Source organism: Balaenoptera musculus, chromosome 7 (assembly GCF_009873245.2).
Source record: "Balaenoptera musculus isolate JJ_BM4_2016_0621 chromosome 7, mBalMus1.pri.v3, whole genome shotgun sequence".
In the NCBI taxonomy this organism is placed as follows: domain Eukaryota; kingdom Metazoa; phylum Chordata; class Mammalia; order Artiodactyla; family Balaenopteridae; genus Balaenoptera; species Balaenoptera musculus.
This window is the reverse complement of record NC_045791.1, coordinates 63311155-63383243: the sequence shown is the minus strand read 5'-3', so window position 1 is coordinate 63383243 and position 72089 is coordinate 63311155. Positions and strand designations below refer to the sequence as shown.

At 38.8% G+C, this 72089-nt stretch overlaps 1 protein-coding gene across 2 annotated transcripts; it reads left to right on the top strand.

Annotated features, from left to right (window-relative positions):
* Positions 1–28324: 28324 nt before the first annotated feature.
* Positions 28325–62535, top strand: FRZB (frizzled related protein). Of its 2 annotated transcripts, XM_036858889.1 has the most exons (7): positions 28325–28706; positions 29459–30235; positions 37207–37254; positions 53389–53454; positions 57553–57757; positions 58106–58169; positions 61250–62535. In XM_036858889.1, exons 2-7 carry the CDS (start codon positions 29755–29757, stop codon positions 61364–61366), a joined length of 981 nt encoding a protein of 326 aa, XP_036714784.1. In that variant the 5' UTR covers positions 28325–28706; positions 29459–29754; the 3' UTR covers positions 61367–62535. The 2 variants fall into 2 exon arrangements, with proteins under 2 accessions (XP_036714784.1, XP_036714783.1); XM_036858888.1 differs by lacking the exon at positions 28325–28706 and having other exon boundaries at positions 28847–30235.
* Positions 62536–72089: the final 9554 nt, after the last annotated feature.

Sequence of the window (72089 nt, the reverse complement as noted above, 5' to 3'; positions counted from 1 at the left end):
GGTTCAGCAATAAATATGTGAGACCTTTTGTTTTAAAAACGATAGCTGATTGAATAATAGATGGAACAATATTGAGTATATTCAATTCCAAGGAAGAAAAGTATTTTTTAAATGTATTTATTTTTAATTTATTTTTGGCTGCACTGGGTCTCTGTTGCGGTGCGTGGGCTTCTCATTGCAGTGGCTTCTCTTATTGCAGTGCACGGGCTTCAGTAGTTGTGGCACACAAGCTCAGTAGTTGTGGCTCGCAGGCTCAGTAATTGTGGCCCATGGGCCCAGTTGCTCCGTGGCATGTGGGATCTTCCTGGACCAGGGGTCGAACCCGTGTCCCCTGCATTGGCAGGCGGATTCTTAACCACTGCGCCACCAGAGAAGCCCAAGAAAAGTATTTTTAAAAAGAGCCAGCAATTTTTTTTGTTTCTATTTTTTTTTTTTTTTGGCTGCATTGGGTCCTTGTTGCTGCGCGCGGGCTTTCTCTAGTTGTGGCGAGCGGGGACTACTCTTCTTTGCAGTGTGCAGGCTTCTTATTGCTGTGGCTTCTCCTGCTGTGGAGCATGGGCTCTAGGCGCTTGGGCTTCAGTAGTTGTGGCACACGGGCTCAGTAGTTGTGGCTCGCGGGCTCTAGAGCGCAGGCTCTGTAGTTGTGGCGCACAGGCTTCGTTGCTCCGCGGCATGTGGGATCTTCCCAAACCAGGGCTCGAACCCATGTTCCGTGCATTGGCAGGTGGATTCTTAACCACTGTGCCACCAGGGAAGCCCCCAGCAATTTTTTTAAAGGTAGCGTGGAGAGTTTTAATTTAATCCTTCTCTCACAGAAGGAGCGGAAGAGGTGAAGATGATTATGCAGAGAGACCACCAGTCTGCCCTCGCTGAGCCCACCTGCAGAGGGCATTCTGCGAATGCCTCACTGCAGCTCAGCTCCCAGCAGTATAGGTGCTAAAGAGACCTGTGTGGGAACAAGTGGTCTACAAGGTTTGCAGTGTGTGTGCACATGTCTGGTTGTGTGAGTCTGTGTGGATGGGTGTATCTGTATGCGATGTGCAGCAGCAGGGGGCTGGATGGGTGTTGAGGAGGCGGGGTGGGGGGTGGTTCTCTTTTCATCCTTGTGTCCAGCTGAGCCATTTTTGGACAGCTTTGGATGCCTTTGGCATTTAAAAAATCTTGTAAGTACCCTATCAACCTCAGGCCTAACACAGTTTAGGACATCTTATATGAAAGAGGACATTTACATAATTCTTAGAACTCAAAGATTAATCTTTATCATCTGCAAAAACCAGGGATTTAACACCTATTCTGCTTTTCCTGATGTTGCCTGAGATATTGCTGTATTTCACCTTCGTTGAAAGGAAGGAGGAAAATGAATGATATTTATTAACTTAGTAAACTGTAATCTCGTAGTGTTTATTGAAGACCAACATCTCTAGGATGCAAAGGCAGCCCCACCCCATGCCACCTACACCCTACCTGGGCAGAGCTCATCAGCTCAGGTATTTACACTAGAGCTGAAAAAGTCTGTTCCATTTAGAACTGGCTGGAAAAAAAGTAGAATGAGGGGCAAGTTATTAGTGTGGTGTTTAGTAAGGTAGAGCAAAAAACAGCACTGATGAGGAAAGTCAAGGAGAGAACATGAAAAGAAGGGAAGAAGGGAGGAAAGGAGACAAGGAGGAAAACAAGGAAGAAGGAAGGGAAAGAGGTATGTTGTGGAGGGATTCTAGGGCCTGCTATGAATTTACTCAGTTTTCACTGTGGAGAGAGTAGGTCTGGGAGTGGAAGGGGATCAGATATCTGCTCACTTTCTTTTTTTTTTTTTTGGTTGAGGTATAATTGACATATAACATTATATTAGTTTCAGGTGTACAACATAATAATTTGATATTTGTATATATTACAAAATGGTCACCACAATGTCTAGTTAACATCTGTCACCATAGTCAAGATTTTTTTTCTTGTGATGAGAACTTTCTTTTAGCAGCTTTCAAATATGCAATACAGTATCATTAACTGTAGTACCATGCTGTACACTACAGCCCCATGATTTACTCATTTTGTAACTGAAAGTTTGTACCTTTTGCCAGACACTTTCTAATTATGGCATTGCTTCATTGGATTCCGAGGGCCACGGAGCCAGCTGTTATGTCTGATCTGTTCATCACTGTAAACTCAGGACCTAGAACAGTGCCTAGAATTGAGCAGATACTTCATAAATATTTGTCGAATGAACAAACTCATTATTTTCCTAAAGACAGATCAGTTTCTCTTTGTTTCCCATATTTAAAATAAACAGTTATTTTCATCCAGCATGCTAACTTGTGACTAAAAGGTCCACAGCAAGGACTGAGCTGACCTAACTTTTCAGAAATCCCAAACCAGGGAGGGTAGCTGGGACCAGCCTGGGCTCCACCTAGAGGGGACACAGATCACAAACCCATTTACCCTTTCCAGTCCAAGAGAAACAAACAGCAGAAAGTTTTAGAGTGAGAATTTCCAATTTAGCTGTGCAAATCCCTCCACACACCCTTTGTAGAAATCATGAAGGTGGCCTCCTTAGCCACAAAGGGTACCATTGGGTGAGGTGACTCACCCGAAGCCAGAAATCGCCTCATTGACAAGCATTGGAACTGTTATTACATGGAAAAAAATCTGTTGTTAGTTCCCTAAGCTTCTATAGAGATAATAAGCTCTTACACAGATAAGGATGAGCAATTATTAATTACGTATTTCCTTTGAAGAGAAAATACAAGTAATGAGTTCAGAATGGGGAAGGTGGGGGAAATGTCCAGGTTATATGTAGGAAGAGAAGGTACCATTAAAAGAGAGATGCTCGGATAGGTAATGTGCCCACCTGACAAAGGGGTGGGGAATTTTTAGGATGGGGAGAGATGCTTTCACAGATAATACTAATACTAATACTAATACTAATAGTAACAACAGCTAACACTGATCAGGCCAGGCACTGTTCTAATTGTTTACACATATTATCTCATTTAATCCTCACAGCAACCTCATGAGGTCCAGTACTGTTATCATTCCACTTGACAGAGGGGGAACTGAGGCTGAGAAGTGTTGAGAAACTTGCTCAAGATTACACAGAAAGTTGGTGACCTCCTCTAATGATGGATGGGGGAAATAGCCAATTTGGTAATCTCCAACCCCAGAAAAATTAAAATGAAGGGCAAAAATCTTAGGGGCTTCCGCTTCTATTCCAGAAGTAAGTTGGCAAGCATAAACCTGGTAGCACGACTCTTAGCAGTTGCCAACTTTGTAACTTCTGATGTTGGCTATCTTTGTCATTCCTCTCATTCCCTGTCAAAATTCATTTTACAATTTTAAGTGAAATGAAATGGAGTGCTTATACCTGGAAGCAGTAAGGAAAATTGAGCGTGGGACCAAGAGACAGGTCAGGGATAGTGGCTGGGTCCCTGGAGTCTGTTGGAAAAAGGAAACCACTGGCTCAGGCATGTAAAGAGTCCTTGGAGATGAGCAGATAATTCCAGGATATGTAAATTGTGAAAGCAGACTCAGGCATCATTGAGAGAGGTTGTGGAATATTCTTTTCTGAAGGTGTTTAGATTTGGGGCTTGTTTTCTAGGTCTGTTTTTATATTATCACTAAAAAGGAGACATGGTCTCCTGTGTCCTGGCCACAGCATCTGAAATATTCTGTGTCCCCCACCCTTGCCAACAAATCAGACCTAGGAGGCTGCTTCCCCTAGACTCACTTCTGAAGCATTGCTAAGAGTGCTTGAAGAGCTGTGGAAACAAGTAATTTTTTTATTAAAAATTTTATTTGAAAAATGATGGGAATACAACATAAACACCACTTATCCCATCTTTTTTATCATCATGGCATAAAGTAAGTGGCTAAATTCCTCCTCCCTCTGTTTACACACACATTTAATTCGCTCTCCAAGGGAAAGTATACCTTGCTTATCCTTTCCAACTTGTTTCTTCAGAGACATGGATGTTTTTTGTAGACATTATCTTATTTTACCCTAAAACTGCCTTTTGATGTCAAATGAGAAGGAACTATTATGCCCATTTTACAGATCAGGATACTGAGGGTCAGAGAAGTTCAGTGACTTACACAAGGTCAAAATATTAGCGTGAGATGGAACTAGGACTCAAACCAATTGTGCCTTGCTAGTCTTCATATTTGGTGAGGTTGTCATAATGAATAACTTCTCAGTGTTGCTGTTCCTTCCTATAACCATCAGTAAAGACTCTTCTTCACAGTCACTCATTCATTAATTCATGCAACAAATATTTTTGAGTGCCTTCTAGTTGCCTGTTTTAGGCGCTAGAGCAAATGGTCAAATCACTATCTGCATTGAGCTTACATTCTAGGGAAAGAAGATACATAATAAAATAAATACATATATTATAGAGTATACTACAAGATGCTGAGTTAGGGAGAAAAATAAAGCAGTGGAAGAGGAGGGATAAAGAGGGACACAGGATTGGGCATTTGCCTTTTTAAATAGGGTCATCAGGGAAGTCTTCATTAAGAAGTTAACATTTGAGCAAAAATTTGAAAGAGGTACAGTACTGAGTCGTATGGACATCTGGAGAAAGAGCACTCCAGACAGAGGAATCAGCAAGGGCAAAATCCATGAGTTAGGAGCATTTCCACTCCCAGTATGTTCAAGAGCCAGCAAAGGGATGTATGTGGTGGAGTGGAGTGAAGGAGGGGAAGAACAGTAGGAGATGAAGTCATAGAGGAAAGGGGAAGGTAGATTCAGCCGGGTCTTGTGGACCTTGTAAAGACTTCGATGTTTGCTTTAAGTGAAAATGAAGGGCACTGGAGGAGTAACGTAATCTGACATATTTATAAAGGATCACTTTCACTGATGTGTTGTGATTAGACTGTAAGGGACTGCAAATGGAAGCAGGGGCACTGGTCATGAGGCTATTGTGATATCAGACTTGTTCCACTGTTTTAACAGTTGAGGTGATGAGATATGGTCAGATTCTTCATATATTTGGAAGGTGGAGCCAAAAAGTAGAATGCTCCCCCAGGATTTTGGCTTGAGCAACTGGAAGGATGGAACTATCATTAACGGAGATTGGAAAGACTGCAAGTAGGCCAGGTTTTAAACTTTTTATTCTTTCCTTTTCTTTCTTTATTTTTTTTTTTGGCATGGTGGTGGTAAAAGATCAGGAGCACAATTTGGGGCATGCTAAATTTGAGGTGTTTATTAGATATCAAAGTGGAAATGTTGAGTAGGAAGTTGAGTACATCTCAAGGTCAAAGTCTGAGCTAAGAGACATAAATCGGGGAGTCATCAGTTTCGAGATAGAACATAAAAGTTGTGAGATTGGATGAAATCGCCAAGGGGGTGAATACAGAGGAAAGAAGAGGATCAAGGACTGAGCCCTGAGGCCCTCCAACATTAAGGAAATGAAGGAGATGAGGATTTCAAGGATCATTTTTTTTTTTTTTTTTTATAGCTACTTTTATTTTTATTTATTTATTTATTATTTTTGGCTGTGCTGGGTCTTCGGTTCGTGCGAGGGCTTTCTCTAGTTGCGGCAAGTGGGGGCCACTCTTCGTCGCGGTGCGGGGACCGCTCTTCATCGCGGTGCGCGGGCCTTTCACTATCGCGGCCCCTCCCGTTGCGGGGCACAGGCTCCAGACGCGCAGGCTCAGTAGTTGTGGCTCACGGGCCCAGCCGCTCCGTGGCACGTGGGATCTTCCCAGACCAGGGCTCGAACCCGTGTCCCCTGCATTAGCAGGCAGATTCTCAACCACTGCGCCACCAGGGAAGCCCCCAAGGATCATTTTTTAAGTAGAAAATACACCAGGACTCTCTTAAGTGTCCAAATAGTCTGTCACCCCACCACCACCACTCCCTGCACCATCATCACTTCCATGACCACATAACTGTTACATGATGTCGATTATGTGAACTGGATCTGCCATAGCAGTGCTATGCAGAGCAAGTCTACATCTCACCTCTTTGCATATCCAGGAGAGTGGTAAATTTGCTGGGTAGAGAAATTCCTTAACTGTCATTCACATAACGAGGGACGCCTCTTATTGTACTACTATCATGTGTTGGTCCAGAAAGGGCTTTGCTCTGGATTAACATGCCTCAAATAAAGAAGCTAATAGAAAAAGAATCTATTCTCAATTAGATTACAAATTCTAATCATCTACTATGGGACCAGCATACTACAAGGGATAGTGGGGCACACAAGAGTTACGATATGGCCCTCAACCTTGAGGCATCACAAGTTGTAACATGCCTCTATAACAAGGGGTATTCTGATTAAGCGATATAGTGGTGAATAAGTGTAGTCACTGCAGCCTGCCAAGATTGGGTAAGAGGTCATAAAGGTCATGCTTATCCAACAGCCTGCCTGGAGCAGAGAGTATATATTGAGAAACAGCTGTGTGTTGGCTTGGATGGAGGAGTGGGATAAGGTCTATGTAAGGGACATGAAGAGGCCAGGATCAAGGGAGCCTTGGGGTGGTGGTGGTTGGTGATGGGAGTGCAGCCTGAGTTGGGGGAGAATGTCAAGGGTCTGGCTATCCTAGGCCAGGTTCCAAAAGTAAGTTTTGACAAAAACTTCCAAGGGTAAGCCTCAGCTCCAGCTCTCTTCTTATGCCACTCTGAAGAGGCATGAGTTTGGGGAAGGCTGGACAGCAGGACTCTGGGAAGCTTCTCATGCTGAACATGGAGGCTGAGTAGGCCCACTGACCTCCTGGGTCCTCCCTAAAGCTCAGCGTGAGGGGCACAGAGGGTGATGTCCAAGGACTGCTTTATTTCATCCCTTCACCCCCACTTGTGTTAGATTTAACCTCGCTAGGAAAATGTGTCCTTAAATTTAAAAAAACATGATTTTTTATATCAAAACATTTTTGAAGGATAAAAGATTGCTATACTAGACAAAATGACACATATTCTTTTGTTTACTTATTTATTTTTATTTACTCACTCTCAAAACCTACATTTATTGAACATCTACTATGCAAGATACCGTGCTGAGCACACACGCAATGGATGGAGCACAATTCCCTGCCTTCTCTGGAGGTCCCTGACTTAGGCTCACATCATGTTATGTTATGGTTGGAATACTTTCTGGTAGAAAAAAACTCATTTGCATATGTGCCCCATCACATCCACTCTTCATAACCTTAAACAGGGGTTCAGTTTAATTCACCTACTCCCTGCACCTGTGTGCCTCAAAGGAAAAAGTAATGACCAAACATTCTGTTGAATAAAGCCAAACTGTTCTTTTTGATGCAGTCAGTCACAGGGCTGAGATTGCCCATGTGCTCACCCTGAAAGTTAATGGCCTACAGAAAAACCTAGTGCTAAACTGATTTAGTTTTATAATTTTATTCCAATAACAAGGGATGTTTTCCACTGAGTGGGAAAGATGCATAAGGCATTTATTTGGTGGGATAGGTGGTTTCAAGACTTTTCTAGTCAGAGCATTTTTGTTCCATGATTAACAACATCAGATTTTCTTCTGAAAGCCTTCTTTTGGAAAGACCACGTTGAACTTCAGAATGTATTTTAAGTGCTGTATTTGCTCTAATGAAAAAAAGATAAACACTGTGACCATTTCATAAATTTCAATGTTCACTTCATGTCTTTGCCACCCAACAAAGACAAAATGGAATAAATGAGCTCCAGAACTTTTGGCATAGTTCATCTAAAATGTTTTTTGTTTGCTTTCTTAAAACTCCTTTCCAGGGCCATAACTCCTATATTGTCCATTTAGGAGTGGGTAAATGCAGTGACCCTGACTTTGGCAAAAGCTCATTCTTTTTTTTTTTTTTAAATTGAGATTTCTGAAACATTTTCAAAACGTTACACTAAGGAAACTTTAAATGGTAGCAATAAGGTTTTGTTTAAGCTTGGCCATTTGACAGTTCCTGTTTGTCTGAAAAAGACTCCCTAACATGCGTCTACCATCAAATACACAAAATAAGTTAAATTTGTAGTTCAATATGCCGTCTTGAAACAAAACGGCAGTCTAGGAGAATTTTCAAGTCAATGTAACATTTTATGGGTTTCTAGAAAATGTTTAATGTAAATAAGTTACTATAGAGGCTTCAATTTTAGATTGGCATATTAATCAAACTGTAATGGAAAGTCTAATTTAAAGTTTTTCTAATTAGTTTACTTTAAATCAAATGGATTTAAAATTTGTTGCTGGTTTGAAGAGCTGTATAAATTACACATTGAAAATTCTATTCTTTAAAATAGAATAGAATGCCTTTCTAAAGAGTTATATTTTGTTCATGTTTAATCCAATTTCAAGGCCTCCTGTCTTGCTGCAGAGATCAAGGCTCTGGGCAGCTCTTAGCTATAGTTGGTGGCATTATTCACAAGTAGACACTGTCTTGTCTTTTCTAGAGGCCACAGTAATGAGACACTGAATCTAATTCTAACCTTATGGTGCTTCACTTGTCAAATCAGAGCCATCTCATCAGAGCTGGAAAGAGGGAAAGAGATGGTATTGATAAATGGCTGATGAAATTGGCCGGGAAGTTTCTTACCCTCTATCTGCTAGTGCAACTGATTCCCAACCCTGGATGGTTTCTCTGCGTGTCTCAATGACCTGTTTTTTCCCCCTTCCTCCTTCTCCCCTAAATTATCATTATCATTGAAACAATTAATATATACTTTGGAGCTAATGGAACAACTTAAGCTATATAAATTTAATTGAGAGCTGGTTTATCATTGAAAAATAGGTTCAAAAAGCCCTACTACCACCACCAAACAACCAGATAAGTCAAAATTCAATTATATTCAACCTGGCTCTTTGTTCTTAATTAGTCAAATTTCTTTATTAATATGTAGGTTCAACCTAAGGGCTTAAAATTTAGACATAAGATTGATCTAAAAATAAATAGAGAACATAAGAATTAAGTATACAAATATAAGTATACAAATATAAGTATGTGTATGTACAATGAGAGAAAGAAAGGGAAAGGGAGGGAGAGAGAGGGAGAGAGAGGGAGAGAGAAGAGAGAAGAACCTTGGGTTTGGTGAGAAAGCGGGGTTTGAAGGTTGCAAGGTGGAGAAGTTATGTATCCTCTGGAATATTTGCAAATGTAAACAATTTCAGACCATGTCTGGTCTCAGGTACAGCGATCCATTTTGAGGTTTTTAGTTTCATTTTCATCTCTGCTTCTCTTGTATACACAAGAGAAGTGTGTCATTAGTTTGAAAGTTTGAAAGCCCTATTGCTATTTTTGTAGTGGTTACCTGAGATGCTTTAAAGGATACATTTAACCTAACACAGTCTAATATTAATAATTAGACCATCAAAGTATCCTTCCAAATGATAAAAGATTTTGGAATATCTTAGCACTACTTACCACTCCCTTTGGAATTACATGCTATTGTTATCTAGTAAATAAGTATCTATTGGTGGACATTCTTTAAAAAAAAAAAAAGAAATTGGGGGAGATTAGTTAAGGATTCAACAGATGTGCATTTTTTATAAGCAATTTATAAACTAATTAATAGTGAAACTGTATAGGAACTGTTACCTCTCAGGCATAAATATTTTGAAACCATTATGTCTTGAGTTGAGTCTTAGTTCACAGACCCATGTGAACATGCTTGGAATTCATTACTTTTATCAGTGGGGAGTTGCAAATAAAAGGAGCAGGAGAGTCTTGGTGACAGTAAATGATAAACTTGGTGGGATATATGTTGAATTACAAGCAGATTTACACAGAAGCTCAGCGGTTTTCATGGATCTTACCCCAGAATGTTATAATATTTTATGGCTTTAGCCACAGTACAGATCAGATTCCCGAACACTACTCTTATCGTAAAAAGATGTAACACAGTTTTGGCCTTATAAAAACATACAGTATGTCAAAAGCACCTTTAGTCCTGGGTTTTCTCGAAGGGGCAGGGAAAGGGTTATTCAGCACAACATCTGTTCCATCTTATATTTCTGTAGCACTTAATCTCCAGGGCATTTTTGTTTATAGATAGGCAAAGAACAGGCAATATGAGAGGAAAATTGGTTGGGGGTCGTGGCACACATGAGAAAAGTTAAAATGGTGAGAGTTGAAGTCCTGGTAAATATTACTTTATACTTATCATCTGTGACCTGTTTGTTCTTTGTAATTGTTTTTATAAAAATAAACAATATTATTAATAAGACTAGTACTTTGGCATCGAATCGTCTTTTTGAAATTGTATCCTTTGTGGTGATGTAGTGCTGAGGCACTGCACAGAGGTCTCATTACTATCCTTATTATAAGGGAACTAGACCCCAGGGACATAGTCATCCCCGAGGCCAGTGGGATGAAATTAGACTCCTGGTAAACCTTGAAGGGGTTTAGTAAACAAAGACCTCTCTTACCAATCCAAATTAGGATTCCAGTTAGAAAAAAAGTTATAGCAGACCAACTGATGGATACGATTACTTTGTTAGTAATCTAACAAAGTTGATTGGAGAAAGTGGCTTTAGATATATGGCTAACAGGACTTGCTAACTTTTGACCCCAGGACTGAGAATTAAGTACCCAGTCACAGGAGTGCTGGGCCATCATAGGCCTTCCTTGCAGTGGCTGCACTACCTCTAGAAGTGACCACAGTGGGCACCAAAGAGGGCTTGAAGATCTCCAAAGGAGAGGGAAAAGCCCAGTAGCTTTCTGTGCTCAAGTTCACAGGCCGGAAAAGTGGCTCTTCCAGTCAGGTTCCTCCCATGTATTTAGTCCTGGGGAGGAGTGGACATCTCCTCCTCCCTGTGGAATTATCTCTTGTTTCCCCACTAACATTAAGTTCATCCCTAGCATCCTTCCAACCTGTTTTTGCTGCACCTCTTTTCATTTCCTTTGTTCTCTCCTTTGTTCTCCTTCCCTTCCTGGGGTGGGGGAGGGGGACTTCATGGGCAGCCATCAAACATTTTTTTGTCCTAATAATTTATTTCAATCATATATCATGGCCTTAGGGATATATACTATTTGTTATACCTATTTATAAATGCAACAATGGAAACATATACTTTGTATATTTTGAGATCTATATATGAAATGACGCAAATATTAATTCTCTATAGTCAGGAAAGAAAATGTAAATTTTTACTGAGGTTGAAAACATGGAATGCGTGAATACCTTACATTTGTTAAAATATAGAATAAGTTCATTCATAAGAAGAACCTACTAATTTGTGTTTCCCTGGAGGCAGCAATAGCTAGATAGAAACAATGGAATGGCTGTCTACTTGGATACTTTTTTCTTTTCTAAATGTGATTGAACTCTTTTCTAGTAAAGTAGTTTCTTGATTGCCTTAGTCGAAGTCTTACTATGAATCAAGTGTTACACCTTTATGGTTTTCTATTTGGTTGTTCTTAAATACTTTAGGGAAAATCTTAGCATGTTGTTGGCTTGACCACATTCTTCAGAGAAAAGTGAGCTCTGAAACAAAATGCATAGCAGATGTAAAGCACTGCAAAGTTCCCCAACTAACCTTCACCATAAATGATATTTTTAACACTAGGCAGCACCCACTGAGTGGCTGATGTGGTGCAGTGTGACAGGGTTCCTTGAGGGCTGCACCACCCTGGCTATTGTGGTCTTACAGATACTTCTAGTTAAAATTTTTTCATACCTAGAAGAGGAAATGCAATCTTTTGCAAAAAGCATGTCCATGGGTGATGTGGGGAAGAAGCAAAAATAAAAGGAAAATATGGACCTATAATTTGGTGAAATGAAACATGTCACCTGCATGACAAAGAATCATTTCAAATATACACACTTAGGCTCTTATTATATGAAAAGTGACTAAATAAATATATACCGAGGTGAAAATATGTTAGGGAAATGTAAGCAGTTTTTCAAGAGCAGTTTAGAGGTACTATCAAAAATGCCAGCTTAACCATTTTCCACCTGCCAATTCTTTCAAAGCCTCACCTCCCAGGGCCTCCTCCTTCCACTTTAAGTTTGGGGCCCATCTGAAGAAAACAGTGATGTCTGTGACCGTGCTTGTAGGGTGGTGTCATCTAAACCCTTGGAAGAAAAAGGTGTTCTCTCTTTCTACACTAATTTAGTTTTTAAGGGACCAATTTCAGGAATTTATCAACCTCAACGGAGAACATCCTTCAGATCTAGTGTAAATCTTCTTTGCTGTAACATAATGTTGTAACTTAGTCTTTTCTCAGTTAAGATATAGGACCAACCATTATACGGTTCTTTCCATTTTGTAGAGAAAACTTATAAAAATGTAAGTTTTATGATGGCTCAGACTTTTTGTTGTGTCATCTCCACAACCTAAAACTGGCACTTAGAAGGTAGCAATATGTGTTCAATGAATGAATGGATGAATGATCTTTTCCAGGATAACAATATTCTTTTAAACTCTCTTCAGAGATTATATTCCACCACCTCACCTCCGCCAAAGAGAAGTTTCATTGTTTCCTCTGTATCCTCTTCACTTTGGTCCTATTAGACATAATATTCTAGACCTTGATAGCTATGTTGTCATTGTGTTAATCACCATCACTATCATCATAATCAAAAACATTAATATTGTTTATAAAACAGTATAAATGGACTCAATGGGCACTCTACTAAAAGGTCCTCTTTAAAGACTTACTTGTTTTCATTCCAATCTTACAAATTTAAATGGTTTTCGTTTCAAAATTGGGAAGAAAGGAAATCTAAGAAAAGGGATGCTATTTCTCACTCTTGCAAAATATTTAAAGAATTCAAATTGTTTTTGTTTGGCAATTACTAGTAAGAAGTCAAAATCTGAATGTCTATCAAGACAGGAGATGAAGGATTTATAAAAAGTCTATGCTTAAAAGTATCTGAATGACCTGAACTGATCTTCATGTGTGTTGTTTTCATAACTTTGTCAGGTTTTTATCTTTATCGGCCAAGGGAAAGAATGGCTGATTTTCTGTTCCTATCTCTCTTTCCACTTCCCATGGAATAATTTAGTGATGTCACTCTATATAACATCTTTCCCTAATTCTCTCTCTGGGAATCCTTCCCATGCAATGTGTTACCTTTGACATGACGTGTAACTAGGGGGGAGGGCGTGGTTTTCCCAGATGATCTATGTGCAAAGTCCTATCAAATTTTGAACCACATTAGGTCAAGCAAGGAACTGGTGAGACTCACTTCTTTTTCCTTTTAGTAATATACTTTAATAACAATCCTTTAATAATGATCAGACTGGCAGCTAATAAACAGAATCAAAACAAATATTATTTTTTGTAAATTATAATATTTCTGAATAGTCTTGGAATTTATTTCTTATGAAAAAAATAAATAAAACCAAGGTTTTATTTGGAGGTAGAAGATATAATTCTCCACTAGAATTATTCCAGAGACTGTCATGTATCATAATGTCATTGTAATTAACAGGTTTGACCAGATGTTTTTCCTTTGGGTTCAAGAAATTATTTACTCTTGAGGAGGAACCAAGATGGCAGAGTAGAAGGACGTGCTCTCACTCCTTCTTGCGAGAACACCAGAATCACAACTAGCTGCTGGACAATCATCGACAGGAAGACACTGGAACTCACCAAAAAAGATACCCCACATCCAAAGACAAAGGAGAAGCCACAATGAGATGGTAGGAGGGGCGCAATCACAGTAAAATCAAATCCCATAACTGGTGGGTGGGTGACTCAAGACTGGCGAACACTTATACCACAGAAGTCCACCCACTGGAGTGAAGGTTCTGAGCCCCACGTCAGGCTTCCCAACCTGGGGGTCTGGCAACGGGAGGAGGAATTCCTAGAGAATCAGACTTTGAAGCCTTGTGGGAATTGATTGCAGGACCTTGACAGGACTGGGGGAAACAGAGACTCCACTCCTGGAGGGCACACACAAAATAGTGTGCACATCGGGACCCAGGGGAAGGAGCAGTGACCCCAGGGGAGACTGAACCAGACCTACCTGCTAGGGTTGGAGGGCCTCCTGCAGAGGTGGGGGGTGGCTCTTTCACTGTGGGGACAAGGGCACTGGCAGCAGAAGTTCTGGCAAGTACTCCTTGGTGTGAGCCCTCCCAGAGTCAGTCATTAGCCCCACCAAAGAACCCAGGTAGGCTCCAGTGTTGGGTTGCCTCAGGCCAAACAACCAACAAGGAGGGAACCCAGCCCCACCCATCAACAGTCAAGTGGATTAAAGTTTTACTTAGCTCTGCCCACCAGAGCAACAGGCAGCTCTACCCACCATGAGTCCCTCCCATCAAGCCTCTTAGATAGCCTCATCCACCAGAGGGCAGACAACAGAAGCAAGAAGAACTACAATCCTGCAGCCTGTGGAGCAAAAACCACATTCACAGAAAGATAGACAAGATGAAAAGGCAGAGGGCTAAGTACCAGATGAAGGAACAAGATAAAACCCCAGAAAAACAACTAAATGAAGTGGAGATAGGCAACCTTCCAGAAAAAGAATTCAGAATAACGATAGTGAAACAAAGACCTAGAAGAATTAAAGAGCAAACAAACAGAGATGAACAGTACAATAACTGAAATGAAAACTTCACTAGAAGGAATCAATAGCAGAATAACTGAGGCAAAAGAACGGATAAGTGACCTGGAAGACAGAATGGTGGAATTCCCTGCTGTGGAACAGAATAAAGAAAAAAGAATGAAAAGAAATGAAGACAGCCTAAGAGACCTCTGGGACAACATTAAATGCAAGAACATTCGCATTACAGGTGTCCCAGAAGGAGAAGAGAGACAGAAAGGACATGAGAAAATATTTGAAGAGATTATAGTCGAAAATTTCCCTAACATGGGAAAGCAAATAGCCACCCAAGTCCAGGAAGTGCAGAGAGTCCCATATAGGATAAACCCAAGGAGAAACACACCGAGACACATAGTAATCAAATTGGCAAAAATTAAAGACAAAGAAAAGTTATTGAAAGCAGCAAGGGAAAAATGACAAATAACATACAAGGGAACTCCCAAAATGTTAACAGCTGATTTCTCAGCAGAAACTCTACATGCCAGAAGGGAGTGGCATGATATACTGAAAGTGATGAAAGGGAAGAACTTACAACCAAGATTACTCTACCCCGCAAGGATCTGATTCAGATTTGATGGAGAAATCAAAAGCTTTACAGACAAGCAAAAGCTAAGAGAATTCAGCACCACCAAACCAGCTCTACAACAAATGCTAAAGGAACTTCTCTACGTGGGAAACACAAGAGAAGAAAAGGACCTACAAAAACAAACCCAAAACAATTAAGAAAATGGTCATAGGAACATACATATTGATAATTACCTTAAACGTGAATGGATTAAATGCTCCAACCAAAACACACAGGCTTGCTGAATGGATACGAAAACAAGACCCATCTATATGCTGTCTACAAGAGACCCACTTCAGACCTAGGGACACATACAGACTGAAAGTGAGGGGATGGAAAAAGATATTCCATGCAAATGGAAATCAAAGAAAGCTGGAGTAGCTATACTCATATCAGATAAAATAGACTTTAAAATAAAGAATGTTACAAGAGACAAGGAAGGACACTACATAATGATCAAGGGATCAATCCAAGAAGAAGATATAACAATTATAAATATATATACACCCAACATAGGAGCACCTCAATACATAAGGCAACTGCTAACAGCTATAAAAGAGGAAATCGACAGTAACACAATAATAGTGGGGGATTTTAACACCTCACACCAATGGACAGATCATCCAAAATGAAAATAAACAAGGAAACAGAAGCTTTAAATGACACAATAGACCAGATAGATTTAATTGATATTTATAGGACATTCCATCCAAAAACAGCAGATTACACTTTCTTCTCAAGTGCGCACGGAACATCCTCCAGTATAGATCACATCATGGGTCACAAATCAAGCCTCAGTTAAGTTAAGAAAATTGAAATCATATCAAGCATCTTTTCTGACCACAATGCTATGAGATTAGAAATGAATTATAGGGAAAAAAATGTAAAAAACACAAACACATGGAGGCTAAACAATACGTTACTAAATAACCAAGAGATCACTGAAGAAATCAAAGAGGAAATCAAAAAATACCTAGAGACAAATGACAATGAAAACACAACAATCCAAAACATATGGGATGCAGCAAAAGCAATTCTAAGAGGGAAGTTTATAGCTATACAAGCCTACCTCAAGAAACAAGAAAAATCTCAAGTAAACAATCTAACCTTACACCTAAAGGAACTAGAGAAAGAAGAACAAACAAAACCCAAAGTTAGCAGAAAGAAAGAAATCATAAAGATCAGAGCAGAAATAAATGAAATAGAAACAAAGAAAACAATAGCAAAGATCAATAAAACTAAAAGCTGGTTCTTTGAGAAGATAAACAAAATTGATAAACCATTAGCCAGACTCATCAAGAAAAAGAGGGAGAGGACTCAAATCAATAAAATTAGAAATGAAAAAGGAGAAGTTACAACAGACACTGCAGAAATACAAAGCATCCTAAGAGACTACTACAAGCAACTCTATGCCTCTAAAATGGACGACCTGGAAGAAATGGACAAATTCTTAGAAAGGTATAACCTTCCAAGACTGAACCAGGAAGAAACAGAAAATATGAACAGGCAAAACACAAGTAATGAAATTGAAACTGTGATTAAAAATCTTCCAGCAAACAAAAGTCCAGGACCCAATGGCTTCACAGGTGAATTCTATCAAACATTTAGAGAAGAGCTGACACCTATCCTTCTCAAACTCTTCCAAAACATTGCAGAGGAAGGAACACTCCCAAACTCATTCTATGAGGCCACCATCACCCTGATACCAAAACCAGACAAAGACACTACAAAAAAAGAAAATTACAGACCAATATCACTGATGAATATAGATGAAAAAATCCTCAACAAAATACTAGCAAACAGAATCCAACAACACATTAAAAGGATCATACACCAGGATCAAGTGGGATTTATCCCAGGGATGCAAGGATTCTTCAATATAAGCAAATCAATCAATGTGATACATCATATTAACAAATTGAAGAATGAAAACCATGTGATCATCTCAATAGATGCAGAAAAAGCTTTTGACAAAATTCAACACCCACTTATGATAAAAACTCTCCAGAAAATGGGCATAGAGGGAACCTACCTCAACATAATAAAGGCCATATACGACAAACCCACAGCAAACATCATTCTCAATGGTGAAAAACTGAAAGCATTTCCTCTAAAATCAGGAACAAGACAAGGATGTCCACTCTCACCACTATTATTCCACACAGTTTTGGAAGTCCTAGCCACGGCAATCAGAGAAGAAAAAGAAATAAAAGGAATCCAAATTGGAAAAGAAGAAGTAAAACTGTCGCTGTTTGCAGATGATATGATACTATACATAGAGAATCCTAAAAATGCCACCAGAAAACTACTAGAGCTAATCAATGAATTTGGTAAAGTTGCAGGATACAAAATTAATGCACAGAAATCTCTTGCATTCCTATACACTAATGATGAAAAATCTGAAAGAGAAATTGTGGAAACACTCCCATTTACCATTGCAACAAAAAGAATAAAATACCTAGGAATAAACCTACCTAAGGAGACAAAAGACCTGTATGCAGAAAACTATAAGACACTGATGAAAGAAATTAAAGATGATACCAACAGATGGAGAGATATACCATGCTCTTGGATTGGAAGAATCAATATTGTGAAAATGAGTATACTACCCAAAGCAATCTACAGATTCAATGCAATCCCTATCAAATTACCAATGGCATTTTTTACGGAACTAGAACAAATCATCTTAAAATTTGTATGGAGACACAAAAGACCCCGAATAGCCAAAGCAGTCTTGAGGGAAAAAAACGGAGCTGGAGGAATCAGACTCCCTGACTTCAGACTATATTACAAAGCTACAGTAATCAAGACACTATGGTACTGGCACAAAAACAGAAACATCGATCAATGGAACAAGATAGAAAGCCCAGAGATAAACCCACGCAGCCATGGTCAACTACTCTATGACAAAGCGGCAAGATATACAATGGAGAAAAGACAGTCTCTTCAATAAGTGGTGCTGGGAAAACTGGACAGCTACATGTAAAAGAATGAAATTAGAATACTCCCTAACACCATACACAAAGATAAACTCAAAATGGATTAAATACCTAAATGTATGACTGGACACTATAAAACTCTTAGAGGAAAACATAGGAAGAACACTCTTTGACATAAATCACAGCAAGATCTTTTATGATCTACCTCCTAGAGTAATGGCAATAAAAACAAAAATAAACAAATGGGACCTAATGAAACTTCAAAGCTTTTTCACAGCAAAGGACACCATAAACAAGACAAAAAGACAACCTTCAGAATGGGAGAAAATATTTGCAAATGAATCAACGGACAAAGGATTAATCTCCAAAATATATAAACTGCTCATGCAGCTCAATATTAAAGAAACAAACAACCCAATCCAAAAATGGGCAGAAGACCTAAATAGACATTTCTCCAAAGAAGACATACAGATGGCCAAGAAGCACATGAAAAGCTGCTCAACATCACTAATTATTAGAGAAATGCAAATCAAAACTACAATGAGGTATCATCTGACAGCAGTTAGAATGGCCATCATCAGAAAATCTACAAACAACAAATGCTGGAGAGGGTGTGGAGAAAAGGGAACCCTCTTGCACTGTTGGTGGGAATGTCAATTGATACAGCCACTATGGAGAACAGTATGGAGGTTCCTTAAAAAACTAAAAATAGAATTACCATATGATCCAGCAATCCCACTACTGGGCATATACCCTGAGAAAACCGTAATTCAAAAAGACACATGCACCTCAATGTTCATTGCAGCACTACTTACAATAGCCAGGTCATGGAAGCAACCTAAATGCCCATCAACAGACGAATGGATAAAGAAGAAGTGGTACATATATAAAAAGGAATATTACTCAGCCATAAAAAGGAACGAAATTGAGTCATTTGTTGAGACATGGATGGATCTAGAGACTGTCATACAGAGTGAAGTAAGTCAGTAAGAGAAAAACAAATATCGTATATTAATGCATGTATGTGGAACCTAGAAAAATGGTACAGATGAACCGGCTTGCAGGGCAGAAGTTGAGACACAGATGTAGAGAACAAACGTATGGACACCAGGGGGAGAAAACCGCGGTGGGGTGGGGATGGTGGTGTGCTGAATTGGGCAATTGGGATTGACATGTATACACTGCTGTGTATAAAATTGATGACTAATAAGAAACTGCAGTATAAACAAACAAACAAACAAATACTAACACTAAACTTTCTTTGGGTTATTTGTATGGAAATATGTTAACATAAATGTTTCAGACATTACATGAAATTTCTAAAAATCTTATATGTTCTGGTATAATGTTATAAGTCATAATTGTAGTTATTACTTTAAAATGTATATCTCAGAAATAACTAAATTTCCTTGTCAATTGCATTATTATGAACTTTCATCAAATCTTTAACCATGGTCATTTTTAAGTCTTTTGTCATTTACAGACAGTTCTGGGTGTACTCTGATGCTTTTGCAAAAATGTTCCTATAAAAGGATTTCATCTTCAAGGAATTAATGGAAGAGTCTGACAAGTACAGGTTTCTGGTAACTGACTATACTGCTGAACTGAATGAATAAGCATTTTCAGAACTCTAATGGAAAACTGATGAATTCATAAAAGTGCTAACAAAAGATCAAGATGAAAAAAAAAGTTAATTACATGGGACTGAGTGAACTGATGAGGATGATTATAATTTTTGTGACTCTGAATAAAAAAAAAAAAGAAATTATTTACTCTTGTGTTCAGTTAATAATATTGTATCGATCAGTCATACATTCAGGGTAGGATTTGGAAATTATAATCTTCCTGTCTTTCTTTATCATTTCTGAGAGATTCCTCAAAGGAGACAGGTTTTACAAGACAAATTTCCTAAGATAAAACCGATCTTGGTGTTAAGATCTTCACTAATTATCATCAGAATGAATCAAGATATCAAGGGAATCAATGGAATAGAATTGAGAGTCCAGAACAAACCTTTACATTTATGTTTGATATTCGACAAGCATGCCAAGACAATTAAATGGGGCAAGAATAATCTTTTCAATAAATAGTGCTGAGACAACTAGATAGCCACATGCAAAAGAATGAACTTGGACCTCTTCCTTACACCATGCATAAAAACTAACTCAAAATAGACCATAGACCAAAATACAAGAGCTAAAAGTTCTTAGAAGAAAACAGGAGTAAATCTTTGTGACCTTGAGTTACTCCAGTCCTTCTTAGATTTGACGCTAAAAGCACAAAAGACAAAAGAAATATTGAACTTCAACATTACAAAATTTTCTGCTTCAAAGAACACAATTAAGAAAATAAGAAGACAAACCATAGAATGAGAAAAGGTATTTGCAAATTATATATCTGATAAGGAACTTGTACCTAGATTGTATTAAAAACCCTTACAAATCAAAACAACATAAAACAAAGCAAACAAACCAAACCAACAATGACAAACAACCCAATTAAAAAGTGCAAAGGATCCAAAGAGAGATTTCTCCACAGAAGATATACAAATACACAGCCAATAAGCACTTGAAGATATGCTCAACATCATTGGTCATTAAAAAAATACACATCAAAACCACAATGAGATGCCACTTCACAGCCACTAGGATGGCTGTAATAAAAAGTGTTGGGAAGGATGTAGAGGAACTGGAAACACTTATATGTTGCTGGTAAGAATGCAAGATGGTGCAGCCACTTTGAACACAGTTTGGCAGTTCCCCAAAGGTTAAACATAGAGTTACCATGTGATCCAGCAAGTGCACTCCTAGGTATATAGCCAAGAGAAATGAAAACATATGTTCATGTAAAAACTTGTACAGAAACGTCATAGCAGCATTATTTATAATAGCCAAACAGTGGAAACTTCTGAAATGTTCATCAACTGGTAAATGGATAAGCAAAATGTGGTATATCCATAAAACAGAATATTATTCAGCAACAAAAAGAAGTGAAGTACTGACGTATACTACAACATAGATGAACCCAAAAGTATTATGAAAGGTGAAAGAAGCCAGTCACAGTGACCATATATTGTATGATTGCATTTATATGAGAAGGTATATGTAAGTCCAGAATAGGCAAACTATAGAGACAGAAGATAGATTAGTGGTTGTCTAGGGCTAGAAGGCTTGGGGGAAATGGGGAGTGACTGCTAATTGGAATGGGTTGCTTTTTGGAGATGATGAAAATATTCTAAAATTGGTTGTGATGGTGGTTGCCCAACTCTGAATAATCTAAGACCCACTGGATAATATACTTTAGAAGAACGAAGTTTATATCATTTATGCAAATTATATGTCAATATAGATGTTATAAAAAAAATCTGGGGGATTAGCATGATACTTAGTAGGTAAGGTATTTATATTAAAGCACACCCCACTGTCCTAATGAGCACTGTGCCAAGACTGCAGGAGTAAGTTTTCATGTGGAGGCAATGCAGGGCCAAGAGGAAGAACACAGGTCTTACAGCTGGATTGTCTGGATTTGAATCCTGACGTGACCTCTTATTAAGTCGTGGGGTCTTGGGAAATTATTTATTTACTCTGTGGCTCAGCTTCCTCATTCCTAAGTGAGAATAATGTTACCATGTTATCAAGTTGTTGTGATGACTGAATGAATTAGATGTTTTTATGGTGCCTGGCACATAGTAAATCATAGTAAATGCTATATAAATATTTATTATTATTATATATAGTCCACAAACTTCGAAACATAACTTTTTGGTGCTGACTGAATTCCAACTCTTTCTGCTTCCAACTTAGTGAGTAAACGTATGAAAAAAGGAGCCGAAGTTGGAGTAAGGAAAAATGGATTTCTAAGGGACAGATTTCAGAAAGATAATAACAACAACAACAACAAAAACACAGAGGAAAAGGAAAACAACATAGGCATTTGCCTCCTCATGTTGCTACATTCTAAGAAATAATACCTTGTTTCTGTGAAATGTGATTAAATATATCTCAAGAAAGAGGCAAAATGTCTGCAGTTACCTTTTGAGAGCTGCAATTAGAAAATTCTCTAACTACTAACTCAACTACTGAGTTACTAAAGTTGTTAGCACTGGGTGGTTCCCACGATTCTGGCCTGAGCTGCACTATAATGATCCAGTTTTTATGATGGAAGAATGGAGAGAAAGATTGAAAGAGTATTAGTCAGAGGTGGAGTTATTAACAGGTGATGGGAAGAGTAAGATAGCTGAGGGCCAACCTGAGGGTCAAGGGCCTCAATTAGAAAGGATCATGGAGGAAAATGGCACAGAGTAATTAATGGTCTTGGATTAGCAAGAAGTTCAGCAGGTCAGGATTCTCACACAGGGCAAATTAGTTGATCAGTGATATAAGGGTAATAAGCCTAGTCCCAGGAAAGATCCTGTTAGCACTAAGAGGATCCATGTTAAGATTTAGGATCTTTACACTGGGTAATTTATTTTGAAGTCTCTCACTTTTTTTTTTTTTTTTTTAGTGTTTACAGTAATCATATTGCTGGTTGTGCTGTTATTTTTATTCTAAGAGCGTTATATGTATGCTGTGGGATAAAGCAGATGAGTATTTATTTATTCATTTATTTGGCTGTGCTGTGTGGCATGCAGGATCCTAGTTCCCCAACCAGGGATTGAGCCCATGTCCCCTGCACTGGGAGCACAGGGTCTTAACCACTGGACCGCCAGGTAGGTCCCTGAAGTCTCTCACTTTGAATGTAGAAATCTTTCAATACCTACTTCTGATATTCTGATGAGCATTATTACTCTTCAAAACTGAAAAAAATTTTTAAAAATTCATTGGCTTTAGTAATTGATATAGTTGCCAAGTTTGGCAGATTCATGTTCTCATTATTTATATAACCATGGAAGAGACCGAATCATCTTCCAGGTTAAATATGGTATGTGCGACTCGCATTTAACAAATCACAGATGACAGAAGACTAGCTGGGTTATCTTACCACGAATTGAACCCGCGCCCTTGGCAGTGAAAGCAAGGAGTCCTAACCACTGGACTGCCAGGGAATTCCCGGGTTATTGCTTCTTATTGATTTTTTTTTGCAGGATTTCTAATCTTGTGGGGATCATTTTAACGCTATTTTCTAATGTGGCCTTGATGGCCACCGTCAGTTGCTCAGTTGTTTACATCGTAACTCAGGTTGGGATGACCTGTGTGTTACTTGACTTCTCCTCTGGCACCATAAGAGGGGGAACTGAGGAATAAATCAAGACTTCCACACATATGATAAGATGAAAGATGTAGCAAAACATGGAGGTCTATTCTAGAGTAAGATGATAGAAAGGGTATTCTAGAAATCATCTGCAGTTAAATCTTGTCAAAGGGAGATTAGAAAGAAATCCAGGATCATCTAGGTTTCGATTGACATTAGACACAGGAAGTGCCACAGGGCGAGGTTTCCTTGGATATGTCCCATACCTTCTCTTCTGGATTCCCAAATCCTTTTAAGCTGTTTGGAAGGTTTGCAAGATTTTAAGGGATTGTGTAAACTGAATACCATTATGTTTAATTATCATATAAACTTTATATAGGCACTTGGTGTTTCCAAATGGATGAAAAACACACACCTTCAACAGAGAAGGATGGTGTAAATAGAAAGAATATTGAACCGGGAACCTTTAACTACCATTAACTGACTTCATGACTTTACATAAGTGATTTTAACTCTGAGTTTCTTCTTCAAATTAAGATATGGAGGGCTGGGAGGTGAGGGAGGGGGAACAGGTGGGTGGGCTATATTGCTGCGGTTCATGTCTTTACTAAGATACTATGGTTCCTTCTGGAACTTCTTTGAAGCTGGCTGTATTGTTCTTTTGTTGCAATGGGGGTGGAGTGGTGCTGTTTTCCTTTAGAAAAGTACATTAGGGTCAGAGAGCCAGCTGATTTTATTGTCATGCCTCAATGGGGCTCTGAGGATGACCTTTGAATAACTAACAGAGGCATCTAGTCCTCTCTTCTTTCCTACCCCTTTCAGAGTGTCATTTAGCTGTTAGACTGCTTTATTGAAATTTTGTTTCAAGTAAGAGAAGATAACCAGGAGATAAAATCATGAAATCTTTATAGCATGTAAAGAGTTTACTAAAGGTAAATCAGAGCTTAATATCTAGTTCAAAACGGTGATACTCAAAGTGTCCCTGGACAGCAGTATCAGTGTCACTTGGGAACTCATTAGAAATGCAAATTCTCATGCCCTACCCCAGACCCATTACATTAGAAATTCTGGATGAGGCCCAGCAATCTGTGTTTTCAGAAGCCCCGCAGGGGATTCTGCTGCACATTACATTACAGTTTGAGAGTCACTGCCCTAATGCTGATGTAGCTAACAGGTGGGAAGCTTTTGTTGGATTGCTTGGAGACTGGAAACGTGAGATCTTCCTAAAGAGGAATTACTAGGTCTGCAGAATAGCTTGGGCAGGGGCCATGAAGCAGGAAGGTGTCCCTGTTTGGAGGGCAAAGCTTTGCATTCTATTCCTGGGTAGCAGAGCCAGAGGCTGACCGCCAGTGTGGCCGTGTTCAGAGACCCAGTCTCACAGAAAGCCCTGTTTCTCCCATTTCCCAGCTCCCTTCTGCCCAGGAAGAAGTGTGATTGTTGTAACTGTGAAAAGAGCATGGATTCAAGTCCCACTTCTGACAGGCCCTTAGCCAGCTGTGAGAGCTTTGGGAAATGACTTCATTTCTCTGAGCCTCAGTTTCTTCATCTTTGTAACCAATACCTCTGGCAAAGCGTGGTGTGGTTTATGTGCCTCACACATAGTAGGTATTGAATAAACACTAGTACCCTTGCTCCCCGGGTACTTAGGGCTGATGCTCAGTTGGTGCAGAATGAGATTGGCTGCAGTCACTCTGACTGGTCAGTGTCTGAGCCGCCCTAGTTGTTAGTTACTTCACACATCAGCCCCGCACATTTCCTTATAGGACAGATGTGGACAGTCTTACAAACCACAGCTGGGGTAAGTTTAAAGTGTATTTAACAGATGAAAATTATGTTAATGTTTAAATTATTGACAAAACAAGACATTGCAAAATTCTTTTTAATTGGTCAAACTTAAATTTTGGAAATATGGCTATTTCACAGTGATAACCTCTAGCAAGATCTTTTTTTTGATGTCTCCACAGGAACACTTATCGGGTACTTAAATGGAATGGTACTTACCATGGTGCCATGAGGCATTATAAGAAGACTGATTGGCCATGACTGGGTCTGGGTGTAGTTCCTAAGCAGCCGTCGAGCCCAGAATTGACCCACAGTCCCAACTAAGTTCAAGGGGGCTGCTAGGCTGCAGCTCTTGCAGAGCCAGGTGCCATGTGGTTACTCTGAAGTGCCTTCATCCCTGGAAGAAACTCACCGGATGAGCCTTGAGGAGCCCTTCAAAGTCCTGGAAACTGGTTTTCATAAAATGTTTTTCAGTAAGGTACTGGTACATCAATAAGTTGCATTTGCTGCCTTGATAACTTTCTCAAATATAAAATCCACTGCATAAAACTCTTTGATTTTCATCCTTAGTTCCAAAATGTGAGTTCTAAAAGATCACTATAGCTATGCCCATCAAAATATCATTTAAAAGCTCCAATTCTCCAGCCCCTTCTGTGTGGCCTACAGATTATCTACTTTGAAATTTCTTCACCATATAGGGAGAAATGTCTAAAGCAATCAGCTGTCTTTCATGTAGCCCAGGTGCAGTTTTACAGAAAGATCAGTGTTCTGTCAGTTAAACGCTGGTTAAATAAAGTGGTGTAAAATAGAACATAAGAGAAACAAATTACCAATGACCTGTTTCCTCTGGGGCACCCGGTTTCAGCCTTCCCTTAATTTTCTCTAGTGTGGGCCTGTTTGAAGGCCTGCAGTTTTGAGGGTACATCTCATCTACTAGTGGAAACTATGCCATATCTCATTTGTGTTTCCTTCATGATTGTATAGCCTACTTTTCAAACTTGGCTATCATAATTTACTCAGTTTGTATTTTACTTCTCTTTAAGATATGTATATTTTAATGTTTAAAATATTGCATTCCAAGTTCCATCAGCCAACATTTCTCAAATGACTATTTCAAAAGAAATAGAAGATGAAGTCTCTTCTTTAAAAAAAAAAAATCATACATGCTATTTAGGAAGGCACAGCCCACCCAGATGAAATAATGAAGAAATTTTTTTGAAGCAGTAAGTTGGCAAGTGCTAAAGAATAATTTGCAAAAATGAATGATGTCCAAGGGGAACTAACTAGAAAAATGATCAGAACCAGGCAGGGTACTCAAAAAGGCTTCTGGTGGCCAATAGGCACATGAAAAGATGCTCAACATCATTAGTTATTAGAGAAACGCTAATCAAAACTACAATGAGGTACCACCTCACACAGGTCAGAATAGCCATTATTAAAAGGTCTACAAATAACAAATGCTGGAGAGGGTGTGGAGAAAAGGGAACCCTCCTACACTATTGGTGGGAATGTAAACTGGTGCAGCCACTAGGAAAACAGTATGGAGGTTACTTAAAAAACTAAAATTAGAGTTACCATATGATCCAGCAATCCCACTCCTGGTCATATATATATCTGGAAAAAAACCTATAATTTGAAAAGATACACAAACCCCTATGTTTATAGCAGCACTATTTACAATAGCCAAGACATGGAAGCAACCTAAATGTTCATCGACAGATGAGTGAATAAAGAAGATGTGGTACATATATACAATGGAATACTACTCAGCCATACAAAAGAATGAAATAATGCCATTTGCAGCAACATGGATAGACCTAGATATTATCATACTAAGTGAAGTAAGTCAGAAAGAGAAGGACAAATACCATATGATATCACTTATATGTGGAATCTAAAATATGACCCAAATGAACTTATTTACAAAACAGAAACAGACTCACAGACATAGTGAACAGACTTGTTGCCAAGGGGAGGGGGCTTGTGGGAGGTATGGACTGGGAGTTTGGGATTAGTAGATGCAAACTATTATATATAGCATGGATAAATAACAAGGTCCTACTGTATAGCACTGGGAACTATGTTCAATATCCTGTAATAAATCATAATGGAAAAGAATATGAAAAATAATATATATATATATGACGGTATCACTTTGCTGTATACCAGAAACTAACACAACATTGTAAATCAACTATAGTTCAATAAAGAAATAAATTAAAAAAACCCCAAAACCCAAAAAGGCTTCTGGGAGGCAGTGAAATTTATTTTGGGTTTTGATAAAGAGAAATTTGGATTAGAGAAAAGTTGTGAGGGTACATGTTAGACAAAGGGGATATCTGACTTATGTGCAGGGGAAGGCAAACACACTTTATTTCAGATAATTGTAGAACCATTAAAACAACTGGCTCATTTTTTTCCCCTCATGCTGTTAAGATTTAAGATGAACGGGAAAATATATTTATCAAACAATCTATTATATCTACTCCTCACTTCTTCCTTCTAGTTTATTGAAAATTCCACCTACATTTTCTTTACAGAGCCCCCCCAAAGGCTCTATTATTAACTGTTTTTATATTTGTTTTTTCCCCTAAATTTTACTTGCTAAATCATTTTTCATCTAATTCATTTATATAATTTTTGGCTTTCTTTTGTTAAATGACACTAAATAATTGTAGACCAGGCAAAGTTGGTATACTCACTTAAATGACTCCCTATCTGCCATCTGTTGTTTTTTCTTTTCTCCTAAGTGGAAGAAACTTCCTTCTGAAATAATTTACTGCAGTCCCAAATGGCTGTTTATGGTCATTTTAGAGATAAAATTCCATAAACTCAGGTTAGCACTGACATTTTATAAGTGCTGTCGAGTCAATGCTGGGGAATGGAAACCATCTCACTTGGTGCTCTAAAGTGGAAGTATCTTTTGTCTGCTTATTATTGACTGTGAGAAATGGCTGGATTAAAGCAGCGAAATGTTTCAGTGATGCAGAGCAAAGGTGACTTCCTGTTTTGTTTTAGGGTTTGTTTCCTTCTCTTCTCAATGAAGGCTGTGTTTTCTGACATTCTGCAATCCTTTTGCTCAGTGATTTCCCATTGAAAGGGCAGGGTAGGAGTGCCTCTGCAGGTCATTCATTTACAATTTGCCCTGAAAAGGGAGGAAGGGGGAGAGGGAGGAAAAGGGGCGGCTCATTAGTGGAAGGAGCAGACCAGGAGGGGATCTGTTTTCCATTTTCTTTTCTAGATTGAGCTCATTTGGATGAAAAGGGTTTTATTGTTGTCATTATCATCATTATCATTACCAGTGTGGTGTAATTTTCCTACACATCTCTCAAGTGTTAGGTGAAATTATTGGTGAGAAGAGTTAATAAATGCCGTTTTATTTTAGTGAGTAAAATCGAGAAAAAAAAATGCCCAAGTACTTTAAAGCAGTTTTCAGTTTGAAACTTAAAAAGCAAAACTCAAAAGTTTTAATTCTGCAGAGCAAAGGAAAAACAAAATAACAACAACAACAACAACAAAAAACCCACCCATATCTTGCTTCTGGTGGCCTATTTGTAATTATATAGTGTTTCTTCTCCTTTTATGAAAGGCGATTTCCCTCCACCTAGTTATTCAAAATGCAGACCTCTGTAGTCAGGAGCTCTGGGTTGATAAGGCTCCAACACCGCTGCAGGGGTCCCTGCTTCCTGCGACTTGGACATTGAGTGACGTTGCTTAAGTCTTTCCCCCTCAGGTCTGACTTTCTGCAGAGCCGGTGATCACAGAGGTGAGGCTATAATTTGCTTAAAGGAAATATCTCCAGGGAGCGTGGGGCTCGGGTGGGTTCCCAAGTGGGGACCTGGGGGCGCTCCTTCGTGGGGATTTGGGGTGGGCTCTTCAGTGAGAGGCCGGGGGCTCTCCTTTGGAGCCGGGGGTTGGGGGAGCTGAGGGGGTGCTCCCCTGTGTGTGGGTGGGGAAGAGGTGGTCGTCTCAAGTCCGATCTGTCTTGGGTTCTCGCATCCTCACTGCTTCTCCAGGCTTCCCTTTCCTCCGCCTCCAACCCACAGACCTCTCTCCGGACCCCTCACTCCCTTCCCGGGAAGGGGAGCGAGCGCTGGAGGGCTGGGACTGCACCGGGGCGGAGCTGCCTGTCGGGTCGGTAGGTAAGGAAAGCGAAGAGCAGAGGGTCGGAGCCATAGACCTCCCGTCGAGGCTCCTCCTGCTGGTCCCCTCCTGCCTGCGGCTGGCTGGCCGCAGCTCACACCAAAAATTGGATCTTCTGCTCAGCCTGCAAGACTTGCAAACTCTTCCTGCACCCTCCTCCCGCATTAGGAGTCTTTGCCCTCTGGTTGCCCCCTTCCCCAACCCCCCTCCGGTCCTCCTCCTCACTTGGGAGAATTTCATGCTTCTTTTAGCACCTTTTTGTAATCCAGGGGAGGTGACACCCCAGAGCTCCAACTACCTCAGCTGAATTCTACCTTTGTTTTCTTTTCTCCCTCGCTTCCTCTTGTTTTCCTCTCATCTGATTCATCTGCGAAGTCCGACGCTTCTGCCAGAGGGAGCGAGGAATAAATAGATGCTGCGGCCCCAGAAGGGCTTAGACGTCGGGAAAGAGCAGCCAGAGCTGCAGGAGCGGCAGGGGCGGCGGCGGCTGGAGCTCGGCGAAGCTCGTGGTACCCCATTGGGGGAATTTGATCCAAGGAAGCTGTGAGATTGCCGGGGGAGGAGAAGTTCCCAGATCATTGTGTCCACTTCCAGGGGGGGAGGAGGAGACGGCGGAGCGGGCCTCTTGGCGTCCTCGGCACTGCTGCACCCTGCCCCGTCCCGCCGGGATCATGGTCTGCGGCAGCCCGGGAGGGATGCTGCTGCTGCTGCGGGCCGGGCTGCTCGCCCTGGCTGCGCTCTGCCTGCTCCGCGTGCCCGGAGCTCGGGCGGCAGCCTGTGAGCCCGTCCGCATCCCGCTGTGCAAGTCCCTGCCCTGGAACATGACCAAGATGCCCAACCACCTGCACCACAGCACCCAGGCCAACGCCATCCTGGCCATCGAGCAGTTCGAAGGTCTGCTGGGCACCCACTGCAGCCCGGATCTGCTCTTCTTCCTCTGCGCCATGTACGCGCCCATCTGCACCATTGACTTCCAGCACGAGCCCATCAAGCCCTGCAAGTCTGTGTGCGAGCGGGCCCGGCAGGGCTGCGAGCCCATCCTCATCAAGTACCGCCACTCGTGGCCGGAAAGCCTGGCCTGTGAGGAGCTGCCGGTTTATGACCGCGGCGTGTGCATCTCTCCCGAGGCCATCGTCACTGCAGACGGAGCCGGTGAGTCCTGACACTGCACAACCTGCGCCACCCCCCCCCCCCCCCCCGGCCCAAGCGTGTCCTCCAGCCGCTCACTTCCTGGAGTCCTTGTTACTCGCCTTTACTCTGATTTCTGTCTCTTCTCTGTGGATCACTTCTCTTAATGTCTCTCTCAATTACTGCTCTGTCGAGCACCATGCCTTTTTCTCTCTCACCTCATCACCCTTCCGAACGGATGCACGCTATTCCAATAGGCGATCTGTCTTTCTAAAACACTCAGTTCCTTCCACTCCCATTACACTTCTACTCAACACTGCCCCTTCACTTCTTCTTTCCATGTCCAAGTAACCACATCTCCTAGAGTGATGCTTTTTTCTTACTTTCTTAATTTGTTTAGAATCACTTAACTTTCTTGCCTGATTCTCTTGCATTCTCAGTCATCAGTTTTCTATATTCCTCGTGTTTAGCTACTTGTCAAGATTGTATGGTGAAAACAGAGAGCTGAAGAACTGTTTTCTTCTAATCGTTAAAAATGCCAAGATAATTCCAGTAACCTTACTCCAACCCACAGATGTTAGTGGTATGTGTTTGCTCAACATCCAGTTTGAGCAATTACCTTCACCTTAAATTTCCCCTTCCTTTCAATGAGAGAAATTGTTCTTCCATTCCAGACTGACATAGCTGGGAAACATTGCCATGCACTGCTAATTAGCTCCTGAGACTTCCTGCAGCCACAGAGCTGGCGGAGTGAAATTGCTGGGCTCCTTTCACATTCCCACATGCCTTCCAGGTCATTTTGTAAATGACATATGGATGAAAGGAGTTATATTTAAGGCGTGTTATCATCATACACTCATGTAATGTTATTTTTAATCTCACCCCTTATCCCACTCTTAAGCTCTGCAAATAATTTGTCTTCGATATTTTATTTTATGCTCTTTCTCTGTGTGCATCAAGCACCGGTTCATTTCAATCTTTCCCTACTGTAAAACTTTATTGCAGTTCTACAGTAAATGGAATCGATCACAAGTTGTTTTCTCACTAGTGTTTGGTCTAATTAGGGCAGTCATAACTCTTAAGACCCCAGCTAAACCTAGTTCATTATGGTCCATTTAATTCTAACTCAAAATCATTCCTCCCAACTACCCAAAACTCGAAAATTTCACCCTTCATATACTTTAAATATAAACCCAATCTTTTATGATTGGTCCTCTTTCACACCCTCCCCAGATCAACTCTGCCCTTAGATGTGATGTCTTTATACCTCCTTCTCTGTTCATTTTTGGGGCATCAACTTTTTCTTCTGCCTCTCAACTTGCTCAGCCTAAGCTCATGTCCTTAGTCCGTTTCTAGGTAAAATAGTTCTTGGTGGTCTGGGAATTGATTTGGAAAAATTGCTTTCTGTGCACATTGCATTGATCCACTTAACATACAGTGAGTGGGGAGGGGAAAAGTACTTGTACAAATAGCTGCAAAACCAAACTGAACAGAAAGATTTCAAGAGCTTTTTGATGGTCACCTCAGTTTATCACCTTTGACTACCCCTATTGTCGTCTTGAGTTTAATGACGAACCAACGACTGGTTGTTTAAAATAATCAAAAAGAAATGTATTTCTTATTAATCTTTGGTCTAAAAGAGCACTCTTGAGCTTTTGTACTCATTAACGTTACAGGCTGTGCAGACACTGGGAGAGCTCAGTTGCTGCCCTGGCCTGCCAGGCACTTAGATTAGTTAAATGCTGGTGCTCTTCTCAGGCCAAGGGCTAGGAACGAGGTGGCCACGGTTCACACTGAAATGCATTCCTCCTCTTGCTCTGAAACCTCTGTTAGAGGTGCACTTCAAATGAGAGAGGTTTGGCAAGGTTAATGGCTCTCAAAAGCCATGGTCAATATGAATGGAAAGCAGTTTCCGTAAGTGTCCCTTAAGTTACCTATCATCGTGGACCAAATGTAGAACAATTGCCTCATTGAAGCCCTCAAATAGGACATGCATGGAAACAATTTGTCAGTCCATGGAACCTGATTGCTAAGCTGCTTTAAAATGCCATAATGTGCTTTGCTGACAGCATCCTTGCTAGAAAAAGAAGTAGGGGTAGGTGGCAGTTGGAACTGTATTTTAGTGATGGTCTCCCTTCCCCTTCCCTTTACCATAACCCTCAGTGTGAATCAGAGACTGTGGTGGCAGGAGGGAGCTGAAGGGGAGGTGGGGAAGGGGAATGGAATGGTGGATTCCAAGGCCAGCTTGCTGAAAATTACATTCCCTATCCTGGGTCAAACTGTCAGGCACCTGGAATTACTTAGGAACTACCACATGTGGCCAGTTTAATTTACGATGCAATATGCTCCTTGGTTCAGTGGGATATGGTAGTTCACAAAGCAGGGTTTTTTTTTTCCCTTCCTCTAGGTATAAACAGAGTTCCTATGTCTTATGCCTAGAATCTAGCAGAATATAAAAATGAGGTCTCCCTGAACAAAATGGAACCACCTTTTACGTTCCTTCAATGTCAAGAGGATTTTCAAATCCTACCATTCACACAGATCTGTTCCCTTGTAGTACATTATGACTCCACCAACAAGTTTAAGGACATTTTACAAAGCAAAATCTTATTGAAATGAAATATTGCTTCAAACTACTTTTTGTTTTGAAATATTAGGGGCAAACATATTTTTATAAAGAAAAGATCGTATCTTCCTGATTATTACCAAGAAATTCACATGAAATTTATTCTTTTTCCACATTTTATATTTACTAGAGAGTTGAGACTGCATGTACACCTGCTTTATCTGAGAATTCAGTTCACTTTAGTCATTCAGCCAGTTAATTAAGACGTTAGTCAAATCTTTAATATTGTATAGTGAGTAAAGGGTATGTGCTTGGAATGGGGCAGACTAGGTAGGTATTGAATCTTGACTCTGGCCTCATACCAATTGTTACTATAGGGAAATGATATAACCACTCCAATTCAAAGTTTTCTAATCTGTAACATGGGGACATACTGCCTACACCCCATGGACGTCTGGTACATAGTAGGTCCTCAACAAATTGCTGCTGTTGCTATTGCTATTTTACCATTATTATCATTGTTATTCAAATTGATTTTTTGTTTGTTTTTTTGGACAAACATGGTCTGTTGGTAAATGCAGGTACGGCCTAGAACTTTTATCAGTTCAACTCTGGGAAACAAGCTTCACACTGAGAACTAACTGGGAAAGCAGATCTTATTTCTCCTGAATATAAACTTAGTATTTCATTGTACACAAATGGACCTGGACCTCAGGCTCAGGAACAAATCCCTTTGGGAGCAATAGGTATAAAGAATGAGTCTGATGGATGTCTGTTAGTTACAAATAGTTTATCTGAGAAATGTAGACGTTGAGTGTTTAAGAAAATTTATGGTCTGATAGTTAACTGGTGTTTATACAGCCTCCTGGTTTGCCATGCCAAGGGCTTTGTAATCGATCCTCAGTCATTGCTGCTTTTTGTTGTCACCCCAGCTCTTGCCCAGCACATTTCTCCCAGCCCTCTCTCGCCTGGCAGAGCTGTGCCAACTTTCACATGCATGCACTGCTGTTTAATCATTTCTCCACTTTCTGGGGAACAGGCAGCCTTTTCTTTAGCCCTGTTCTACAAATATTTGAGGGGCCAAATACCAAGAAGGGAGAATTATTTAGTGTGATATGAGGAGGAAAATGGAATGGAAAGGAGAAATGGACATTTTAGATTAAGACTAGAGAGAAAACATGATTCTAAAGCTTCTTCATAATGTAAAATATTGAAAGGCACTCTGGATGGGGTAGGGAAGAGTATTTTAGAATGCGGTGATATTAAATTCTATTTATAGCTAACACAATTATTAGTGGTAATGGAATCTCATGTAGTTTCCAAATTGTATTTCAGTAACTCACTTTTATCTTATTCCCACAAAATTCTAAATAGTTGTTTGCTATAAGCAGCAAAAATGACTAAGTTATATTTGTCCTTTCTCCTCCTACTAGGTGTATCAAAAGAGGAGACCAAGAACCACCATATAGAGTTTTAAATGATGAAGAATTGGCTATATATCCTCAGTTTAAAGAACACCAGTTTAAAAGTTATGGGCCCTTAGTTGGAATCCCAGATTTGCCATTAATGTTGTACCTTGAGCAAGTCATCTGACCTTAGCATTGGGATTGTGAAGAACAAAAAGAAATATTCATGTGAAGTGAATGATAAATGGTAAATCAACATTAATGTGATTGGGAAGAGGAACAGGAATCATTAGCGGCCACAGAATAAGAACTAACAACACTTAGTATGTTCCAGGTGCTGTTCTAAGTGGGCAATGCATATTAATTTATTTAATTCTCATAATAACTGCACAGTAGGTATAATACTATTACTCTTATCTGCAGAAAGGGAAGCTGAAGCATCTAGAGAAGTTTAAGAGCACCAAGTCCATAAAGCTATTAATAGAAAGAAGATTCAAACCAGGACCTGTTCTAAGCTATACGTCCTCTCTTATGAAGAAATAGGTGATACTAACTGTACAGAGAATCTGTGTCTTTCGACCATCAGATTTCAGTTAAAGGAACAAGTTTTCTTCATTGCATTTCAAAAGCCCATTTATATATGGCCTAAGAGAATAGAAGACAGTCCTGGACAATGGATTCCAAGAGATAAGAGATAAGTACTTCTCTGAACTTCTGAGACAGCAGGAGACATACATTGCAGACTCTCCTGTCTAACCCTGAGCCCCTCAGTCTCTGCAGGCCCCAGAGTGAACTCATCATCTCCTTACCTTCATACGCCTATTCTCTTCTAGTATTTTCTATATTGTTAAGAGACACCACCACACCCATACTCCAGGCCTGGGAGTCAGCTTTGCTTCCACCCTTTTCTTTATCCCCCACATTCAATAGGTATCAAGTGCTATGAGATCTACTCTGAATCCAGTTCCCTCCCCTTCTTCCCTAATGGTACTTTCTTTGTTTTGGCCTCACCATTTCTTCCATGGATTATGGAGCTAGAATGATAATTGGCTTGCTGACCTCCAATATGATGCCTCCCTATTCCAACAGGGTGATCTTTCTGAAGTACAAATCTGTTGTTTAAAATCCTTTGATATCTGCCTCTAGTCTTCATGATCTCATGCCTTCTTACCTCTCTAGTTTCCTTTCTCTCTGCTTACACCACTCTATTAGCCCCACTGGAAGACTTGCAGGTCCTTTGATGAGTCCTGTGGTTTCTCACCCCAGAAGTTTGCATGTGCTAGTCTCTATTTGGAAAACCCTCCTTTCCTCCTCCAGCTCTTGTTTAGAACTCTTCTCCTGGAAACCTCTATGACCCCTACCTGAAATCCTTGGGGCATTAAAACCTAGTAATAATACCCGCTATTTTAATTTAGGATAATTTTGTTAGAATTCCTAAGTTTAACTTTCTGAAAACATTTTTTTGGATTATTTCTGATCAGAAAACTTTGGTTTTCTCTCTTATAATTCTAACAACTGATGTCTAAGCACTTTAAAAAGTGTAGAAACATTTTCCTATGAATAAGAGTAGAAGAAGAAAGCCAAGCTCTGAGGTTCAGCTGCTTCAAAGGGGTTTTCTTTTTCCAAGAGAAGAATTTTATCTTTCAGTTTTATTTCAATCTTTTGACATTAAACAATTATTTTAAATGTGGATCAATATATTTTTTTAATTTATGGAGAGATCATCTTTGTATAAATCATATGCATATTATCACATGATTATTAGACTTATTCAAGAATAGAATTCATAGAATCTGACCTGAGTGGAACCAAACATTTTAGAATCAAGTATTTGTTGCCTAATTATCTATATTCTTATTTGGTGACTGCCATCTTTCCTAGGATATAGCTTTTTTTCTTATTTTTTATTAATTTTTTTGGCCACACCTCAGGCTTGTGGGATCTCAGTTCCCCGACCAGGGATTGAACCCTGGCCACAGCAGTGAAAGTCCAGAATCCTAACCGCTAGGCCACCAGGAAACTCCCTAGGATATAACTTTTAAAATACCAGCTAATGATTACTAAGCCTGGGAAAGTAATTCATTAGTTGTAATTTTGGGTATTATTGTTCTAAAATGGTATTATCCCTTCTTGTTTAATTTATTCATGATATGACCTGTGAAGAAAAAGGACAGAGGAAGAACATTATTTTCTATTAGGATAAACAGAGGCATTAAACTCATTTAACATAAAGTGTTAATACAAGTGGAAAATGCTCGTGTAAGTGTACTGAGTTGAAGTGTCAGTAAGAACATATAATTAGGTACAGCATAGTGCTTTGCTGGGGCACTCAGTGTTATTCATTAGAGGCTGATTTCTAAACTAGAACAAAGAAGAATTTTACATAATTACCATTTTCATTACCATTTATCATTTTATCATTTTCCGGGATTTGGGGATCATGAAAAGAGTCGATGGCACTTTCCAATTATTACTGTGTCTGTTAATTGCACTGGCTTGAGTAGTCCCTGGATGGCAGGCTTCCTTTCTGCTAACGAACTGTTTAGTCTGCAGTTAACCCGAAACACAAGAATGCTTTCTGCATGCTTTCCTTAAGCACTAAGAATTAAAATGTATGCCAGTGAAGTGTGATACATCTATTTATCGAAGAGGTGTATTTAGTTCTTTTAGCCATCAAGAAATGTGTTGGGTGAATACCTAATATATTCATGGGCTTTAAAGTTACAGGAAGTTTTTGTGAAACTCAGAAACTTTGTTTATTACATACTGAAATAGTATGCACAGTTGATGAAGATTCAAAAGAGTATATCAACTTTCAATCACATGAAAGAATACATCATGTCCTTATTTGACCTACAAATGATAGTGTGTCAACCTCACAACACTAACAAGAATCAATTTCCTTGAGACACCTGGGTTCTTACCCAAATCAACTTGTGACTGAATTAGATTTTAATATGGGAATTCTTGAAATAATAATGAATATGTTATGATTCTTACTTTATTCTATCACCTCCTTTCAGATTTTCCTATGGATTCTAGTAATGGAAACTGTAGAGGGGCAAGCAGTGGTGAGTATATCACTATCTTCCTGGTTTTCTTTTGTGGTCAGATTAGTCTTGATGTTACCTAGATATTCAAATCTTATTTGGGGAAGTTTGTGTCTTATATTTTCAAAGTAAACTTATAAAAATATTTATTTGTATTAATTTTAGTTTTTAAATTAACATGGTAAAATTTGATCTTTTGTTTTTGTGTATAGGTCTATGAATTTTAATGCATGTTTAGATTTGTGTAACTACCACCACAGTCAGTATACGTAACAGTTCCATAACCTCAAAACAAACAAACAAGAAAACCCCAGTTCCCTTGAGCTTCTCCCACCCTTAACCACTGGCAATCCCTGATCTGTTCTTCATTGCTATACTTTTGTCTTTTTGAGATTGCCATATGTGGGATGATAAGAGTATGTAACCTTTGGACATTGGCTTCTCTCACACACAAAATGCCTTTGAGATTCATCTAAGTTTTTGCATGTATCAATAGTCCATTCCATTTTGCTGCTGAATATTTTATTACTTGGATGTATTACCATTTGTTTATCCATTTATGTCTTGAAGGATATTTGGGGTGTTTCCACTTTTTGGCTATCATAGACAGAGCTATTATAAACATTTGTGTATAGGTTTTTGTGTAAATGTAAGCTTTCATTTCTCTAGGGTAAATATCTAGGAATATGATTACTGGGCTAAATGATAAAGGTATGTTTAACTTCATAAAAAAACTGCCAAACTGTTTCCAAAATGACTTCAATTTTGCACTAGCAATACTTAAGAGTTCTAGGTGCTCTGCATCTAAGAATGGCTTTAGTTGCATCCTGCAAATTTTGATAGGTTTTATTTTGATTTTTCTTCAGTTCAGAATGTTTTATAATTGCCCTTGAGATTACCTCTGTGACTCATGCCTTACTTAGGATTGTGTTGTTAAATTTGGTGCTGTTTGGAGCTTTTTCTGTTCTTCTTATGCTATTAATTTTTTATTCTAATTCCATTATGGTGAAAGAATATAATTTGTATGATTTTAATCTTTTAAATTTGTTAAGATTTATTACATGACCCAGGATATGGTCTATCCTGGTGAATGTTTCATGTGTACTTTGGAAATATATATTCTGGTGTTACTGGGTGGAATGTTCTTTAAATGTCAATTAGATTTATTGATTGATACTTTTTTTTAGTTCTTTTATATTCTTGCTGGTTTTCTATCTACTACATCTATCAATCACTGTGAGAGAAATGTTTAAGTCTCCAAATATTGTGGAATTTTCTGTTTCTTTTTTCAGTTCTGTCAGTTTTGTTCCATGAAGTCAAAGGTGATATTATTTGGTGTGTACACATTTAATATTTTTATGTCTTATTGGTGAATTGACCCTTTTCATGATGTAATGTTCCTCTTTATCTCTGGTAATTTTCTTTTCTCTAAAGTCTATTTTGTTTTATGTTAATGTAGCTCCTCCAGTTTTCTTTTGATTAGTGTTTGCAATGTGTATCTTTTTCTATCCTTTTACTTTTAACTTACCTACATCATTATGTTTTAAATAAATTTCTTCTAGACATCATATAGTTGGTTTTTTTGTTGGTGTTGGTTTTCTATCCATTCTGTCAACCTTTGTCTTTTGATTAGTATATTTAGATCATTTACATCTGTTGTAATTATTAATATCTTTGTATTTAGAGCCACTATTTTATTTGTTTTATGTTTGTTCCCTCTCTTTTTCATTCCTGTTTCCAATTTCCTAGCTTTCTCTTGGATTATTTGAATGAATCTCTCTCTCATTCTCTCTCTCTCTCTGTTTCATGTGCATGTGTGTGCACACACACACACAGACACACCCATGTATGTGTCTGTGTGATATATATATATCTATCTTTCCATGAGACAATGTAGTATTTTCTCTTTGAACCATTCATGTTTCTTTCAAACATTAAATATGTTTTAAACAGCTCAAGAGGAGAAAAATAGCCTACTGTATTTCTACAGATGTTTATAATTTCTATTGTTCTTCCTTCTTCCCTGATGTTCTAGTATCATTTCCCTTGTGTCTGAAGAACTTCCTTTATGCTTCTTTTAGAGCAGTTCTGGTGGCAGCAGATTCTATCAGTTTTCCTTCATCTAAAAATTCATCTCATATTCATTCCTGAAGGATATTTTCATTGGATATAGAATTCTGGGTTGGCAGTTCATTCAGTCCTTAAGAAATGCTATTTCATTTACTTCTGTCCTCAGTGTTTCTCATAGGACATTGGTTGTCATTCAGATCGTTGTTCTCCTGTAAGTAATGCATCAGATTTCTCTGGTTGCTTTCAATAATGTTTTTACTTTTTAGCAGTTTGATTACAGTATGTCTGGACATTGATTTCTTTGGGTTTATCCTGTTTAGGGTTAATTGAGTTTCTTGTATCTATAAGTTTATACCTTTTCTCAGATTTGGGAAGCTTTCAGCAATTATTTCTTCAAAAAATATTTTATACCACATTCTCTTCTACTTGAGAGTTGATGATGGTATGAATTTTAGACCTTTTGATATTTCCCACAGGTCCCAGAGGCTCTGTTCATTCCCTCCCAGCCTTCCTCTGTTCTTTACATTGGATAATTTCTATCGGCCTGTCTTCAAGTTTACTGACTCCTGCCTTAGTCCTCTCCATTCTGCTGTTGAGCCCATACACTGAACTTTTAAATTTCCATTATTGTAATTTTCAAAATTAAGATTTCCTCTTGGTTCTTTATTATATCCTGAATTTCATTGTTGAGAATTTCTATCTTTCCCTTCATTTCAAGGGTGTTCACCATGACTTTCTGGGGAATTTTTATAAAACTGCCTTAAAATCATGGTTGGATAATTTCAACATTTGTGTCATCTGATTGTTTTTTCCCATACAGATTGAGATTTTCCTGGTTCTCATGGGCGGAGTAATTTTTTATTAGATTCTGGACATTTTGAATATTATGTTCTAAGACTTTGGGTCTTTAAAATCATATGGAGGGCTTCCCTGGTGGCGCAGTGGTTGAGAATCCGCCTGCCAATGCAGGGGACACGGGTTCGAGCCCTGGTCTGGGAGGATCCCACATGCCGCGGAGCGGCTGGGCCCGTGAGCCACAATTGCTGAGCCTGCGCGTCTGGAGCCTGTGCTCCGCAACAAGAGAGGCCGCGATAGTGAGAGGCCCGCGCACGGCGATGAAGAGTGGCCCCCGCTTGCCACAACTGGAGAAAGCCCTCGCACAGAAACGAAGACCCAACACAGCCATAAATAAAATAAATTTAAAAAAAAAAAAAAAAAAAGATGGCTAGCAGGACATCAGAGCCGTTTTAAAAAAAAAAAAAAAAAATCATATGGAGAATGGTGATATTTTTGCTCTAGCAGCAGTCTACCTAACTGGGTTAGGCTGCAAATTCTGACTAGTCTTCTGTGGGTTGTGATTTCAATATCAGTTCCACTTCCAAAGGCATTTGCGGTGCCTTTCAGATCTATCCCATGTGTACACTACTCAGTGGCCAGTGTGAGATCAAGGCTGTGATTTATACCATAGTCGAGTTTTCAAAGTCTATAGTATACTGTTTACTGTCAGATTCACACATACCTGGGGTGAGCCCAGCAGTTCATAAATATTTTTATGGGATCATTTCCCAAGCTCCTCCCTCTCTGTGATTGCCTTAGTACTTTTCTGTTCCTTGGGGGCTCCCCCTTTTTGTCCTTTGGCCAGAAAGCTGGAGCTTTATTTATCCCACTCTGTGATATACTTCCTGTGACTTCTTCTGTATCAGGGGCCAAGTGGTGGAGGACAAAGCAATGGGGGTTTGTCCCAGTCTCTTGACACCACATGTCATCCAATCAGAAAGGAAGGTTCCCCTCCATCGTCATTTTAGGCTTCCAAGGACCTCCCTTGCAGCAGCTATTGCTGCCACCACTGTCCCAGGATTCCTTCAGAGATGGGGATAGAAGAGAATGGAGTGTTAGGAGACCCTTTCTGACTTCCTGAGTCAGAACCAGGGGGCTTTTCCTGGAGGACTCTCTGCATGATGACTACTTCCTGGCTGTGTTGAAACCAGGCTGGGAGGTACCAGAGGTGGAAAGAATGATGAACCCACTATCAGTCTGATGGTACTGAGCTTCTCCTCAAACTTCCTGTTACTGTTTACTTTTCAGAGTCCTTAAGTAGCAACATCTTGCGTTCTGTTTTATAACTGTGTTCAGTGGGAGATACATGATGGAGTCTACTTACTCCATCTTTCCATAAAATAAACCCTTAAGTGAAGTATGGCATACGTGCAGAAAAGGCACAAATCATAAGCATGCAGCCCAGTGCCTTTTCACAAAGTAAACACTCGTATGTAACCACTGCACAGATCAAGATGTATACCATTACCAGCACTCCAGAAACACTTCCTTGTGCCTCTTCCAAACCACTACTTCCACCTTTCTTCCCAGAGGTAACCACTAGCAGAAATTCTAACAGCATAGATTAATTTTGCCTGATTTTCAACTTTTATGAATGGAATCCTAATATATATATAGTGTGTGTGCATATGTGTGTGCGTGTGTGGGGCTTCCTTTGTTCTTCATTATGCTGTGTATAGCAGAACTTCTAAATTTTCATTGCTATATAGTATTCTATCATATGAGTATACCGCACTTCATTTATTCATTCTAATGTTCCTGGACGTTTGCTCTGTTTCTAGTTTTGTTTTGTTTTTTTACTATGACTAATGCTGCATTTGTTTCTGCAGGAACATTACAACTACAATTAGTTACTGTATACTTCTTTTTTACTTTCTGGAAATAGTAATGTGCACTGATTTTGGTCTGTATGTACTGCCTTGTAAGGTGTCTTATATGTGGAAGTGGAATCTTTATTAAGTTGTAAATAAGTTTGAAACATCAATTTTCATTAGATTGGAAGAGTTTTCACTGTTGATTTCCACTGAATCTTATCAGAGTGACAAGTATTTGACATGAGGCAGTGTGCACCAAACAAACATTTATCTTTTAAAAAACACAAGTGAATTAAAATGATTTATTTAGAATTATGTTGTTACCTTTTTAATGTAATTGAGTGTTCTTATAGTGTCATAAAATTAGCTGGAAATCACTGGTGCCCAGTAGTGGTGCTATTTTAAGGATCACTCCTGCTATGTTCATGTTTGCTGAAAACAAACCGAAAAACTCATTAGTATATAGTACAATTAGTGAGTCAAAATTTCAGGCCAAGCGCATGCATGTGCTATCAATTTGTCTAGAATTTATGGTTAGAATAATATAGCACTTCAGTGTGTGAAAGAGAGAAGACATTAGTGACACTATAAATTCATACACAAAGATAGTTCAATGTGTAAAACTACCTCGAATGAATACAGTGTTCCAGGGTTCAGTGTTTACTGTTTCTATTTTATAAATGTTTTCCTGTCCCCTGGTATAATGGGAGCGATGAAAACAAATTAACAGGGAGGCAAAACCAAGCTCATTTGCTTGTGAAGAAACACACTGACATAGTCACATGTTCCAAAAGAAAAGAAAATTTGTTCACACTCAAAATTTTGTGCGTTGGAGTAATGTAACAGCTGAGGTTGATTATGACAAAGCAGGAAATGAGGAGGACACAAAAACATTGTAACCCTCATAACCCCTCTTTCAAAAGTGTCAAGCTGTTTCTGTCTGGAATTTGGAAATGAAATTCTTTCTCTCTGGTTAACTTATCCTTTGCCTCAAAGCCTAACAGTCTTCTTTTTTGGGAGACAGTGACTGTCTGAGTAGCTTCCAGTTTGTGAGTGTGTTTTGCTGTTGTAAATCCACTATCATAATAAGGGGTACATTCTCTCTAGTTTCCATAACATGGAATATGGAGAAAAACAATTTTAGTTCTATTCTGCTGAGTCACTTCGTCTGTCAAATCAACACAGAAAATTAAGACAGGTATTCAAATGGTGCAATGAAAAGATATGTTGTTTATTAAAACAATTCTGAAAAAGAATCTCCCCCCCGACCCCAGTTTTCTACTTGGTGATGGTGACCAATTTATGAGCTTTTGTATTTGAAAAACACAAATTTCCCCAAAGAGGTGATATAGTTAGTAAATTCTGACACTAATTAACTGTATAAGCATGACCAAATTACTTAACCTGTTATTCTGGGTCTGTTTTTTTAATATAAAATCAGATCATATTGACTGCTGAATTCTGGTATATATCTGATATATTTTCTTTCTAAAAAAAATTTTTTTTAAGATTTTTTTTTTGATGTGGACCATTTTTAAACTCTTTATTGAATTTGTTACAATATTGCTTCTGTTTTACGTTTTGGTTTTCTGGCCGCGAGGCACATAGGATCCTAGCTCCCCGACCAGGGATCGAACCTGCACCCCCTGCGTTGGAAGGCGAAGTCTTAACCACTGGACTGCCAGGGAAGTCCCATATCTGATATATTTTCAAATTAGGGAAACATGAGTAATATCTGCTGGTGTTAAGTTGGGTAGTCTCCCAGTTTTCACTAACACCTTCCTGACCCTTTTTCAAAGTTGCTTCTGAGAAACTCCTCTGAGCAGCTGAGTAACTGGTGATTCTTGATTGCCTGCACCTGCCAGGCCTGCCCTGGCAACACCCCCACCCCCCCTTTTATTGGGATGACCAATGCCTAGCTTGGGTAGTACAGACCCATTCTCTCTCTTTCCTTCTCCAAATTTATTTCCTCCCCTTTGGCTTCTACTAATTTTGGGAAGGAGTCCAATTTTTTTTTTTCCTTTGGTGCAAATGTATACTGACTATAGAGACTGACTTAACTTGTGGCAACTTCTACCTTTTATTTGAAAATAAAATTAGGATAGATAAAAATCGTATTTTGTAATTATATAGTAGCTTACAAATATATGCTTTTTTCACTGCTTTCCAGTATTGGACACTTTTTTTTTTGGCTGTGTTGGGTCTTTGTTGCTGCAAGCAGGCTTTCTCTAGTTGCACTGGGGCTACTCTTCCTTGCGGTACACAGGCTTCTCATTGCGGTGGCTTCTCTTGTTGCGGAACACGGGCTCTAGGTAACGAGGGCTTCAGTAGTTGCAGCACATGGGCTCAGTAGTTGTGGCACGCGGGCCCTAGAGGGTGTGGGCTTCAGCAGTTGCGGTGCGTGGGCTCAGTAGTTGCCGCGCATAGGTTCTAGGGCACGTGGGCTTCAGTAGTTGTGGCTCACGGGCTCTAGAGCGCAGGCTCAGTAGTTGTGGCGTATGGGCTCAGTTGCTCCATGGCATGTGGGATCTTCCTGGACCAGGGATCGAACCCGTGTCCCATGCATTGGCAGGCAGATTCTTAACCGCTGCACCACCAAGGAAGTCCCTGGACACTTTTGATTAATACTTATTCCTAAGTATTCTTCTCCCTGAGCTACTACCCAAATTGTCCTAGCTCTTTTCCTCCTGTCCACAGCTATGGGCATTCCCCAAGTTTCTGTGCTTGGCCTCTGCTCCTCCTTGCAATGAGTTCTTCCTGCTGGAAGTCATTCAGCCACATAGGCCTAATGATCACTCTTGTGACAGCTCTGATCACTCTCGCAGGTGGAGTTCCACATTTCTCCTCCAGTGAACACTTCTACCTGGGCAGCCTATTTGTACTTCAAATACTACATGATTTAATAATTTTCTTTTCATTAAAAGTTTATTCCTTGCAACTTTTTTTTTAGTATGTGGCACCATTGTTCTCCCAGATCCCCGGTACTGAAACTTCATAGTCCATCTACCGATAAACTTATTAGTCCATCCACCCACCGTTCATCAAAAATGTAATGACCACCCCTTGTACCAGGCATACTTGATGCCAAGAACAGGGAGGGAGTGAAGGAGTGCACAGTTGACTGCACTACCCTTTTCTCCCACCTCTTTTCTGTGTGGTTGACATTGAGTGGATGCATGATGTTCTGAAAGACCCACTTTGCTTTTCTCTTAATTGACCTTTTTTTTTTTTTTTTTTAGCCACACCGAGTGGCTTGTGGGGATCTTATTTCCCCGACTAGGGATTGAACCAGGGCCCTCGGCAGTGAAAGGGCAGTGTCCTAACCACTGGACTGCCAGGGAATTCCCTCTTAATTGACCTCTTTTATATATCACAAAACTAACACTTCAGATCTCACAGGAGAAAACAGGCATATCACATTGGTTCTCTACATTTTGTATATCCTGAATGACTTGTGGATCCAGAAACCTTCTGAAAGACAGTTCATTTTAAAATTTCCAGTGACATAAATCCTAAAGGAATAAAACTAAATTTCCTTTTCATATTAATATAGTGTTAGTTCCCTCAATCTTAAGCAATTCCCTTTTACAAAGTGCAAATTACTATGAATTGAGACCTTTATTACAATGTTCGAGGTTTGTTTTTTGAGCTAGATTAAACAAATGTTAGTTTTGCTTTTTAAAGTCTGATTATATTACCTGAGTTCACCAATCAACTTCATTGCATTTTCCACATACTGCTCTAATCCAAAATAGAATCTAATATGATATTCTTTGCCCAATGTATATGTTTAGGAAATAAATATTATTTTAAACACGTAATGAATAGCTGCTAAGTCATGACACTTTAATTTATGGAAAAATGAAAGGAATTCATATAAGTATGAATTTTTATGTCAATGGTACTTACAGTAAAATGCACAGTTCTTAAGTCTATGGCACATTGACTTTTGACAAATGTATATACCCATGTAGCTGTCACCCAGATCAAGATAAAGAACATTTCCATCACCCCTGAGAATTCCCTTGTGCCGAGTCAATCACCTACCCCACCATGAGGTGAGCATAGGTCTGATTTTTATTACCATAAATTAATGTTTGTTCTTCGGCTTCATGGAAGTGGAATCATACAGTACGTACTCTTTTGTGACTGGCTGCTTTTGTTTTTGTATAATGCTTTTGAGATTTACCCATTTAGTTCTGTGTATCATTTTATTGTGAAATAGTATGCCTTTGTGTGAGCATAATACCAATATGATTTCTAAATTCTATTCTTTTTATACAGTTCCCCCAAAACAAAATGTAATAATCTAAATTAAGTTTCTATCTCTAGGAAAAAAATTAGCAAATTTTTATCCTCAAACATATAGATCATTTTTTTGTTAGAAAATTATCTCTTCTGTTTCATAAACTGCTCTTGAATTTGCATAAGTATCTTCCTTCCAATCTTTTTGGTTTGCTTGTATATTACTACTACTAGCTAACATCCAATGAGTGATTAAGTACCAGGCTCTGTGCCAAATTCTTTATGTGAATTACTCTTTAAATTCTTACAATAACCCTATGAGGTAGCCAGCTTTAGTTTAGAAATGGGTTTTGTAACTTGCCCAAGGCCACATAAGTAGGAAGGGACAGAGATGGGATTTAAACTCATGTGCCCTTAATTTTGCCATACTCTTTAGCACTAATGTTTACTAGAATGGCCACATATATGATCACTTTGGCTCGCTAAGTTTGATCCTTCAAATTTTGGATGTGTACATAATAGTTCAAATGGACTTCCTACATCAGGAAAGAAATGAGCTTGGTGTACCTGAATCAAAATAGCAGAGTCAGGCACTACTGAAAAAAATCTGATTGCTTTGCTTACTTTTGGTAGGCACCACAGTTCTGTAGGTGGCAAGGAGCCTTGGGAAAATATTGCTTATCTTACTCATTAAATGGTCTTTACAAATGAGGGATTAGGATTCCCAGTGAATCTTGCACAAAAATAAATCTGACATTTATGGGCCATGGTGTGCTAGGTACTGTGAAAGGTGTTTTATGTGTATTATCTCATTTAATTCTCTCAGTTATTCTGCAAGATACCACCTTTTAGGTATTAAAAGTTACAAAAATAGTAAGAGATGGAGCCTACATTCAAACCCAGCTGTGTCTCACAATAAAAGTCCATCCTTTTAACCATGGTGTTTCCTGGACTCTGCCTCAGTGGTATAGATCTTCTTAGTGGTATAGATCAACATGGTTCCTGATTCTGTAAGAGATGCATTGCTGTTCTTTTTAAAATTTTTCCTTCATTATTGAGATCAGGACATTAGGGTTCTGTTTTTTTGTTTGTTTTAGTTTTTTTTTTAACTGCACCAGGAATAATAATATCCTCTAGATTTTCAATACAGTGTCCATTTCATGACTTGTAATTTTGGGAAGAGGGAAGGTGGTCCTAGGGGTGGCATCTAGGGATGTTTCACCATCTCTTTTTTTCTAGAAGGGTAGTGAAACTGACTTCCAGAAGGCCAAATGATACATTGCCCACCCTGCACTAAGCTCTATCTGTACATGTTCCATAATGGCACCCATCCCTGTTGCCATTTTGATGACTTTGATGATAAAGTAGATCATCCATCTAGTGCATTGACTCCTTCACTTCACTAACCTGTTTGTTCTACCCCAGCCATCCACTTCCATGGGTGCATTCTGTACCTTGCCATTTAGCAGTGGTGCCAGCTCTGTAATCTTAATTGCAAGTATCCACTTCTTTGCCTACCATCTCTTTTCATTCCAGCAGATTTGCTTTAGTATCATCACTGCTAAAATGTTACTCCACTGGGACTACCTATTCATCATATACCACTTACTATTATTGTTCAACCTTAACCTCCTTGTCTACCTGAGATTTCATGGTCTATTGTAATAATCATTCCCTTGAAAATACCCTCAATTCCCTTGCCTATCTTTTCTTCTGCCTTAGTCACCTGGCAAACTCTCAACTCCTGATGCTGGAGAAGATTACTTAGGTAGGGTGACTGGTTTTACTTTAAGTTCAAGACAAAATTCAAATACATGATCAACATTGCCTAGCAATCCTATCTTGTTTCTCTAGAAAGTTTGCCTTTCCACTCAATAAAATAACTGTTTTATACTTTCTCTTCTCTCCTTACTCTTCCATACCCTGCTTCTCTTAGCCTCTCCTTCCCCACAGCTGATAACTTCATCCTTCAATGAGAAAGTAAAAGCCATCAGAATGAACTCTCATCATCCCAGCAACAGATTTAGAAGCTGTCAACATCAGTACCCCTCTCTCCTTTTTCTTCTTGTGCAGTCCTAGAGTGTCCCTCTGGCTTTCACCCATCTTTTCCTTGCCAACTAAATTTTTTTTTTTGGCCCCCCAGCATGCGCAATCTTAGTTCCCCAAGATCAAACCCATGCCCCCTGCAGTGGAAGTGCGGAGTCTTAACCACTGGACTGCCAGGGAAGTCCCCTTGCCAACTGAATTTAATGGACCCCTTTCTCTCTTAAGTCATCTGAGCTTTGAGGGTGCTCTCCTCAAAGATAGCTCTCCTTTTCTCTTGAAACACCATCTTCTTTCAGCTCTTTGACTCTATACTCTCCTGTATTTCTTCCCCATCTTTGAATGCTCCTTCTCAGTCTCCTTTATGGTCTTCTTCGTCACTATCTTATGTATGAAGATGTAGTTCCTGCCTAGATAGCTACAGCTGATCTTTCAGGTTTCAAGCTTTAATGTCATTTCCTCAGAGGACTTTGAAGACCAGACTAGTTTAGGTCATCAATTTGTATGTTCTCACTGCACATTGTACTTTTCTTTCATAGGATGTATTACATATGAAAATAAATTATTTCGTGTGTAATTATTTGTTCAATGTCTGTATCCTATTCTGAATTGTCTGTATTGCTCATCAGGTGTCCTACATGCCTGGCACAGAGTTTGGCATGTAATAGACACCCAATAAATATTTGTAGAATGATGAATTAATATGTAAGTGACTCAAAGGGTTCAACAAATGTTAGTTCTCTTTTCCTTTTCCATCTTATATTTAGAGAAGCATAGTTAATCCCAGGGTTGTAGAGTCAGAAAACGCTATTTCTATAGAAGAAAGACAAGTTTATGGTGTGATGGACATTGACATATGTTTAAAATTACTCAAGCCTTGCCCATGGACACCATTTATAGGCAATTGAAAATATAGATCTGGATCTCAGTAAAGAAGTCATAGTTAAGGATCATAACATTTTATAGTTTACATCTGTTTTAAAAATTGTTGTGGTCTTCCATGTGTCTTAAAATGGAGCGAAGGTGGACAAGTGGGCTTCCAGGGTCAAATATAAAACATACAGTTCATTTGGTACAAATTAAAATTATTTAAACTCTGATCTGATTAGAGTCAGTCTTGAAAGAGTTATAATAGAAATTGTAATGCAAATAGAATTGTATTTTCTTTTTTCCCCCTACTTTTTGAAAATAAATCTTGAGCACAGATCTAAGGCCTTTTCCTAAAAAAAAAAGCAGAAAAGTACTCACTCACAGATGGTAGTATTCCAAAGTCATGGTACATGAAAGGTTATAGGGGTTTTGGAATCTGCCAAAGTTAATTATAGTCTTACAGCTCTGGAGAAGACCCAAGAGAAGTCAATTTCAAACAAAGGTCAGGGTTAGTTAGAAAGTCATATCACACTTAAGCTTGAACTCAAACAAGGTTGCCTTAAATAGTTAAGGTCTGGTGAGTATCAAATTTCATAATTGTCAGGTACTTATAAATTTTAGACTTGTAAAATCATGGAACCCTTTAAAAAAGACTCTTGTCTTTATGTATTTTCAATAAATGAGCTGATTCTTATTTTTATGTGTAAAAAAATGAATAAAGAAGGATGTGATGACTTCCCACCCGGAGCTATGTTTCTAAGAAGCCCCAGTGTTGAGACAGTGAAACTGTTCCCGGCTCAGGCACTGCAGTGCACCGTACGGCAGCTCCCCTGAATTGCAGACCAGGTTCTGTGCAGCACTGGGCATGTTAATCTTACAAACTCCTATCTGTTCTAGGGTGGTAAACTCATGTTCATACTAGGATAATAAACAGTTTTCACTTTCATTAGCAGAGGAGTAGGAGATCTTGGATTCTAGAAGAGTAGCTGAGAGAATCTAGCTAGAGAATATGAGGGAAAGCTGCCCAAGACAGTTTCCTGGTTGTGCTCCACGGATGCTTGTGAGATATAGGACTGCATGTTGTTCTGTGATTCAGGTTGTACTTAATTCTAGACTTCGAGGTGAATGAATTGCTAATATTAAAACTTTCCCCACACTTGAAGAACTCCTTGTCACTTCTTTTACTGTGTCACAACCAACTCCTTTAAATTTTGCCGTATTTTTTCCTTAGATAAGAGCACCAAGGCAGTTCCTTTACACGTTTTTCTTCTCAACAGTGGAATGCAAGCAAATCAATATCTAGTGGTCTTTTGTGCAAAGCTCAGTAAAATAATAGATTTTACTTTGCCACTTAGGGAAAAAATAAGACCTTTTGCCATTGGGAAGCTGGGGGAGGGAGACTAGTGGCAAAATTATTGGTGAATTAAAGTAGATATGATGATAATGCAACTGGCCCAATAAAAAGTCTGAGAAATCAACTATTGGTAGTAAAATAAAAAGAAGCTGTTGCAGTCTGATTTAGGGTGGCTGGTACAAAAAAATGTAGTGAATAATGCATGCAGTGTATTCCTCTATGATTTTTTTTTTTGACCATTTCCCAGTTCTTGGGCTTTTGGAGACGTATATGTAGATGTGGGTAGAAATACTTTAGAAAAGGGATAATCTTCCAGATATGTTGATCTAAGATACACTTTTCATGAAAACCTTCAGATATGAATGTTTGAGTTGAGTTAGCATAAATAAGTGAAAGTTCTTCTGTATTTGAGCCTTGTGGATATGAAATTCCACTCCTCCTTATTACTCTGTTATTTTTTGAGCTACTAGTTACTTCAACCAGACAGATATTTGCTGATAGCAAGAGCTAAGGTTTGGAGCATAGGAAAGTTTTCAAACATATAGTATGGCATTGCCACCTCTGAGGCCAGCAGGAGAAACAAGTGCATTGAGTAGGAACAAAATTTAGTCCCAAGAAAATAATTACTTAGGTCATTAGCTATTAGGAAAGAGACTAGCTAATACATGTAGTTGTACAATTGGTTGTGGAAACACCTACTTAAAATCTTCCTAAATTGTTTTATGATATAATTTTTTTGAAAAATCTCTGCCTGGAAAGTGTTTTGGAATCCATTTTTTATGCTTCAAGCAAAGTTATACGGTAACAACATCATATTAGATGCAATCCAGTAACAGCTGGTGTATTTTTGCCAAGAATTTTTTATTAGAACATGTGCAATTTTCTGAAGAATTACAAACATGTAGATAATTTATCTACATTCATTATTTTTAATGAATGAATATCTATTTTTAAAGAGATAGAAAAGCATAAGTGAATTGGGAGATTGGGATTGACATATATACACTAATGTGTATAAAATAGATAACTAATAAGAACCTGCTGTATAGCACAGGGAACTCCACTTTGCTGTATAGTAGAAACTAACACAACATTGTAAAACAACTATACCCCAATAAAAAAATTCTTTTTAATTAAAAAATATATAAAGAGATAGAAAAGCATAAATCCATATCTACATATGGGTGAGGATAATTTGTAAGTCAAAGACCATAACATATATTTCTTCAGAAATAATGTCAATCTCAAGAACATCTCTCTTTTAAAAATGTGTAATATTTTGGTACAAAATAAAACAGTAGAACTAGATCACTTTCTATTCTGTTTTAAATGGGAATACAAATGTCTTGCTAATAAGAAAGTTATTTTTTGAAGAGTCTTCTTCAAACTAGCAACCAGCACTGATGTTACGTATGGTTTATTGGGCTGAGATTGTTCTTCCACAAAAATAGTGTTAAAAATGACCTGCAGAACAAGAGAATTGCTGTGTGTAGCACTGAGGACACCCTCACTTCTCTCCTGGGTGAGAACAACAGCACTGCTGCTCCTGCTTTGGAGACCAGCACCTGCCCCCAGTAGAGACGCTTATTTCTAGAACTGAAAAGCGGGTAGTGAGGTGTTACATCCCTTGGGACTACTACTTCAAAGCATGTTATCTGTGAGTTCAACCGGAAATAACATTTATTTTGATTAGAAAACACAATGTCAAATGGTCAAGGAAAGCTTCTGCCTTTTATTAGTCTCCGTGCTAACATAAAACACTTTTTAAACAAAAATTTTTTGTTGGCTTCTTTTCTGTGTTTCCTGTGTTCGTTTTTCCTTTTTCTGTGTGAAAATAGAAGAAACACATACCATTTCATCTTAAATGAAGCTTTCTCAGGGGTACTATTTTAAAGAAATCTTTACATAAACTAAAATGCTTTCTAAGGTAATTGTGTATTATTTCCTATTTTTATATTGACTTTAATGACTAAGAATTTACTATGATGTATACATATTATGATGTATGATGTATATATGTTGTATATTTCTTAGCTAAGTCATCTATAAACAGTATAGTAATCTACTCTCCAAGATGTTAAATGATTTATCCAATACATGAAACATTTTGAGATAATTACGTTTATTACATACACCTGTATTATGTCACATAGAATATGTGTTCTGGTCACCACTCACCAGATATTTAAAAAGCACAGAACTTCTCATTTTGAAATATGTATCTAGTAATTTCTGCCAATACACATAAAAATACCATTGAGTTTAATAGCAGTTATTCTGCCTGTAGAAAGTAGTCATGATAATCACTATGGTGTACACCTGAAACAAGTATAATATTGTAACTCATTTATACTTCAGTTAGAAATTTAAACCATAAAAATTTTAAAAATTAAATAAAAAAGAAGGAACTCATGCCTCTTCAATAAGTTCACTGGGTTATAACAATACCTGCTTATCTCACTGAGTTGCTTTTAGATCCGGAAACTAATATTTGGAGGGGTGCTGTGTAATCTGTAAAATGTCTATGAATGCAAGTGGTCTTGCACAGGGGTAAACCAGTTACCTGAGCATAAGCATAAATTGCCTCTCAGTTGGCATTGATTCTTCTGCCACAAGCACTAAGCGTGTCTCTTTCAGGACTCTGGAGTCATGCTCTCCTCCTGCATGGTGGTGAAGTGTTTCCTCAGGATCTGGGTGGTTTGTTGGAGAGTGGGATCTTATGAGCATTTGACATTGAATAAGAGGCTATGTAGCTAGAATAAACGTGAATGTAGTTCCAGGAGAAAGAGACCAGACACGTAGAATTGCTAAGAGCCTCCTTGCTGCCGAACTTGGATCTAATATTACCAAAAAATGTGCATAAACAAAAGAAAGCTGATGTTGAAGTTTTGCTTATAATACATAAAATGTTATATTTTTTAGAACGCTGCAAATGTAAACCTATCAGAGCTACACAGAAGACCTATTTCCGAAACAATTACAACTATGGTAAGGCTAACTCATGACTGATTTATAAACTGCTGAGTTAAGAAAGGATGTGTATGTGTGTGTAAATAAGAATGAGGCTTAAAAACAAACAAGGACAACTTTTTTTTTGATTGATTTATTTAATTGATTTATTTTTGGCTGCATTGGGTCTTCATTGCTGTGCGTGGGCTTTCTCTGGTTGCCTCGAGTAGGGGCTCGGGTGGGGTGTGCAGGCTTCTCGTTGCCGTGGCTTCTCTTGTCATGGAGCACAGGCTCTAGGCACATGGGCTCAGTAGTTGTGGTGCACCGGCTTAGTTACTCCGTGGCATGTGGGAATCTTCCCGGACCAGGGCTCAAACCCGTGTCCCCTGCATTGGCAGGTGGTTTCTTAACCACCGCACCACCAGGGAAGCCCCAACAGGGACAACTTTTAAGAGCAAACTCTCCCTGTTCCAAACAACTAAACGGTCTCACAAGGGGACCATTCTCAACAAATGCTTGGTTTTTTTGAAGCATATCAGGCAACATTGCTGGCATCTTGGAACCATGCAATTAAGTACACAGAGATACATTTCAAAACAGATGGGAGGGACTCTTCCCTTTCTGACAGGCCAGGGAGGATTTGGAGCTGCAGTGGGTCATCAGTTGTGATTTACGGGGGTGAACAGTAAGTGGGGTAAACAGAGGAGCATTTCAATGCATATGAGTGGTTAAAAGAATCAAACTGGGTTTCTTCAGTCTAACTGATGGAAAACATTGACAGAGTTGAAAAGTAACACAAAAGTTGTTAGTATTCAATTAAGGAAATGTTTTGTTATCTAGCCTGACCTAGACATCTGATATTCTGATAAACAAAATATTAATTGAAGAGCTACCATTCTAAATGTAGCTGACAAATTTAACTGGAAGAGGAAAAAGTCTGCTGCCTCTGTGCCAAGTACTGTGTTAGGTGGTTTCCATACACTATCTTATGTGATTTTCTCAACTGCGCAATGAGACGTTCTATTATCCTTATTTTATCAATGATTATTGAACCTAAGTTGTCTTTCCTTTGATTATTCAGAATTACTTTTGGGTACTGGGATGCTTCAGAGTCACAAATATCAATTACCGTTATATTTCAAAGGGTCAATTAATAGAGTTTTCCAGTTGATAAAATAAGGAACAAATCAGTATTTGCTGTATTCCATAGGCATTTTATTATGATTTCCCCCCCCGGCATTTATGAGATTAATAAAGTTCATGTTACTGTCTCTGTCGATGCTGAGCAAATGAATAAACATGGCAATTAAATAGATTTTTAAAGGCACCTACATTATTAAAATGAGGGCTTTATTATTGAGTTTACATGCCCTACTTTAGAGAATATAGGATATACACAGCAGACTTATCCTACTTTTATAATTTTGGGAATTGTATGGAGAGAAATGGGTAAATCTCTGTAAGAGTAATATTTGATATCTTTGAGAATACTGTGTATTGAAAGGTATCAAGTAAAAGATTCAGTGTAGTTAAATCTCTTTAAAATAAATACACCTAGTTTCTCAAGTTTTTCTTCAATGGAATCAATTTTTATTTTTTGTTTACTAACATCTTTAGAGGAATCTATAGTTTCTCTTAGCCAATGGTAGACACACTTTCCAAGGTTGAAATGTTTACCTAAGATGAGCCTGGCTGCTCACCTGAGGACCCTCTCCTCTACAAAGTGATATGAAATATCACAAGAAAAGGGAAGTCTTAATTTTTAGGAGGTTAGCTTTGTAAGACTGAAAAATGCTATATGAACTTTTAAGTACGGTTATATTAAAAACAAAAGCATGATAGAAATTTTATATTGGGGAATTTTAGTTGAATTTATATTTATTTTACTTATTAATTTTTACTATACCCAACCTTCTTAGTGCTGCAGTGGTTAGTGCTGCTATTTTTGTTAAAAGATAAAATACTACTGGTTACAAGTCATGGGAAGAGAAAATCAGCAACGAGGTAGCTGAGTGAAAATTACAACCGAAAATGGGATACAGAGCACAGTTAATGGAAAAAAGATAATTTCTTTCTCATAGCCAAACAATAACTAGATTGCTCATAGTTTAAGGATTTTCACTTGTCTGAGGCTTACTCAGAGCTTCTTTGGGGAAGGCAGGCACTGAAATGATTAAATAGAAGGAAAAACCCTGCAAAGAAAATACATTTTAAATTCCAAAATATGTTGATTTTTGTCTTTCTTAAATATCTACATGTGTCTACTGAGAAAACAAAGTGGGGATGGGAGCATTTGATAATTCAGATAAAACCTCTGCTTCATTCAGATTAATTCAGTTAAAAGCTCTTGAGCTTTAACAAAATTGCTTGAATAATAAAGTAAGTCTTGTAGAGAGAGATTTATTTTGGAGTGGGTACATGTGCTAAAAATTTCTAATGAAAATAGTAGACACACTGGGTAAATAAATCATTAGTTTGAGAAGGTTTGCACAGTTCACTAATCTGTGATAGTTGATGAATGCTATGAAGCACATTCACATAAGCCAGGACGCACAAAAATGTCTGCTAGCTGGGGTTGTGAATCTATCATCTGATTCTCCCAAATGACATTTCAACAAGGGCAATCTTATCTTTTGTTAAAATAAGAGTAGAACACTAATAAAAAGGGACTCCTTCACTCACAAATCACACCAAGCAGGGACAGCTGGGCAGTTACATTTTGCTTAGTATAAGCTCTCATACTTGAGACAACTAATTCTCTGAAGATTGAAATACCTGTGAAGCAAAAATGAGGTTTTGTCCTAAAGTTTTTAGAATTAGTAGCTTAATTTTTATTGTATGTGTCTTGTACTGGTGGAATGTTATTGAATAAGTTTCTGTATGGAATTGGGGCATTGACGGGAGGCAATGGCTTATTAGCTGGCTTTATATTTTCACGGATTACTTTTTTCTTTGTAGTTCTAAACACCTAAAATATGTGGGAAGGGACTCAGATGAAAGTAGTTTACAGATATATGCCTAAGAGGCTTTCAAAAAGTACATTCATTTAGATATGTTGTGTTTTCCTCTGTATAACATCCATGGATATTGAACTAGAGCAATGAGGCTGCCTGGTCAAAAGCCACTGGCTTCTTACTAATTGACATTTTTGCTTCTTCTTAGGCTTTTTCAAACTCCCCCTTTAGGAAAAAAAAAAGTAAAAAGCTCATTTACCAGAAGTAGGAATCTAAAGAATTTGGCTCTTCCAAAGGAGAGAAATACAGAAAAGAAGGAGAACTGTACTTTCTAGATTCTGAGTCAAATACTTTGACTTTGCAACTGAATTATTTCTAAGGCAGTTTGTCTTTACATTGAGAAGTCAAGCCGAGTCTTATAAGTTGGGTGCTAGAATATCCCTTGAGAGAGGTAAATTAATGCAATTGACATAGTAGACCACATTCCATAGCACATGAGTGGTGACAGTTTTTATTCAAAAAGAAAATGCAGTATACCTTAAGGAGGGTATGAAAGATAATCTATACTGAAACAAAGGAAGAAAGGAGCCGACATCTGAACAGTGAGCTAAGATGAGGAAGGTGGAAAGATCGAAGAACAAGCTTGGGAACACCGTAGAACAGAACAACTTTACGACACTAAAGAAAACCCCAACTCTTTAGAAAATCTATTAATAGACCCTATAGAAGAATGCTGACAAAGCAACAAAGAATATTTAAGTACTAGGTCTTTACATATAGTGAAATTAATATAGTTTAAATTCTTCTTGGCACAATTGAAACTGCACATATACATATACACACAACCAAAAAGAAATTTTGAAGGAAAATTACATCCAGATTCAATCTTTGCTTATCTAAATGGTTTCTCACCATGAAATACATGCACACATGTATGCTTATATACACACAAATATAAACTTACATGCAAAGGGGATCAGGGCTGAACATTAAGGGGGCAGGTGTGTTGTGTAGTGTGTCACTCACTACTGTCTAAGGTGAAAATATATGGTTGACTTTTCCTCTCTATTCTTTGAGCATTAAGTGGATATGAATTGACTAGAAAGAAGCCTATGTATCTTTTTTGAATGCAGTGCCTATTGTGTATCATATTACCACATCAGCTTTATTGTCTTTTATCCAGTCATTCGGGCTAAAGTTAAAGAAGTAAAGATCAAGTGCCATGATGTGACTGCAGTAGTGGAGGTGAAGGAGATTTTAAAGGCTTCTCTGGTAAACATTCCAAGGGACACTGTTAACCTTTACACCAGCTCCGGTTGCCTGTGTCCTCCACTTAACGTCAATGAGGAGTATCTCATCATGGGCTATGAAGATGAGGAACGCTCCAGGTAATTCACTCCTTAAGGATTCAGAATAATGACTCCTGGGTTCTTACTTTGGGATCTATCTACCTTCTGGGGGATTAAAGATCAGTTTTAGTTGGATCCTTCAATTTCATGTATTGGATACAAAAGTATATGTGGGAAATTTGTGGGTGTGCATTTTTCTGGGGAAAGGGATCATAACTTCATTTGTTCTTAAAGGGGTCCATGACTCCCGATTAGTTAGAATTACTGTTCTAAAACTTGGCTTTCCTAGTCTAGTATAAACAGTTAAGTCTTTCTGACAATGATTCCTTGTACTTTTCAGTAATATATTTTAACATTTCAAAAATGGTTGCTTCTTTAAAAATATAGATTACTGTTGGTGGAAGGTTCTATTGCTGAGAAATGGAAGGATCGACTTGGTAAAAAAGTTAAGGTAAGCCTAAATTTTATGTTCAAAATGATAAACAGAAAATAAAAGTAGAAAGACAGTCATTTGTCATTTAAACAAAATAGCTGCCCTCAACTTCATGAGAAATATTAAAACCTGATACATATATATTTAATATTCCAAGAACTGAGTTTGTCTGTAATGTCTGTTTCATTTAAGGAGCAAATTCTCTGTGTGTGTATCAGAGATCTAACTACAGCTGCCTAACTTCTCACCATGGGAAGTCTAGCTGTAGTTAGTCCAGCCCTGCTCTGGTGGCTCCCCATTATCATTAGGGCTCCAGGCTCCATCTAGCTTACGGATCTGTCATTTTTAAAGATATTGCTTCCATATTCAAGGTTAGCTGGACGTCACAGGGTGGCTGCCCTACCTCCACATCACACCTACATTTCAGGGAGAAAGAAAAAGGAGGTAAAAATAGATTCCAAGCATCCTACCTAGCAATTTTACTTAGGACTGGGTCTCCTGTCCATCCCTAGCTGCAAGAGAAGCTGGAAAATGTAATTTTTTTAGCTGAATATGTTGGTTCCTTGAACAATTGCAGTTCCGTGAGTCAGAGAAGAAGGGGAGAATAAAGCTTGGGTACAAAACTGCCAATATTGTCCCAATGCATAGACACCAGTTCCTATGTACAAGGTGCAGCCGCATTCATCTGTATGTAAGAGATCTGACCAAATTAGGTCCTTAGAGCAGAAACATAGCTTGATTTTTAATCCAATGACTCTTAGATTCTGTAAGTGATGAATTTAAAAATAAATCACAGTAAGTCACTTTATTATAGAAGGTTCCATTTCCCCTTACTAAGCAAATCTGTTTCAACAAAAGGAATGTGGGGAGTATGCACAGAAGGGCAAAGAATCAAAAACCGTGTGTGTGTGTGTGTGTGTGTGTGTGTGTGTGTGTGTGTGTAGTGGGCAGAAAGGGGGGGAGGGGAGAGTGGGAATTGTACCAAACATAATACATCCTCTTCCCTCTTTGAGTCTGAAGGCTTGGGAAACATTTACAAGGGTAAGTTAAACAACCCCAGGCAGTTTATCTTATACACCTGGCACTTGACACAGCAGACACATTTCAGTTTAAGTGACCTACAAGAAACGTAGAGGGCATTATTTTGCAGGGAGAAAATACCCTCCAGAAAGCTCTCCCCCCCCACCACCCCAGTATTTTGTCAAAAGTGAGATGTATTTCAAGTTCAGACTCATGAGAATCCTCTATTTGTATCTCTCTTCAATTTGTTTGGTGTCTGTTAAAAAGTAGCTCTTCTTCAGTGTGTTGGAATCTCTTACTGTCCTTTTAATTCCGTTTTCTGCTTGCTAATGCAGAACAGGAATTTGTCCTAAATTCCTGTACCAGTTGGAAGAGCTTTCAACATCATTGCTGCAAAGCATATAACACGGCTTGCTGCTTCTCTTTTGGTACCAAAACAATTATCATCGTGTAAAGACCCAGGACACATGGTGTGTTTGTCCTTTTTCCTAGTAAGGCAAAGATATTTTCCATTGCTTTCTACAGGGAACTCACAGTTATTATTGTGAACTCATTTATATTTTCAGTCTGGATTTAAACATGCTGAAGGGAAGAAATAACTTGAACAATTTTTAATTCATACGCAGAACTCAGGGTTAAAGACCATAAATGGGAAACCTCTTTTGGCTAGAATTACTGAGATTCTTACTGTAGTTTTCCAGTCAGTTCTGAAGATGTAAAAAAGAGTTTTAGGGAGGATACTGTTTTTTTTAAATAAGAGTTGTCCTTTTCAGCTGATTTTTTTTGCTCTCAGGGATAGATCAAGAATTAAATAAAGACTTTTTTATGGTTTTGCAATGCAAATTTTTTTTAAACCTAAGTCTCTGTAATAGCAGGTTGTTCAAATCAAGATATTTGGCCTGCCTTGGGGAGCTGAAATTCGGACTTTTTTTTAATATGAAAATCCAGTAAGATTGTAGAGTTAAGTGTGCTAAAATGAAGAATTACTTTCAGTAATTTCAGTAATTGAAAATAGAGAATTTGTTATCTACTAAGAATTTTATACATTTTTCATCTGTGAATCTTCAGAACACTAAGCAGATGCTAGAATTAATTCTAATATGTAAATGATAAGGTCTAGTAAGTCCAAGAATCTTCGAATGGTAACTGATGGAGTTAGAATTTGAACTTGGGCCATCTGACATTAGCTCCTTGCTGTTCAAAGTGTGGTCCCTGGGCCAGCAACATTGGCATCACCTGGGAGCTTGTTAGGTATAAAAATCTTGGGCCCCGTCCCAGACCCACTGAATGAGGATCTGCAATTTTAACAAGATCTCCAAGTTATTTCTATATTCATTGAAGTTTAAGAAGTACTGCTATAGCCCTTATTCTTATTTACTACCTGTAATACCATAATATAACTTCTTTTTAAATTATTATATTCAATAATGTAAACATTATTGAAATTGTTAGTATGAAATATTAATAAACTTGATTGTAGTTATTAGAAACATTGGTGATGTCTGCTTTGTAAAACGTAGAATGAGGGCAGAACTTTGTTCTGTTTTGTTGCACTTGGTAGATATTATTTAGGAAATATTTTTAAGGGACTCTACCCCCTCCCCCCATTTTCATTTTTTTCACTGCTCAAATCACACAGGTTTAAAAGGCTGTGTTTTTACGAGTCATAAGAGAGGAAAATAAAAAGTAGCCCTTTCTTCAAATTCTCTCTGTAAATCTTCCATTGGTTGGTCACCCATGAAGTAAGTACTAGACTTGTATATGTTACCTCAGGAAATACCCACAGATATCAATGTATATTTGTGTCACCGTTTATTGGAGATTTTAAGTTTAAGATTTGATATGAAAGCATTACTGATACATTACAAGTGGCCAATTTTGTGCTTTTTCAAATCAAAGAATTATGTTTCTATAGCGTCCATCTCATTGTTACCCTGGGATATAGATTTTATACTTTTGGAAAAGTAGTAAAATGCTTTTGAGATCTGATTTTGCAGTCTTACTCAGTTGTTAGAATAATAGAAGTGATGACCCTGGTAGTATGTGCTTGTGACCATTTTCTGTTTTAAATTTCACAGCGCTGGGATCTGAAGCTCCGTCATCTTGGACTGAATAAAAGTGATTCTAGCCATAGTGATTCCACTCAGAGTCAGAAGTCTGGTAGGAACGCTAACCCCCGGCAAGCGCGCAACTAAATCCTGAAATGCAGAAAATCCTCAGTGGACTTCCTATTAAGACTTGCGTTGCTGGACTAGCAAAGGAAAATTGCACTATTGCACGTCATATTCTATTTTTTAACCACAAAAATCAGGTGGTAACTGATATTACTTCTATTTTTTCTTTTGTTTTCTGCTTTTCTCCTTTCCTCCATCCCTACTCCCCTTTTTTGTGGTCTGGGTGCAGATCCTTAAATATATTATATGTATTCTATTTCACTAATCATGGGAAAACTGTTCTTTGCAATAATAATAAATTAAACATGTTGATACCAGGGCCTCTTTGCTGGAGTAAATGTTAATTTACTGTTCTGCACCCAGATTGGGAATGCAATATTGGATGCAAAGAGTGATTTCTGGTATACACAGAAAGCTAGATAGGCTGTAAAGCATACTTTGCTGATCTAATTACAGCCTCATTTTTGCATGCCTTTTGGGCATTCTCCTCACGCTTAGAAAGTTCTAAATGTTTATAAAGGTAAAATGGCAGTTTGAAATCAAATGCCACACAGGCAAAGCGATCAAGCACCAGGAAGCATTTATGAGGAAACGACACGCAAGATGAATTATTTGCAAGATTGGCAGGAAGCAAAATAAACAGTGTTAGGAGCTGGGGAAAGAGCATTTTGCCTGATCAAGAAGCACAACTGAAACCAGTAGCTGGTTGGGGTGTTAACAGCAGCGTTTCTCTTTTGGCAACACATTCGATTTGTTTGTGAATATATTAATCAGCATTAGGGAAGTGAATTATAACCAGACATCAGCTGTTATCAGCATGGCTCTGTTTAATTTGCTTCCTTTTAGATAAACCCATTGGTGTAACTCTTTTTTTTCTTCTTCTTTTAAAATAAATCTCACTTGCTGCATTTGACCAGGAAAAGAAAGTGTGTAAGCATATGCACCAGGGTGTTATTCTTTTAAAGATATGGGGCTCTCTAAAATGCTGTAGTTGCAGGATGGTAAAACGTGCAAGATTCTGGGTGTGGGTGTGTCTGTGTGTGTTAGCGTGGGGTGTGTGTCCGTACACTCACACCCAAGCTGAACTGAATTACAGGCCTGTGCAGTGGCCTGCACTTTATCATTTGGATTTGTGCTGTTTAATGCTCAGTAAAATATGCTTAATAAAAGGAATTACGGTTGTCAGGAGAGAGGTGACTCTGACTTTTGAAACAAATGCTCATTCTCATTACCCAAGCTGCAGTGGGGTCCCTCCGGGGACCATGGGGAACAAATCATGCTCTCACTTCTTCCTCCAGCAGGGGTTCTTTAGAGCCTGTGCCCATCACTTGACAGTCTCATTCTCTTAAATTTACATTTTTGATATTAGTATTAATAGAACCAAATTTCTAAGCTGTGGTATGCTGAAAAGAAAACACTTATTAAGCAAATGGTGCTGTTTCCTTCTACAAGGACAAACATGTAAGAATGAAATTCATTCCTGAACAAAAGTTCCCTAAAATGGTAAATAACAATTCATCTAAATTCCCTCTTTTGGAAGTAAGAGAACATCCTTGCCTCCTGACTGACCCCCAAACCCTAACCATTTCCACAATCCCAGAAGAAGGAGTTCTCACCTTTGCCTACATCAGGACCACATAGTCTTTGAGCTGCCATATGGTTGCTTTCAGGTATTTTCACCATCTGCCCTTTGGGCTTTACTCTCAGATGGCTAAGAGAGGGTCATTTCTTTCCAGATGCTGCTGTTGTAGCCCACAAAGGGGAGTTTGGGTGTCACGGGGTAGTAGTAAAGTCCCACAGTGGATGAACTGCACCTCAGTATCTCTCGTCCTGACCTCAACTTGAGCTTCAAGGACTGAGGACTGGAAACTAGCACTTCTGCCTCTTCCTGTTTCTCTCATGCCTTTTTCATGTTCATGAGGGAAGAAGGGCAAGAACCGGCTGCAGGAGATTTAAAGGAATTGGTTTCTCAAATCCACAAAATGTCATCAACTCTTCCAAACCATAGTAAGAGGAATTTTAAGTAGCAAAATCTTTTGAGGTACAATGAAAGCCACAGCTGTTTGCAGCTCCTGCAGGTTTCTTTTTTTTGGGGGGAGGGCAATAATATTTGTGTAGAGATTTGACACAATTTATGTTCAATACATATACAATTGTGATATTTATAAGCAAAAGAGGACCAGAGTTTTAGATTCAGCTGTGTTTTTTTCCACCTTCCATTCTGCTCATCAGTACGAGCCTCTGTCAGCTACAGTTTCTAATGGTATAAGGTCCCTGAATAAAGTACATTTGCTTTTTCAGTTTGATAGTTGCAATATCTCCATTAATAAATTATGTATAGGCCTATTTTGGAGGATGACATGATTTTTTTTATCTTAATGGTCACGTTTCTAACCAGACTGCAAAATCATTTCTACTCTGTAATTGCCATAATATAAATACATCTAATTAATGCCCCTCTACAGGCTTTTCTGACAAGTATTAACTTTCAAAGCCACTAAAAATTTAATATATATGCCTCCTTGTCAGTAAGCTTGAGATCTACAAAATTAATTTAACATTTCTTTGGAAAATTTTGTTCACTTTCAGGATTTTAATTTTCCTAGCCAAATAACAACACTAAAAATGTTAGACGCATGTTGAATAAACTAGCAAAAAGTACAATAACAGCAAACTTGGATTCTCCTCATGGATACGTGAGTATTTTACTGTGTCACGTCCAGAGTGTAATCTGATTCGGTGCCATATGTTGCACTGAGCATTGGAGGTGGGGTGAGACAAAGCCATGTCATTCCACATCTGTTATAGATTAAGAAGGCAAATACAAAAATTGTAATCACTGTGAGTAAATAGCACTACTTATTGTCTTCTGCAAGAAATTATTTGCTATTATTTTTCAACAAGTAAAATGAAAAATTAAATGTTTCAAGAGTGATGTTTATTTAGACTGAATTTTAATATTTTAATAATACAAGCTTTCAAGAACATGGGTAAAAGTGAGGTAAAGTGGAGATTTCTAATACTGTTATTGAAATCCAACCGATAGAATTTTAAAATATGGTTGCCAGCTGTACTAATATTACCAAAAACAGTATAATTATGCCTTTGATAATTTACCTCTTTGGGATAATAATGTCTAACAGTGGCTCGAGTGCTCTGCAAAACATTTGGCATGTGTATTACCTCATGTAATCCTTGGAAGTCTGTGAAGGAGGAATTGTTATTTCCATTTACAGATGAAGAAATCAAGAATTTAGAACTTCAGAGTTATGTAAGTAGCAGAGCTGGGCCTCAGACCATCTTATTCCCCAAGTTATATGTTTTTCACCATTGAAATTACTGATAAAATGTTAAGTGCTTCCTGACATAAACACCCAGCAGTGCCATCAACCTGAAACTACAGCTGCCCTCACTCCTTTTTCCTTAGAGACATTCAGTCATTCAAAATGGTCCCCTTATCACATCTCGAAAAGAGCTTTGTTAAGGCACCTGGATTCAAATTCTCACTTTGCAACTTACTGGCTGTTTAGTCTACACTCCAAGTTTTAAGATCAGGTGAGCTGAGCTGGGTGGAGCCTGTTGGCCAGTGCCTAGAGCATGGGAGGTGCTTAATAAGTGTCAGAATCATTCCACCTTTTACTCCTGAATACTTTTATGAGGTACTCAGTTCTCAAACAGTTCTCTCGCGAGTGCTTAACGCAAGAAGAAAAGCAGCTTCCAAGAGATCCTACCCCCTGCCCTGTTCTCTTTCCTCCATCTTTACGATGCCAGACTCAGAAAAAGTCCCCCCAACTCATCCTCAAGTTGAAGATGATTGAAATCGTCTTCCTTTACCTCCTCCAGCCAGGTAGATGTGCTTAGAAAGCAACATGATCAGGAGACTAGATGAATACTCAATCAATTTTGAAAAAGATAAGATTTTGTAAAAACAACATAGTAGTCAATTCTACAAATACTTACATCACTGATACAAAGTTATTTCAAATGTGATTTATTTTGGAAATCAACCAGAATACTTCTCCAATCACTTTTAAATATAGAGGATGATACAACTATAGAAAGCGTCATATCTTTATGCTGTTCATCTCGATGGAGATGTCAACTTCCAGATTAATTCACTTATTAATCTTTCAACTTTTAAGTGGAATTGGACTTCTATACTTTACTGTTATCTATGATAAGTAATAAATTATTTCACATCAAGGAGCGAAGCAGGTCAAACAATTTTCTCTTAATGTTATTGGTAAAAGTTTGGCTCTCCAAAAAAGGTTTTTGCTCCTGGTTTAGGTGAGCAAGGAGAGACCTCTTGCAAAGATACACGTTCTCAATATGAGTTGAATTTTGTCGGAGGAGCTTCTTGGTGTTTTTCATTTCCTAGGGAGTTCCAGAAGTACTAAAATTATATCGAGACAAAGTGTTTATGTTTCAAAAGTGCAGGCTCTGCATTCCAGGCTACACACTGAGGGTTCTCAAAACAGAGGCAGCTTTTACTGAAACTTGGAAATAAGAATAACTCACAAGGGCTTGGACTAGTACATACTGGAAAAATAGAAGATAACCTAAGAGCCAGCTGAAAAAGGGAACAACCTAACCCAGGGATTGCAGGGTAAATACTTAAGGCTTTGTGGGTCACACAGTCTCTGTTGCAAGCTCTGCCACTGAGGCTCAAAAGCAAACTTGACAATGCATACATGAGTGAGCATGGTGGTGTTCCAATAAAACTGTATTTACAAAAACAGGAGGTAGGCTGGCTTTAGCCCTTGGGTTGTAGTTTGTCTATCTTTGTGGATCTAGTCAAATGCTCCCTGACTAGTTTGAATTATTTTATCATTTGATGGACTTAATGAAATAGGTGGTTTTGGTAGCATAGAGAAATTAACTACTAAGAAAAGTTAGATTTGTGCTTAAAAAGACTTTGCCTAAAATTTTACCATTAGAAATTCAGTTTATGGGTTGAACATTGTTCTCTTTAGGAACCTGCTTAAAATGCAAGTGCTTGGGAAACATATCAAGTCAGCATTTCTTTAGTATTAATTAAGTAGCTAGGACCAAAAGAGGCCCTAGAAGCTGCACGAGAGCACATAGTGCCTAGAGTAAAGAAAAGGGGATTGAAAGGGGAGAGCTATGAAAGGGAGGTGTTTGTCTCCCTGCTTTAAACAATTATTCATAGGATCCATTTGACCACCCAATAATATTTTTGTTGTTGTTGTTCCTACAAAGGCACATTCTTTAGGAATAATGTTCTGCATGAATGAGTGCTTAGATATCCAGACAGAGAGTGCCACTTCGGTTACTACACACCCATTCAACAAACACCTATTTTGTTGCAAGGCTCAGGGCTAGGAAATGAAGGTAAGACGTGGAATAGGATAATCCAGCAAGGAAAATCCACATATAATACAAAATGGTAGAATCTACAAAAGAAGCAAGAACAAAGGGTAATTCTTTTTAAAAGCCCTTCGCACTACCGGTCTCATTTCTCTCTTGCCCTCCCTCCCATTCATTCTAGTTTGGTATATTGAAATGTGTTCCTAGTGCTAGTTATTCCTTAGTTTTAAAGCTGGCATGACAGGAACAGTGGAAAACTACAAATATGGTTGGTAGTTGTCATTTGTAAAAACCTTACTTACTCCTTGCTATTTCCTTAACATTTCCATTTAAGTTGCTAAAAGTAGAAAAAGATACTAGGAAGTGTTGCTCATGCACTAAAACCCCCTTGTGTGTTTAACCCATTCACCATAAGCTTGATTTACAGGGCTTTCCTTGCTTGATGAACCCCACATGCCCCATAATTTAAACATCTTAGTGTGCCTCTCACTGGAGTGCCTTTTTATTTGAATGTAAATTGATTCTGAAACTGCTTCCAATCAGAAGTTTGTGTTTGATACACTGTAGCTTAGAGTGGAATATGGTCTCACCAAGGTCCAGTCTGCAAGGTTTAGGATTGAGGTTCAATTGCCACCATAATTAACCTAGTTCAGGTTAATTTAACCATAAAATATACACTCCAGCTGACTATTTAACCTGCCACAAATAAATGAATAGCATAGATCCTGAGTCACTCAACAAATGAAATGCAGGTTGTTCATATAAATACAGAAGAACCTCAAGTTCATTTCTGGATTTGTGCAGCTTATTCTTTTTTGAGGACTTTGAGGGATTTTTAGTGGAAGGCAGACAAGATTTTTGCAGCATTCTAAACCTGAGAGCAACCCCACTCACCCTTGTCTAGTTCAGGTAAAACCAAATTTAAACCATTTAAGAAAGTGATTTATTTATATCTCTCCCATTCAAAAAGAGTATGCTGGAAGTCATTTAATGATTTCTATTGGTAGATAATTCTAAGGTTTAATAATTATTCCTGCTATTGGCAGGTTACATTGCAGGTTTTAGTGCAAGAAAATGTCAAGATACATGAAATATTTAGCTACAATTATAAAAACTATGCTTTTTTTTTTTTCAAGTACTTGTTTAATACCTTACACTAAATAGCCAAATTGGAAAGTATTTCAGACTTGTTGACTATCATCTTAGTAAATCAGGAAAATTTCAAGTTCTACTTTTCTCCTTCAGATTCAGGAAGGAGTGTGTGAGCTCCAACTACGCCTGGGTTCAGGTGTTAGCTCTCCTTGGAGACAAACTCCAGCCCCTTTCCATGATGCCATTCTCAGAGCCACAGCCTGGAGACTGGGGAAACGTCTTGCGGTGATGAGGACAGGCCAACAGACAAAAATGTGAATATAACGAGGCAACGGGTACACAAACATATCCAAAGAGGAGAGGCCTGAGCCTGGGAAGAGGATGCCAGAGGATGCTGGCCCCTGGCCCCTGACTAGTGTCGCCACAGCCAGAGTCATGTTGATGCAGAACTCTCTCCCCAAAACACAGAGGATGGTGATCCTGACCCAAACCAGGCCCACCCTCTTGGACAACTGATTTTTTGTCTCTGGAAATTAGGTGGGCTTAAAAATTCCTGAGGCTTGGAGTAGATAGAGAGGACATAGCAAGTGTTTCCTCCATACCAGGCATTATGTCATACTGTAAGGTTCTTTTTTTTTTGGCCACACCATACAGCATGTGGGATCTTAGTTCCCCAACCAGGGATCAAACCTGTACCCCCTGCAGTGGAAGTGCGGAGTCCTAACCGCTGGACTGCCAGGTTCTTCTCATGGGACAGAGGGACAGAAAACCAGCCTGCTTTAATGACATGCAAATTTAAATCGTAAAATAGTTCTTTACACTTATCTAGCATTGTTCATCTCAAAGGACACTTTGTCACCCACTCATTCAGTGGCACTTTGATGTGATGTTTGGTGGTGGGTGTTATTGCATGGCACCTGCCCTGCTGGAAGGTACAGTCTGATGCAGGGGGCAGACGAGACAAGTGACAAATTGTGAGAAGTGCTAAGAAGGGTAAAGGGGATGCACTGATAGAGGCCATGGGGTGGAGGTGGGGGTGGGGATGGAGAGGACCTGCTCGACAACGGTAGTCATGGAGTGAGAGTCACTGTGAAGGGTATGATGCTAAGCTTTAGGGCCCTTCACTTGTCCCAGCCACAGGGGTCCCATGATGGTGTGTGTTTATAAGATTTACAAATTTAAGATTTAAAATTTTTCCATAAAAAAAGTTTCTCCCAAATTGTGTAAGCTTCAGGGCTCACAAAATCTGAATTCATTCTTAGTGGTTAGGGAAGGTTTCTCTGAAGAAGAGACATTTTGGTTGATTCCAATAGGATAAGAAGCAGCCTGCCATGCTTGATGCGGGGGTAGTAGTCCAGTTGGGTTGAAGGGCCATTTGAAAATCCCGAAGCTGGAAATTGCCCAGCCACTTGGAGGACCTGTGGAGGGAGTAGAATGGGGAATAGAGAGAGAGGGTAGGAGGGAAAGTTGGGGAAGGTAACAGGGGCAAACATGGAGGGCCACGGTGGCCGTATGAAGGAGTTTGGTTTGTGTCAAAGTGATATGGAAAACCATTGGAGTGTTCTAAGCAGGCAAATGACATGATCAGATTTATGTTTTTTAAGATTGCTCAGACGATAAGAATTGATATGAGGTTGGGAGCATGATTAGAGAAAGGAGACTGTGGCACTATTCCAGGCGAGAGATGGTGCTGGGATTACAGCAGTGGTCGTAGTGGTTATGGAGGGAACTGGACAGATTTAAGATACATGTTAGATTTTGAAATCCTAGCTGATGGGTTGGATGTAGGGAGCTGGGAAGAGAAAAGAGTCAAAGATGACCTAATAAAAAGATATTGGAGGTGGGCAGAATTACTGCCAGAAGGTTGCAATCATCACAACAAGTTGTATTAGGAATATCTAGGAAGGCATTTATTAATATAATGGATAGGGCTTTATATGTGTGAATATGTCAACGCTGACATTTCTTTGAAGGTGATGTAAGAGCAGGATTACGGAGTTAGACATGATTCTGCATTATTTAATCCCACTTGAGTGTGTGGGAATGAATTAGGTATGTGAAACATGTGTACCATCTTCATAAATCAGACTTTAACCTTGTTATCGGAGTTAGTTTACATTTCTTAGTAGCCTGTGGGAAACAATTATATGACTGCCACTGAATCATTCCAATCAATGAACAGACCAGGCTTTGAAAGCATACATGAAATGTAGCCAACATTGTGTTTGCCTGTGGATTAAGACCTTGACTTTAGGAGGTTTCAGTTAGGAGATGTTTTCCTAGAGTTAAAGACACATTTTTGCAAATAAGCAGGGAAGAGAAGCATTGGCTAATCTGGTTCTCTAATTTCTTCCAAGTGTAACTGAAAGTTCTAAACTGTCAACTATAATTAAACACAATCTGAGCATTTAGGATCCTGACAAATCCATATTTGTGTGTGATGGTGTCTGTAGCATTAGAGACAATTTCAAAGAACTATAAGTGAAGATACTGGAAGGAGAAAGTAACTGCTATGCTGGTCTTACAAAAAATTCTTACCTTTTCCTTAGGGAATATAGACCAGTAAACATAAGTAGTTGCAAAAGCAATAAAAGTTATATTGTTCTTAAACAATTACATTCATTCATTAGGCTTTTAGAAAATAACACAGGCACTGAAATAACCATGGAATGCAAGGAGGAGATCATTAGGCTGCAAAGTAAGGTTCTTAGGGACTGACATCTCTAACTGTGCAATGTGAAGAATGTCAGTCAACTCAGCTTTCAACTCTATACGAAATCTTCCAAGAGTGGATTTTATATGAATGAGTTTCCATCTTATTTCAGAACCCCTTTCTTCAGATTCTTCTGTTTTTTGATGAGAGTTGGTGATCTAGGAGTTTTTATATCTTATCTTTGTGGGACTTCTGCCCTCTACTACCCTCACACACACACAATTCCTGAAATACTTATTTTGAAGCCTAATAGTATTTGATGAGAAGTCTAATCTCAGGGGGAAAAAAGGTAGGCATGGGGAAGGTAGCAGAAGATGATGAACACCACAGGAAAGCCAACATAAGAACATTTGGGGTGAAATGAATACTTCTGTGGTTGCTTACATTAGGGTGTTAAGCCTAAAGAAGTACAAAGAAATGGCATGATAAAAACATTTTAGAGAAAGGTAGGAAAAGAGGGTAAACTATGACAGGACTAGAATGGAATGATTCAGGAGACCTTGCTGATAGTGCTGGAAAGAAAAGTAATGCAGTTTCAAATTCTGCCCCTTGCAGAATTTTTGGTATATAAATCAAACAGCAGGAAGAACAGTCACCCTAAGCTGTTTCCTTGTGAGGTCTCTGCCTCCAGTTCAGACTCTCTGTAGCCATCAGCCAAGAGTGATGTCCAAAGTCAAACTAAGGCATTAGAAATAAGTGTTAGCGAGAATACCCTGGCTGTCCAGTGGTTAGGACTCCGTGCTTCCATCGCAGGGGGCATGGGTTCGATCCTTGGTCGGGGAACTAAGATCCTGCAAGCTGCGTGCTGTGGCCAAAAAATAAAATAAAAGATAAAAAGTGTCAGCTTATAAAAAAAAAAAAATAAGTGTTAGCGTCTGGGACGCCATTGCCACCAAGTGTGAACTCTGAAAAGTGACCCTTCCCTCCTTCTGGCTGTGACATGCCAAGGGTCTGACGGTCATCCCTGCTGCTGTAGCCAATCTCAACGCCAAACTCCTGGAGATGCAGCCGTCACCTCTGAGCTCTACCAGGCACCCCAGGGAACCAGTGCCACGTGGCTTCCAGAGAGTGGCTGCGGCAGCAGAACGTGGAGCATCTGTCTGGAAACTGCCCCCAGGTCCACGTACAGAGACAGATTCCACCCCAGGAGCTTCCCCCATTCTGCCCCTGGAGTCCCCTCAGCTTACCTACCTACATGTAGCTGTTGGCACTGTTTGGGTTGTCTCACCAGTTATACTGGAACTACTATGAGCAACTAAACAATTCAGTATGCTTGTGGCTACCCAAAATATCATCGTTGAATGCATTGTCCGTGAAATAACCTTATATGATACTTATCTTGTTTGCCTGCCTTTAGTTAAAAAAAAAAATCACTTTTTATTAAAAGAACACCCTGAATGAGTATGAGGTCCTTTATCTCATTGTTGCCAAGTATGGTGTTTGTTAAAGCTTGAAGAGTGAGAAAATGGATAACTTTCATCAGCCACTAATGGGGGGGAAAATAAGCTTAAATTTGTGACTTTCCATAAGATTAATCTAAATCTGGGAAAACTGGCTAGACTTTCCCCTGTCTGTTGTGTTCTTCAGTAAGTACAGGACATAAATACATCG

Coding starts and splice junctions, on each gene's coding strand:
- FRZB (XM_036858889.1), top strand. CDS start 29,755: ATGGTCTGCGGCAGCCCGGGAGGGATGCTGCTGCTGCTGCGGGCCGGG. Junction 30,236..37,206: donor CGTCACTGCAGACGGAGCCG/GTGAGTCCTGAC, acceptor ACCTCCTTTCAG/ATTTTCCTATGGATTCTAGT. Junction 53,455..57,552: donor CCGAAACAATTACAACTATG/GTAAGGCTAACT, acceptor TCTTTTATCCAG/TCATTCGGGCTAAAGTTAAA.